Below are 72089 nucleotides of genomic sequence, written 5' to 3'. Positions count from 1 at the left end.
CCCTCCAGTTGTAAGAAAATGAAAATAAAAGAAACAGTAAATAAGCAAAAGAGAGTACCTAATGAGCAGATGTTTTGGCCAACCATAAATCAATTTAATTCGCAGCACTAGCAGGGGACGGTCTATTTTTCCTTTCACTTTTCGGCTTTACAGCATCTTTTAAACTCTTTGGTGTAGTTCTTTGCTGACTCATACTTGATGTCCTGGATAACCCAGAAGAAGCATTATTGCTCTTTGTTTCCTCAGAATTTGATTCGATCAGCATTGTCCTTGCTTCTTTTTTGTGATCCACTGTTGATGATCCTACAGAATCGACGTACAATCTTCAGATGTTGTAATGACCTTGTGACAAGTCATTGGTGCAGCAGACACATCATAAACATTAGAAACATGTTTGAATGTGAACCAAGGATTGCTGATCTGTGCTCTAAATAGCAATAAGAAAATAATTAACTACTAAGGCTTATTAATCGTGGCACCATGAAAATTAAGGAAAAGGCCGGGAATTAGATGTCATATAACTGCAAATTAACATTTTTTTCTTACATGAAAAACCTGGCAGATTCTATTTTCCAATTCTTATATCAGAGTATGGAGGATAAGTTTAGAGGTTTTCTATCTTATAACTGAATATCAATATTAAGTTGAGAGGTTCAACTAAAGTAACTTTCTTTAACGCTTAACCCCAGTTACAGCAAACAGATCATTTGTGGTACATAACACGGCTTGCCCCTAACAGAGTAGAACACCAGTCTCTTAATACATAATGTTTCAGATGATTAGAACTATAAAAGCCAATACAGCAACAAAATTAATGATGGATGTACATCTAATAACTTTTGCTTCAACATCCATCTGATAGCAAGCACCAATGCATGACGTCCCACACCCCGTGAATCCAATAATACATATTTTTAGGACCGTTTCATTTTACAAATTTTGAAACATAAGAGAGACAATAAGCAAGTGTCACGTAATTTAGGAAGAAGAATGAAGACCTGGAAAAATCTGGGAACTTCTGACAAAAGTTGGAGGTATACTCTGAGAGTACGGATCCCTGTACGTTAAGAGTCAATCTGAACTCAAACAAAATAAATTTTGTACCAAACCTAAATATAAATAAAATAACACAAATTACAGATGAAATTATCCAAAAAAAAAGTTACCAATTTGAAGGGCCGCCAATAAATGAATCAGAATCTTTTCTGATGAAGTTGATATTCTTTTTATTAAATAGAACAGTTTCTTTTGGAATGCCAACAACAGTTTCTGTATCAAAGGTTTTTGTGGATTCCTCTTTGAATTTTTGAGCTTGATGTTCTGCAAGCTGACCAATCTGATTACCCTTCATGACACTATCAGGTACAGTAATATCAGGTGCAACCAATGCATTATGGCGCTTTACTTTCCGAAGTGCTCTCGCAGTGTTGTATGAATCTACCTAAAACAGGTCAAGCCAAAAGCCAAATGGTTATAGAAAATAAATACAAATAATATGGTATGAGCGGCTATAGACTGAAACCCTTAACTGCTTGAAACTATTTAAAAAAATCATCTTTCAAATACGTAACATAAATAACTCAAAAATAACAACATAAATATCCATGTCCACCACAATAATTTTCCGCATTAATTTACAAGTGTAGCTAAATGACTTGAGATTATACAGAAAATTACTGCTCCATAAATTTAGGATGCGTTAACATTAAACAGTTGTTCTAGAAGATGGGGGAAGCCAATGATAAGCCTTGGTATCAAAAACAACCAACAAATCAAGAGAAATTCAGCAAACCGCAGATTTTTATTGATAAGAAACTAAATACGAACGAGCGAGATACAATGGTCCTCTTTGGAGAGGAGGACCTCTTCCAAATTATAGACGCTGCTAGAATCTCTCATAAAAATAGTGGACAGCAAACACCCACAAAACTCATCAATAACATCCTACTAAAACCCTAGACAACTCCCCCTTAAATAGCCCTATAACACAATAACCTAAATAGGATCGTTCTAAAAATTTAAATATAATTTAAGAAACCTTCCTTAAACAATTAAACATAATTTAGGAAACCTTCCTAAACAAATAAATATAATTTAAGAAATATTCCTAAACAATTAAACATAATTTAGGAAAACTTCCTAAAAAATTTAAACATAATTTAGGAAACATTCCTAAACAATTAAACATAATTTAGGAAACATTCCTAAACTATTAAATATAATTTAGGAAACCTTCTAATTAAATAGAACTTTCCTAATCAAAACCTCTCTCATTAAATCCTTCCTAACACAATAAAAATATTTGGAACATTCCTAATTTAAAACCTTCCTAATAAAAACCTTACCGAAACACCTCTCCCTTCATTACTCTCTTTGCATAACAGCTCTCCTAGGCCTCACAAAGCAAGCCGAATTTCCCCTTTGGCTCCCCTCCTGCTTCCACTTAGCCTTGACTAGTTCACCTCCTATTGGACTGGCCGGCTGGGTTAGTCCAAGCCTTCTCCTGTTGTTGCTACCTCTCTTGCTGTTGTTGCCCCTCCGGCTACCAGTCCTGCTGCTGCTGCCCCTCCTCGTTGGCATATCAATACTCCCCTCTCAAAGAGACACCTTATCCTCAAGATGGAACAAAGGTATTATCCATTTAAAAGTCCTCAATATATTCCAATTACAGGAACAGTTGTTGTTCCTTTCCCTGCCCAATGGAATCGAATCTCCAATCTCTTCCTTGTAATAACTACAGAAAAGGTTTTAACAATTGCCTTGTTTGAACCACTAGCATTATCTCTGATATTGAAATTCTTTAAGACAAGTTTCCCTTGTATGTAAACACCAAATATCCATCTTCCAGGGAATGAAATATCTATTATAATCAATGATTATTATCTCAGCATAGTGCAACTTAACACTGTAATTCCCGTTGTTCAAAATGATGGCATTGTGCTTTGCATTTAAAACTTCAAAATGGGCTCTATTTGGACTTCTCCCATGATTAGACATTGTAGATGTAACTAGTATGATTAGATCGATGTAAAAGTTACTCGTTAACTCGTCGAAATCAACATTTGACAACTATCTTTTATGGGTGTGTCTAATTCGGTGTTGATATTCCACGAACTACGGAACCACCAAAACATTACTTGAAAGGAAACTTTGTTCATAAAAGCAAACACCCTTCCATTAGGGATTATAGCATCTGAGCAAAATTCAAGCCCCAGTTTTTCATGCAAAAAATAATAAACCTTCTCCCAATGATTAATTATCATAGCTGCAGAGAAGTTTGAAAGGTTGGATCTACGATCACCCGATGGTAACTCATCTGCCAGAGCTAGCTCACAAACTTTTTCCTTGTTCTGGCTGGTAGTTTCAGATGAGTGTGCTTGCATGAATTGATTTTAATAGATGGAGCAAACTTGGACCAAGAAGTTCTTGTTACTAAAAATTAATAATTTTTTATCAAATATTCCTGCTAAAAGAAGAGCAAGAGATGAGCCCAAGCCATCTCCATTCGTGAGTACTCCAACACGAGCTTTTCTAGGGTCACCCATCAAGTAATGTAATCCTTCACAGAGCAATTTTGATGTCACATTAATAGCAAGAAGATGTGCCACTAGCTTTGAATCATCTAAAGTTTCAGGAGAAGTGATGTCATGTAGTATAGATTCCTTTGCAATGTATGATTTGACAAGTGAAATAAATGTTTATTTCTTTCCCGCCATCAATGACCTAAGGGTTACAGTGGTGATAACGACTTTCAGAGAGAAACTTCTCAAAAACATCTGTATTTGAGGTAATTTGTCCATAGTAAACTTGCTCCTGAATCCTAGGAAGCTCTTCACTCATAGCACTTAGAGAGGATTCTTCACTCGGCTCATGTACAAGACTATTTAGCAATAGATAGCACTGCAGCTTAGATAGCTCAAGCTTGTAAACAAAATGGGTGGTCCCTTTAGCCTCTTCCTTATATTTAGCTTCTCTTTCAACTTTTAGAAGCATATCTTGGGGAGGACATCTGGCCTTAGCTAGCACCGTTTCCACAAATGCTTCATCAACCTAATGAACCTGAATAACATATGTCGCATCTTTTATCTTTCTCACCCTAGGATCGCCACCACCCCAATAACTTCCTCCTCCTACCGTGTAACGGTTGTCATGATCCCTCCATGTCTCCCCTTGTATCGAGGGTGGGAATCCCACATTTCTTCCATCCGCCATGCATGACTCGATCCACATAACTCAGCTCGACCCCCTCCATCTCTGGCCGCCCAATCCCCTTGCATGAAATGCCTCCCATAGTGGTCGGCCCCACCACCTCCACCACAAAATTCCCTCCTTGTTGTTCCCCATCCGAAAACCCTACTCTGCCACTTATCGGAACCCTAGGAGGTGGCTCTTAATGAAAAGAGCTCTCTTCGTTGAACTTTTCCTGTCCGATCTCTTTCCTTTTAGATTCGAACAAGGAAATCCAGATCAAAGCTTGATTAGGTTTAGCAATTGGAATCATCGATGGGGTTTTGGATCGCATCTCCATGAACTTTCTCATCATCTCCTCCAGAATTATCATTCCCTTTGGTTCAGCCCTAGAAATTTTTGGTGAACTTCATAGTTCATACTATATCTCGATTACTTTCATCATCATATCTTCCAAATTCTCAAACCTTCCTTCCATTGCTAAAAAATGCTCATTCAACGATCCCACATCCATTCGCAACTGCTATACTTCTCCCTCCAACTTTTCTTCCAATGCCTCAACTCTTCTCCCGGCCATCGGTGCCAAGAAATTGCTATGTACCAATTTGATACACCTTGGTATCAAAAACAGCCAACAAATCAAGAGAAACCTAGCAAACCACATATTTTTATTGATAAGAAACAAGATACGAACAAGCAAGATACAATGGTTCTCTCTTGAGAGGACCTTCTATCCCAAATTCTAGATGCCACTAGAATTGCTCACAAAAATAGAAAACACTCACAAAACTCATCAATAGCATCCTCCTAAAACCCTAGACAACTCCCCCTTAAATGGCTCTATAACACAATAACCTAAATATATTCTTCCTAAACAATTTAAATATAATTTAGAAAATATTCCTAAACAATTAAACATAATTTATGAAATCTTCCTAAGCAAATAAACATAATTTAAAAAACATTCATAAATAATTAAAAATAAATTAGGAAATCTTCTTAAGCAAATTAAATATAGTTTAGGAAACCTTCCTAACCAATTAAACATTATTTAGGAAACCTTCCTAACAAAATAAAACTTTCATAATCAAAATCTCCCTCATTAAATCCTTCCTAACACATAATAAATATATTTGGAACCTTCCGGATAAAAACCTTCTTGAAATACCTCTTCCTTGATTACTCCTGATGCAAGCAAGAAATTAGAAAAAATCTAATTTTTGCTTGCAAGAATATTACAATTCCTAGGAAATAGAAATGATACAAAGACACTCTTGAAATAACAAAAACAACAACTTTATAACATATAAAAAGAACACTTACAACTTTTGACGCTACAAAAAAAATAAAGGCACCTAAAGGAGCTTGCATTCGTCGAGAAGAAAGATACAGGTGGGGTGGTCACTTGCGGCGAGAATAAAGAGATTAGAAGCAGAGATGAAATATAGCTCGCAAGCTATAGAGAGGAGAAGAGATGGGGGACATAGCTCGCAAGCTATGCCCAAAGAAGAATCTCCAAAAATCAGTCACATAGCATCTAAAAACTCTCTTTATTCACTAATCCTCACATGTTTATAGAACCTAAGAGGGCAGCCAAACAGCCACATAAAAACCCCCCATTTAAACCAATTAAAAGCATGAAATAATCACATAACACCTGAAAAGACAGCACAAAAATCAGGTAAAGCAGCCATGGGAAAATAGCCAGGAAAGAAACCGAAAAGGCAGCACGGGGGACTGGAATAATCACCCAGCAAAGGGAGGTAAAGCAGACACGGGAAACAGCACCAGGGGAGAACCGAAGGGGCAGCACAGGAACCAAAACCAGCACCCAGCAAGGGGAGAAAGAGCAGCCACGGAAAACAGCACCAGGAAGAAACCGATGAGACACAAAGGGGAAAATGCAAGGATTCAACTACAATTAATGAGCTTATAGAAGAATATTTTTCATATTAATGAGCTAACATTAGCTCAAGCATTTATGAGCTTGAACCAAGTAGTCCCCAAGACTTTAGCTCAAAACCAAAGCAGCCAAGGCTCAATCCGAGAGCAACCAAGGCCCAACCAGAGAGGTAACAAGTAGCCCAAAGACCAAAGAACCCAAGAAGCTTAGACCCCCTCTCTTGCCTACATCAATTCTCCTCCGGTTGAAAATGCTCATCTCCTGATGAGTTGTCTTCAAATCTTGGAGATCTGGCATTTCAGACTCTTGAATTAGAATGTCATACTTTTGTTTGATGGCTAACATTTCTCGTTCAAATTCTGCTAGAAGTGAACACCTCTTAAATTCGAATATCTCGTCACATAATTGCAGTTCTTCTTGAATCTTGAGTAGTTCAATCTATATCGGGTCTGAAGAACTTTCTTGAGGTGAGATCCATTGGCTTTTAGGAATATATTCTTTAATTGCATATGGTTTACTTTCTTGATTGCTTTCCACTTGATGTTTATCCATCTTGACTTAAAAAGGACACAAAACCTAGGAAGACACCAACCAAAGCTCTGATACCAAATTGATGCAAGCAAGAAATTAGAAAAAAGATTACAATTCCTAGGAAATATAAATTATACAAAGACACTCTTGAAATAACAAAAACAACAACTTTATAACATATAAAAATAACAATTATAACTTTTGACGTTTACAAACACAAAATAAAGACACCATAAAGGAGCTTGCATTCGTCGAGAAGAAAGATACAGGTGGGGTGGTCACTTGCGGCGAGAAGAAAGATATTATAAGTCGAGATGAAATATAGCTCGAAAGCTATAGAGAGGAGAATAGATGGGGGACATAGCTCGCAAGCTATTCCCAATGAAGAAAAAACCCTCATGCTTTTTTATCTCCAAAAATCAGCCACATAGCATCTAAAAACTCTCTTTATTCACTAATCATCACATATTTATAGAACCTAAGAGGTCAGCCAAACAACCACATAAAAACCCCCATTTAACCAATTAAAGGCATGAAATAATCCCATAACAGCACCTGAAAAGACAGCACAAGAACCAAGTATAGCAGCCATGGGAAAACAGCCAGGGAAGAAACCGAAAAGGCAACACAGGGGACTGGAATCAGCACCCAGCAAAGGGAGGAAAAGCAGCCACGGGAAACAGCACCAGGGGAGAACTGAAGGGGCAGCATAGGGACCAAAACCAGCAGCCAGAGGAGCCGAACCAGGAGGGAAAAATCGAAGAGACAAAGGGAAGGGGAAGGAACCAAGGGGAGGAAATCAAGGGGCCACAAGGGGGGGGGGGGGGGGGGGCCCATATTAAAACACAAATTTGGGGGTAATTAAAGCCAAATTATGAGCTGAAACATAAGTAGAAGCTCATTAATGAGCTGACTCAAAAAGAAACTTACAAAAACTTTAACTCAACTTATTTTGACCCCCCCTGCCTACATCAATTCTCCTCCGGTTGAAATTACTCGTCTCCTGATGAGTCGTCCTCAAAATTTTTGAGATCCGGCATTTAAGACTCTTGAATTATAATGTCATTCTTTCATTTGATGGCTTCCATTTCTCGTTCAAATTCTGCTAGAAGTGAACGCCTCTTAGACTCGAATCTCTCGTCATATAATTGCAGTTATTCTTGAATCTTGAGTAGTTCGATATGTATCGTGTCTGAAGAATTTTTTTGTTGTGAGATCCATTGGCTTTTAGGAATAGATTCTTCAAGCTCATTTGGCTTACTTTCTTGATTGCTTTCCACTTGATGTTTATCCATCTTGACAACTTTATGACTCACCAAGACTCACACCAACCTAGGATTTACTAACTTGCTCTGATACTAAATTGATGCAATTAAGAAATTAGAAAAAATCTAATTTTTTCTTGCAAGAAGATTACAATTCCTAAGAAATAGAAATGATACAGACACTCTTGAAATAACAAAAACAACAACTTTATAACATATAAAAAGGACACTTACAACTTTCGACGCTTACAAACACAAAATAAAGACACCTAAAGGAGCTTGCATTCGTCGAGAAGAAAGATACAGGTGGGGTGGTCACTTGCGGCGAGGAAAAAGAGATTATAAGCCGAGACGAAATATAGCTCGCAAGCTATAGAGAGGAGAAGAGATGGAGGACATAGCTCGCAAGCTATTCCCAAAGAAGAAAAAACCCTCAGGTTTTTTTATCTCCAAAAATAAGCCACATATCATCGAAAAACTATCTTTATTCACTAATCATCACATATTTATAGAACCTAAGAGGGCAGCCACATAAAAACCGCCCATTTAAACCAATTTAAAGCATGAAATAATCCCATAACATCACCTAAAAAGACAGCACAAGAACCGGGTAAAGCAGCCATGGGAAAACAGCCAGGGAAGAAACCGAAAGGGCAGCACATGGGACTGGAATCAGCACCCAGCAAAGGGAGGTAAAGCAGCCATGGGAAACAGCACCAGGGGAGAACCGAAGGGGCAGCATAGGGACCGAAACCAGCACCCAGCAAGGGGAAAAAGAGCATCCACGGGAAGTAGCACCATTTAAAAACCGAGGAGACACAAAGAAAGGGAAAAGGCAAGGATTCAACTCCACTTAATGAGCTTACAAGAATAATAAATTTTCATATTAATGAGCTAACATTAGCTAAAGCATTTATGAGTTTGAACCAAGTAGTTCCCAAGACTTTAGCTCAAAACCAAAGCAGCCAAGGCCCAACCAGAGAGATAACAAGTAGCACAAAGACCAAAGAACCCAAGAAGCTTAGACCCCCTCCCTTGCCTACATCAACTCCACTTTGCATAACAGCTCTCCTAGGCCCCACAAAGATGGCAGAATTTCCCCTTCGGCTCGCCTCTTGCTTTCGCTCAGCCTTGGTTGGTTCAGCTCCGGCTGGACTGACCAGCTAGGTTGGTTCAAGCCTGCTCCTGATGCTGCTGCAGCTGTTGCCCCTCCTGCTACCGCTCCTCATGCTCGTGTTATTACTACCCCGCCTCGTTGGCGTATCAGCCACACTTGGGGTACCAATGAAAAGTATGCCATTACTTCCACAAATCCAAAAAAAAAAAATTAGTGTGATATAATAGCCAGTGGTTTATGGTCACATGACTAGGATTTTCTTTCCAAATAAATTTTGATTTCAATTATAAGAAAATGATTGTTTATGATATAATATTTCATGCAAAGATAAAAATTCTTCCCATGTTACTTTTGCACATGTACCTTCCCCATTAAAGCAGACAGTTATTGTGTTCATGAAGCCAATTGATGTTATAATTGAGGAATTTGAACTACTTCTACCATAAAACACTGGGTATATAGTGCTTTAAAACTAAACAATAACTCCATTTTAAATTTTAGTATCTCAAAGCTAAACACCTCCATCGCCTGCTTCTGTGTAGGGAGCATCTTCAAGTTGAATAGTCTTAGTTTCATGAATACAAAACTGTAAAAGCAAAAAAATGATAATACTTCAACAACTGCATTCTGACATTGGACTCACAGCATTTTTAATTTTACTGGTTATATCAACAGCTTTTAAAGCTGCAAGCCGCAAACAATGTGTGATCACACTTAATGAGACACCATCTCCTCCAGCCTTTTGCACAGCACAAACATCACCATTTGAGTTCAATGTAGCGGTCATCCTACCCCCCATGATAGCCTCTTCCTTGTGAGTTGGATCGATAACCTACTGAACATATCATAATAAAAATTGCTTCTGGAAAAATAAAAAAGTAAAAGAAATGATAAAACAGAATTAAGCCGGTAAGTAAAAAACTCAAACAAATGTGTAGGAAATCGTACCATGGCATCACCTTCATTGAAGAAAGCAAACGTTACTGCAACTGGCATATGATGTATTATCAAAGGAAGTGGTTCCCTGACCTATATGGATCATGAAAATAAATAAGAAAATGAAATGATTGTTCAAATTTAGTAAAGCTAAAATCACAGGAACAGCTTAAGAAATAAGAAAAACATAAATTTGTTAGCAATAATAAGGACAACGATTTTGTGCAATGCAAAAAATTATCAGATTAGGATAATGAGGTGGCTACAAACCTCAGGATCATGAACAACAACATCCTGACCATTTTCACCTCCCAGTGTGCATTCAGGCTTTCGATAGGTCAAGAGAGCAGCCAGAGCAGCAATATTGGCAGTGTCAATGAGGTTTCTGGCACATTAGGTCATTCAATGAAGATGTGATAGATGATAACCACGAACAATAATAATAAAGGTAAGTCATCAAGGCATTGAACTGAGCAAAAAACGAGGCAATGCACTCATCTTATTCAAATAAGGCGCCAAGTTCTAAAAAATACATAATTAAGCGTTTTGGCCTAATATATGATGCTGTCATCTAAAAGATAATAAAACCAAATTCAAGGCACATACAATCCAAAACTGAAAGATGCACATACTGCACATTATTTAAGAACCAGCACTTATGACCAGCATTGATAATACACTTTTGTTATTTTGATTCTATGATAAGATAAAACTTATCATAATCATTTCCATGCAAACCAAAATAACATAAAACAATAATAGCACACAAATTACTAATCAAACGGTAAATATTGTAAGTGGACAAACAAATGTATACATGTAAAGTCAAAAGAAAATCATGGCCAAAAGCAAATGTAGAAGCTGAACGAGATAGGTAATTGGCTACCGTTAAAAAAATGAAAAGGGGATATGAAAATAATTAGGTCACAAAAAAAATAGAAAAACACTAATCATATGAAGAAGATAGGTGTTTGGCTACATCTAAAAATGAACTGGGAAGATTGAAATAAGTATGGCATAATAAAATATATAAAAATACTAATCATATGAAGAAGCTTGAAGGAAAATATCTTACATTGATTATAGTTCAACACCATTTTAAGATATATACCAACTAGCAACCACAATACCAAAACACTGAAAACAACTAAATGCTGTAAATGCTAGATATGGAGAAAGCATCAGCCTAAGATGCCTCAAATCTACAAAAAGACGCTATGATGCACTCTACTTTCTAACATAAAATGCCTGAGAGGTGACAGATGCTTGGAGGTGTTTTGCTTCACATGCACACCATTTGATGCAAAGTGCTCATGCCTCAATAAGCATACGCTATGAATGCAAAATTAAGTTTGAAAATCATTACCCTCCATTGTCAAGAATGTGAAGGTCTACACGTATTGCCCACACTGACTTCCCAGCAACAATGCATAAGGATTCCATATCCACAGCCCTGCTTTCCCTGCAATACATTTTTAATCTGTTAGAAATAGAGCTTTGATCATCCTAAACTGTAAATAAATTGGCGAATGAAACAAATATTCTTGCTAAGCAAAAGGAACTAAATTACCTCAGACCACGATCTATTAATCGCCCAAGTTCAATTGCAAACTCCCCAGGCCGCCCAGGCTCAAAAGCAGGATCAGCCATTGGTGAAAATTCAGTAAATATTGCAAGCGTCCCTTCATTTGGCCTGTCCCTATAAGGTTGGACAATTTGACCACTGACAAGACCAATGACATGTGTCTCACCAAGCTGAACCTCCGATGAACCATCTTCCCTACAAATTAGACAAATCTAACCTATTGAGAAAACATTTGACTGAGTCTTGCAAAAACAGTTAAATAAAAAGGAGATCAATGCTATATATTTATATCAACATTTTTTTAGCAAAATTCCACTCAATTATATGTTGCTTTAGCCCTCCAAATTGGGGGTGTGAGTAAAATAAACTCGCGAGCCAACTCGAGCTCAACTAATTAATAAGGACACAAATAGAGCTTATCGAGCCACGAGATCAAGCTCAAGAGCAGATTACTACTCATATATTATATGAGCTCAAATTTGAGCTTGATGAAACTCAGCTCATTTGCTCGTCAAGTTACTCAAGAAATTGAATACGGAACTTGAGCCCATGAGTTAAGCTCGAGCCTTCAACTAATCAAGCATGTTGAGCTTGAGTTTAATGTATGAGCTCAACTCTCAAGCTCAATTTAAACTCTATCATGAGATAGGCAAGCCGAACTCAAGTTAGCAATGGCTCAACCTTCACTTTACTTGTTTACACTCCTACTCCCAACTGAAACATGAATAACTAAAGATTGGAAAACTCACAAGTCACAAACAAACTTATGGTACCATAATTAATTGTTGAATAGGATGAATAGTTCTGAAGTTTTAATGCTTCCATTGTATTGCTCAATACTATACTGCAACATTTTATCGCAAATATTAGCTAAGTACGTTTATTTTAAAATTTTAACCTCTTCTTTAAAATTCTTTGTGACCAATATTTTTCTAATTTATTCACAAGTCATTATCCCTAATTTCCCAATATTTGCAACATTAACCTGCTTTATTTCAAATAGTTAAATGTAAGTTACAACAACTAAAAAAGAATTCACCAAAAACTCATTGATTTGAAATATCACTTCTTACACTTATGTTTCTTATAAAAAATTCACCCAAAATTATTATTAAAAAAAAAATTATTTTGTTCTCAATAGATTTTTGTTCATAGAGATTAAGATGGTTCCATGGCTAATAACTTAAAATGAAAACTTAACTACTACTGTTTTAAATATTCAGGAATTAAACTCTCTGAAAACATTTTTAAAAAGCTCAACTATTTATTAAAACAAATATTATATTACAGCTTATATCCACAGTTGGTGTTGTTGGTCCTAAAAATGAACAGCTAACTACCAACAATACTAGCTTGCGCTATTATAATTGGTTTTTCATATATGTTTTTTTTGTACATGCGACTATAGCAATTAAGGACAAAGCAGAGAGTCGCACATAATTCTAAAGCTAAAAATCTTTAAATGAGAGAAGATGGAAACCTATAATAAAATTTTCATGAAGGTCAAAGTAAGAATAGGTGGGATGTCTTAATTTCTTTAACTAAACAGTAATAAATTTAATCAACTCTATCGGGATTTGTAGAGTATGAACAACTTATTATCAGGCATATAATTTATAGGTTTAATCCCCCGCACTATACACCTTCAAGCTTTCTATATTGACCTCCAACCTATGCACCAATATCTTTTTCCGTAAAGAAAAACTAATCCTTTGACATTGCTCATATGCTGCAGTATATGGTAACAAAACCATTCAAATTTCCACAAACGCATGATTAAATCAAAGATACATACAGAAAAATTCTAAACATGAAATAAAAACAGCGTTAAGTTAATTAAAGAAATTAAAGAAGCATGCCTTCCAAACTTGATAGTAAGCTGGCGGTAATCGACGGGACTGCGGCCATCAACTCGGATGTTTTTACTGAGAGCGCTCTCTATGAACTTCTTCTCATTAATGGTCATATGCCAGGTATTAGCCAGCCTCTGCTCCATCCCACCCCTAGCTCGATTGAATCAACTTTAGCAATGGAAATCAATCAAGAAAATCTACAAAAAATGCGGACAACTTCATTTCCGTCGAGAACCGTTTGAACTAGTGAAAAATAGGGTTTTATAGAAGAAATCAAATAAAATGCAACAATAACATTTAGGGGCTGTTTGGTATCGGATTTATGCTAAATCCAGCCAACGGTTTTTGTGCGCGCGTTAAATCCCGGCGATGGATAAATCCCGGATTTATTCCTAAATCCCTCGGTTCAGCGGATTACGGGATTTGGCCGATAAAGCGAGCGAAAGGAAGAAAGTTACCTTCACAACCAGCGAGCTCCGTTGTTGCTTCCGATCAAAATGTCGTAACTTCCGATCCGACAGTAAGGGAAAGTCGTCAAAAGAGCGTAGTCGAACGGCACGAAGGAGCCGACGAAGCGACGCGTGAAATCTCTGCACCTCCTGCGAAGCAACGAAGCCGAACAGCAACGACGAAAAGAGGCAAACCCTAGCCGCCTCTAAGTTATTTTTTATTAACTTAATTAATATAAATTAAAATATTAATAATTAAGTAAATTAATTAAAAAGTTAATAGTATAATTAGTGTATAATATAATTATCTTTGTTGATATATCTTAAAATATATATTATTAAATATATAATATTATAATTAGTAATTTAATAATTAAGTTATTTTCTAATTAAATTATTTATCATTATAATTTATTAACTATAATTAAAATTAAATTTAATAAGAAAATCGTATTTAACATGTTATTAAATTCATAACACATTGATTTTAATCTTTAATTATAAATTTTATTTTGAAATTTTTAATAATTTATTCACATTTAAATCTCTAACTGTCACAAATATTAAAATAGATTATCAAATAGTTTCTCAGGATTTAACATTTATCATACCAAATAGTTTTAAGAATTTAACGCCCTTGGGATTTACTAAATATAGATTTACAGGCTTTAGTAAATCTCACTAAAGTTAAATCTCACTTGTTGCCAAATAGCCCCTAAGTGTACCTCGGATGAGAAATTGGTATGGCAAGCCTACCATCAAGTGAACCAAAAATTGATACAAGAGAAGAGGTTGCGTCGAACAGAGAACATTGAGGTACCAGTGAAGCATGGGTTGTAGGGTTCTTGTTGGGTTTTATGGGTGAATTTGATATTATATTCCTACTTTGCCAAATGTTTCCCTTCAGCAATATGTCCTACAAATTATCACTTATGAAAGTTTAATGAAATTATCATATAATGTTTGAGGTCATTAAAGCACTTAAATATTGAAAGAATTATATATGGTCAAATGAATTAACATAAATCATCTAATGGAGTGTTTGATGTGGCACAAGATGTCCACCAATCAAAGCTTAAAGCAAGTAGCACATTGAAAATATGTGAAGAGCAAAGATTGGGAGTGAATATATTAAATATAATTTTATTTTATGTTTATGTATGTGTTTAATTTTGTAAAAGACTATGCCATGGTGAATTTAAGTTGCAATATTACTTAGTAAGTGAAAGTGAAAATTTCAAAAAAAAATTAAATTTGAATTTTTAAAACTCAATATTATGAAATTTTGTTTTTAGAATTTTAAATCGTAGTATGAATTGTTACTTCCTTAAATGTAAATGTTTAATTGAATGAATAAATTTAATTTAAATATGGGCACATGCTTGATTTGTTGGCCAATATAACATGGAGGGAGTTGTAAAAAGTGGTTTCACTCTCTCTCCTATATTATAGTGGTTGGCCCCTCAATCTCTCCTTGCCGCCGCCTTTTTTTTATGTGTAATTCATATGAACTTATTGTAACTATTTATGCATTATGGAATAAAAAAAAATTGTTGTTACGTTTCTAAAAAAAATTGGTTTTTCATCTAAGAAAAGGAGGTATGGCGCCTGACTCCTTGCACGATGAGGTTTGGTAATCTCTTAAATATTCCTAATATAGTGAGTAGAAAGTCTATTTTATCTTTATTTGATTTTTTTCATTAGAGTTATTTCTCAATTATCAATTTCTTATCATTCACCCCGCAACATCTTATCTATAATCCCTATTAAAGCTTTCAACTAAAACTAGGTTGATTCAAATCTAGTTGGATTCTAACCTTCATTTGACCAACCAACCCGCTTTAGAATATAGTGAAAATCTTCATAATTGTTCTTAAGGTATTCCATTTTCATCTTCATGCATTTGAAAAGTCCTAAAATGCCCACTAATTGAGGTTTTAAAGGCCAAAAAACTCCACTAGTCAAAATTCGGCCAGAAATTTTGTGCTCATATATATCATCCTATCATTGCATGAAACTTGACACCACTCAATTCCAAATCTTACCAATGCTTACAAATCAACCCCAAAACTTTTTGGAACCCTTCCAAGGCTAAATCAACAACCCACCAAGGGCTAAACCCTTGGTGGCAACCCATTATTTTGTTACTAAAGCCTAGTTTACAGAGGAGACTTTGAGACATCACCACCAAGCTTAAAAAGTACTTGCAAATGGTGAATTGAATTGATTAAAAGGTCATTTATCTAACTTTAAAATTTTATTTACTATTTTTTTGGTAATTTGTTTTCTTATTACAAAACTTCAGGCAGATTGTATGTTTAAGTCAATCTTATAAACTAGTGTAAATGTGTCAATTAGTTACCTATACTTTTACGTGCCAAAACAATTATCATAGAAAGCTATCTCACCTTTATGTTCCTTGAGTGAGCTCATATTGTAAAGTGATTGATACGCTAAAAAAATTAATTGAACTTAGGTTTTAATCAATAATAAATATATGCATTATAAACATAGGTTTTATTAGAAATCTTCATAAGAAACTCTATTTTTACCAAATTTAATTGCTCAATAAAATAGAGTGAAGGTTTTAAAAAATTTAAAAATACTATTTTAAGTTTTCTTATTTTCATAATAAACACTCATTGAATATTTTAATTTTAAAAAAAATCACATATTGCATCAACATTGTAACCATATTGCAAACAACATGCCACAACAATTTGCTATTATAGATCAAGTGAGAAATTTGTCAACAAATAAAGGAGGTTATATAACAAAATCAAGAAATCTTCCAAAAATTATAATAGATGATTATGAGTTTGACTACCCACATGAAAGCTCTAAATACTTAGTTACTTATTGAACCACCTGCCCATAACCTACTTGCAACTGAACCTATAGGAGAAGAGTTTATAGAAAACCCTAGATTGTTTATCCATCTAGGAGAGATCCCCTTAGAAACTATAATAGGAATGGGAATCATAGGTTTCAAGACCATGTAGACGAAACAACTTAAAAGGTTAAGTAAAAGCTATAACCTATGATGATATGCATGCCCTAATAGACACATTACAACAAAAGCAATAGCAACCAACTATTACCCAATCACATATATACTTTTTCATTCTCAATAATCTGCTTAAATAAAAATATCCAATCTCTATACATTATAAATATTCAATAACTTTCATTTTTCCTAGCGAAATTCATAAATGTCATAACCAAATTATTCAGGATAATCAATATGATAACATATAAAAAATTGTGCAATAAAAATTTGATAAATTCAGGGAAAATGCAACAAAATTAATTATGAGGAGAATCAGAATGTCAAAATTGAAATATTTGAAACAGAGATAGGATTAGAGTCACCTAGCATGATATGAATAACTTTCGTAAAAGCGACAAAGCTATTTGAAGACAAAAAAAATCCATTTTTTCCTCTCTCCCCGATGCGCTACAATTCAAACATAAATTCATATTTCTTTCCATTTTCAATTATTTTTACAAATTTGGATTGTTACACGACACACCCTCCTATATAGGATATTTTGTTCCAACCAATTTGTCAATAACTAGCCAGTCTTTCTTGTAATTACAAATACATTATTATTTTTTTAATAATAATATATACATCATGTATAATAGCATGCATCATATATCCTATGTGTATACAATGCAATTAGCATGTAGAGGATTATACAATACAATTGGTAAACATATATTATTAATAATGTGCACATGTTAGTATGCTTGAATGTCATGTGAATTATACTAGATGCATTTCATGTCAATCTGCATGGGACTATTGCAATAGTCTTATTTTCTACATGTGTGTCCTTATTATAACCAGTTCAGTTGACATACTACACATGCAAAATTACCTAATAAAATTTCAATATGATTATACTAAAATACTCTAAATAAAAAGATATATCATACATTAAAAGTTACATTGCAAAAATTTGCTAAATCAAAAGATAATGTATTTAAATCAGATTAGAGAGAGAAGAAGGCTGGAATTCAAAATCATAAAAAATATAAATAAGATTCATGTTACCTGCTATGATAATAACAAATTTAACAATTGGAGTGACAGATGAAAATGAATGACAAATGAAAATGACCCGAAGTAGCTTTCTATCTCCTCTCTCTCCTCTTCGTCTCCCCCTTCTCTCCTCTCCTTCCCAGCCAAGAAATAAGATATGGGGATCATGGATGGTGGTTGGCAAGGGTTTTAATTGTGCTAGCACCAATTAATTGTGCTAGCACCTAGCACTCCATATCACAATGCTAACCTTGATCCTCCTATAGGTTAGCTCCACATCTCCCAACTCTAGCACTGTTGTGCTCGATCTCCCACAACTCTCCATACATAGGAGGCAATGCTACTATGCTCGAAAGCACATCACCAAAAGTCCTCCAAATACAAATTTCATGCATGAAAGGATTTTAATAGGTATCATTATAAGATCATTAATCTTATGCAAATGAGGGCTATTACATTACATGAGTATTCCCATTTTTTTATCAGACTAAATTAATCAAATTGCTCTAATATGATGAATAAACTTATGGGTTGGCTTGATGGGTAGAAGCAAAAAGTTCTATCATTTGTTGAAACTATTTGTACTACTAGCTCATAGTAAAAAAGAATCACAAGTTTAATCAATGACTTTCTTTATTAGAATGAGATTACCAATAAGATTCACATGATAACCTTGAACTTTATACCCCTACTTAAAGATAAGGGAAGGATTGGCCTTCCTTCTATTAATATCATAAATAATTTCTATAAGGCCAAATTTATTTAGAGAATTTATAATGTCGTTGTACCTCTTGATTGGTGCTACAACTTCTATGACTCCGTATGGGTTAAACCTTCTAGTAGTTCTATCTTTTTTTGAAAATATCTTCATAAGATTACATATAAGTTCATAAATATGATTATGCTCAAGGTGTCACGACCCAGCCCGGATACTCGAACTAATGAGGCAGGAATTGAAAGACGGATGGTTAAGACAATTAATACTCTTAATTTTAATAATAATTTCTAACAATACACAAACACTGTATAGCCACTAATAATCCATAAACTCTGAATAACCACTGATAAAAATTGTCATCAAACTATTAATAAGGTCTTCACAAATACTTAACAATACAAAAATCATAAGTTACCTGCTTGCATTTGTGCTTCTTTTTTTGTAGATGTATTCATCTTCTCTTTCAGTCATTTTTATTTATCTGGAGACTTATTTGAAAGTTTAATTTAATAGGCTAAGTTTACATGGTAAACTTAGTGGGTAATCTTTATATATATATTACTTAAACATGTATAAAAAATATAACGCATGAATATTTTTCTCTTTTCTTATACAATATTAAAACATATATAACATTTGATATATGTATAGTCGTATGACATTTAATATACATGTACTTTCATATAATTTTCTATTTCATTCACTCATTTATTTATTCCTTGCATATTTATTTCAATATTTATTTCATTTATAATTTAATTAGTCAGGAGCACTATCTAAATGTACCAATAAATATATAAATATTTATATTTCCTTTTCCATTCCATTTAACGGGTATGGTTATGTTGCTTCCCTAGCTAGCCAATACTATACAGGGGTGACTCCTATAATTTGCATACATATCCTTTTCTCATTTTTATTTATTCTCAATTATTCATTTATGCTTTTAGTTATAATTTGTATTATTTTCTTTTCTCATTCTTTACTTTTATTCAATATGTATATAAGTGTTTTCAATGTAATTAGAAAGCAAGGTTACATGAATTCATTAAGCGTCTTTAATGGTGCCTACCTCAAAGCCACAATGTCTCCATCTTGGAATATATCCTCAATATTAATATTCTTGACTCATCCACCTATTGTTTTTGTCTTGGTAGAGATGCTATATCTCATATGCAAGTATACTGTCATATCTTTCACAGGGTTCCTAACCTTGTAGCACAAACATATTTATTTTAAAAGTTATGCAATTAACTATGCTTTTCTTGGCTGGAAAATTATTAAATGTGGCCTCAAAATTATTGATTACCTTCTTAATAGAGTTGTTATGGGTAATCACATTTTGTGTTTTATGCAAGCAACATAATGAAAGCTACACTTTTGGACCGTGAAGTCTCATTTAGGTTTCTTAAGAAATGCATCCATAATGGAAATTTTTGACCCATTTAGAAGGCTCCTTAAATCAAGTTTTGAATAATTATAATTTAATTAATTGTAAAGTTACAAGAAGATATTTTCTTCTTGTTGTTCATATTATGACTTATTACATTTGAAAAAAAAAATATCAAGATTTTCTGGAATAAAGATGATTAATGGAAAAACTTTTATTGAGAAAATTCTTTTTGCCATAAAACTCAAAAGCAAAAGATGGAAAATGGAGCAAGCATTCCTTAGTTGCATTATACAACTATACTTCACCTAATGCATAATAAGTGGTATTTACTTTTTTTTTTTTGCTAGGTTTGCTTTCTAAATGGTTTTGTTTGTTTATGTGGTTTTGACTTTTGGGATGTTATATGGTTCTTGGCTGCCTATGGATTACTACAATATATTTTTTACTTTATGTGATTTTTGGTTGGAGAATTGTAACACTGTTGATGGTTATATATGATTTTTTGGACCCTGGTTTTAGCATCTTTTTCAGATTTTTTGCATTTCTCAGCTCTCCCGCACTACTAATCTTTTACTGTTATGTGTTCTAATCATTAACATAAACCCTTCTTTATTTGCTATTCTCTCAATGACACTTAATTTTTGCTGATTATCATTATGATATATTTCTTTGTTGTATGTGTGCTTTTGATTTAGGGGTTGTGAGTGAGTTAAGTCCGTTCAAATTCGATTTGCTAATGAGCTCATAAATCAAATTTATTGAGTTTAGATTATAATCGAGTTGGCATATTATAAGAGCAGGAGCTCGGGCTAGAGCTTGATGATAGGCCGACTCACTCGATAACTCTTTGGAGCTGTTTGGTTCGGATTTACAGCATGATTTAAGTCGGATTTACGCTAAATCCAGCCAAACAGTTTTTGTGCGCGCATTAAATCCCGGGATTCGGTAAATCTCAGATTTACCGATTTACGGCTTAAATCCGGGATTTATTAAATCCGAGGGTTAGCCGGATTTAACGGGATTTATCCGAAGAAGCGCGCGAAAGGGAGAAAGTTACCTTCACAGCCAGCGAGCTCCCGTTCTTACTTCCGATAAAATTGTCGTAACTTCCGATCCGGGTTGATGAGAAATTCGTCGCAGGAGCGAAGTCGAACAGTCACGAAGGAGCCGAAGAAGCGACACATGCAATCTATACACCTTCAAAGCAACGAAGCCGAACAACAACGACGAAAAGAGAAGATGAAAGGCAACCCATAGGCGCCTCTAAGTTATTATTGATTAACTTAATTAATATAATTTAAATTATTAATACTGTCGACTCGGTTAGATGTGATCCAATATAATTAACTATGCGATTCGCGGCACTTCATTCGCCTATCCGACTCGATTCGAAAGCAGCCGCAGCAGCCCAGCACTAATTTCGTGAGAGGTTTGGCGCGTCTGGGAGTTGAGGCGGGCGGAGATTCATCTTCTTATCGCGAGCCCTAGCGACGGCAAGGATATCCATCATTACTGTTTATTCTCTTCTTCGCTGCCCAGCACCTGTTAGTGGTTCGTTACCTTCGTTTTTATGTTCTACTAAGTTTCATTTCTTCCTTTCACAGTTGTGAACCACAACTTGTGATTTTTGCTATTTCCTTTTGAATGAAATCGTTTGATATGTTTCTTGGCAGGCTTTTTGCGGCCTCTGAAGATTTTGAGCGGAGAGCTTTTAGGTTTTCCTCCTTCAATATATTTCTTTCTGAAAATTTTTATGAGTTTTTTATTCCGCTTTAATTTACATGTAACAGAATTGCGGATGAATTAATTTACTCATAGAGGGCTATTGTTGTTGAATTCATTTGCTGTTAGATGAATTTAATGTTTTAAGCTTTTTTTGTTTAATGTGGTTACATTCATTGAATTCCTTTACTGTTTGAGTTTGATGTCGTTGTGGCTGTAACCTAATCATTTTGGATTCTTGATGTGCTGTATAATTTTATTATCTTTGAATTTTCTTAGAATGTAGATCCCAGGAGACACAATGCATGAACTTAGTGAACAGAGGAATGTTGAAAATAGAAGTGTTGAGCCTCAAACTCAATCTTATATTGCTTTTGAGCAGGTGAATGAGGTTTGATTGAAAATGAGCTTTGTAACGATAGTAATGATGTTGGCAATGAATATGAAAAGAGAATGCTGGTAATAATGAAAATGATGTTGAAGAATTGGATGAAGAAAATTATATTGATAATGCAATTGAGAGGAAGCAGAGGAAGAAAACATGAAAAGTTTGGGATGAATTTAAGGTAGTTATTCTCCCTGATGGGCAAAGGAAAGTAGAGAGTTTTTATTGTAAGAAGAAACTAGCTTTGGGCAACACCGCACAATCTAAAAGGCATTTGGAAGGTTGCGCATTTATGATTCATGCTTTGAACCTATCCATTCCTAGACATTGGCTTTAGCCCCACCATTTTTTCTTTCCTAAATTAAGTTGTTTTAATTTTGGTAAGTTTTTGAATTCAAAATCAAACGAATTTGAAATTTCAAATCCTTTCTTAAATTATTTAGTTTAATTTTGGAAAGTCTTCCCTCAATCAATGAATGATTAAATCTGAAATTGATTGAGAATCAATTCAAAATTCCTACATTCATCGAACCTAGACATGTCTTCCTACATTCATCAAACCTAGACACTTCTTCCTACATTCATCGAATCTATAGACACCTCTTCTTACATTCATCGAACCTAGACACTTCTAATGTAGAAAAGATCTCGACTCCGTCGAGTTCCCATCCCGGGTAACCATGCTCTGATACCAAACTGATGTAGAACGGAGGGGGGTTTTGGTTAATTAATTTTCTTAAGTGGATGTACAATTGGGGAATTAATTAATTTATGAGGGAGAGGAAGAGATGGGGGTCGACCAAAGGAGGGGAGAGAAGTGTCTAGGTTCGATGAATGTAGGAAGAGGTGTCTAGGTTTGATGAATGTAGTAAGAGGTGTTTATGTTCGATGAATGTAGGAAGACGTGTCTAGATTCAATGGATGTAGGAATTTTGAATCGAGTTCCAATCAATTTTAGATTTAATCATTTATTGATTGAGGGAAGACTTTCCAAAATTAAACTAAATAATTTATGAAAGAATTTAAAATTAAAACTTACAAAAATTAAAACGACTTAATTTACAAAAGAATAAATTTAAGAGGGAAAATGTTGGGGCTAAAGCCGGTCGCTAGGAGGAGTGGTGAGGGTTTAGGTTGGGCGACAGTTTTTGGAGGGAAATTCAATTTCAGAATTTTGAATTTGAAATGGGAGGAAATCAAAATTCAAAATGCTGAAATTAATTTAGCCATAGAGGTGGGAGTAATTGGTGGGATTGGAGGCTTAATTTGGGGAGCATTAATGGGTCTCTTAATTAGGTGAGAGAGAGGGAGAGGGGCCAGCCAAAGGAAGGGGATTAGGCCCTTAGGAGGTGATTTAAAGCTTGCCAAGTGAGGAATCTTAAATTAGGAAGGAGTATTTAAATCAAATCCTATTTGAATTTGAAATAGGTTTGATTGGAATACTTTTCTAAAATAAGATAGCTAATTTAGGAAAAGATTTGAAATTTAAATTCATTTGAATTTAAATTCAAAAGCTTTCCAAAATTAAAACAAATCAAAATAGGATAGAAGGAAACTAGGATGAGAGGGCTAAGGAAAGTGGCGGCTTGGTGGAGAAGGTGGTGGTTTGGTTGGGTTTTAGGGTGGAGATGGGGAGGAGACCGGTGGTTGGAAGAAGGGGAGAGTGGTGGCCGATGGTTGAAAAGGAAAGGGGGTGGGTGGTTGGTGGTGGGGAAGAGGATGGGAGATAGAAAGCCAGCGGCTAGGGGAAGATTTAGCTGGTAGTTAAAGGAGGAGGTGAGAGATTAGAGAAAGAAAATAAACCGCGAGTTTCGGAGGTGACGGGTATTGCGTTGCACTTCACCAAGGGACTTCAACCATGAGCCCAGACACATCCTGTGGCTAACGGGTGATGCGATGCCCTCATCTAAAGACTTCAACCATGAGCCCGGACATATCCTATAGCTGGTGGATGTTTCATTGCCCTCACATAGAGACTTTCACTCTCCTAAGAATTCCCATAGCTCTCTAGAACAATGTTTAGAAACAATTTTCTTTTATTAATCCATCATTGTCTAATACAAGAGCAATGTCCTTTATATAAGGCCTTAAAAGAAACTAAAAGATAACTTTACCCCTTGGGCTTACATAAGACAAGACCCTTAAGTAAGGGTAAAACTAAAAAATGCATAATTAAATAAAAAAATATAATTAATAAACTAAGATAAAATGGAGGGATCTTGGCTGTCGATCTTCATCTCTTCCTTTGATTAACATCCACCGTCGGATAACATCCACCGTCGGATGTCCGCATCACTTATACTAAACCACATAATCATGCCGTTGATATTGCAATTCTACCCAATTGCAAAAGCAAATTCACTGAAGATGAATTTAATTAAACATTGCATGTCAACACCAATTATAAACACTTCATAGGCTCATACAAACACCACAAGGTTTTTGATTATGGTGATCTTGTTATGGCTCACATTAGCAAAGAGCATTATCCTCCGACACATATTCTAAATTGAGTCCACAGGAACTTGACTTGTTCCCTATAGTCAAAAGGATCAATGACAATGCTTACATCATCTACACTCAATCCGTCATTCACACCTCCTCAACTTTTAACATCTCCAATATCTATGATTACGACCTATTAGATAATTCTGTGGTGCAACTTCAGATACTTGAAATGAGTTCTCCAGAAGTAGGAGAGACTTGATGCATGAAATATCTACTAACTTATTTTATTATGCTATTTTGTATTTTAACCCAATATTATTCTGTCGGGTATCTTTTCTATTTATACTGCATCTTTATATTTTGGTTTTGTTTTGCTCCGTGCTCTACTTTGCAAGAGGGCAGGGTCACAATTCTTATCATTACCTGTATGCCAAATGGAAATAGTTTCTCTTTTTTCTTTCATTTGCTTCTCCATTCTCCTCCTCCCTGTTCAGCTCCTACGATAACTGTAGAGCTTTGTACATATCACTGTGCACAACATTAGTTCTAAAGAGTATGTCCTTTTTTTCAATACAATCTTGACTGAATTTGTTAGCTTATTTCTTATGTTGTTCAGGCACTTATGTTGTACCGTGGGTGCTGGATATTTACCTGTCATATGCCTTTTTGCTTGTCTTCCTTTTATTTCATGGTTCATTTCAAAGTCTTTGAGCACATTAAAATCTTCTTTATTACTTATTTTCAGATTTATCTTTCTCAAATCGGTTAGGTAAAGAATATTGCTATTTTGAGCATCTTTTTGTTGATCTTTTTTGATACCTCGTATTTCCGCTTTCTTTTGCTTTCATTTCTGGTTTTTATATTGCACAAATTTCAGCTTCTTTCCCATATTTTCTTCAATCCTTGTGTGCTTGGTTTTTTTTGTTGATTAATCTATATAATATCATATTTAGGCTCTACACTGGTCATGCTTGGTCTTACATATACATTTTTTTCATCTTTCAGGATTTGCTTGGTATTTTTGTCGATTGATCTATATAATATCATATTTAGACTCTACACTGGTCATGCTTGATTTTACATATACATTTTTTTCATCCTTCAGGATTTATCTTTTTCTATGGGAGGAGGTGGTTCAAAGTTTCATGGGTCATACCAAAGGTCAAATGAGTACACGCATACACCATATGGTACTGCGCAACACACTGCCAATCCTGTCAACTATGTGCAGCCAGGAACTACAGAAAGGCTACAAAAGAAGTATTCCAAGATTGGTGATAATTATAGCTCACTTAGTCAAGTAAGTCATTAATGGTCAAAGATGATATAATGTTTGTATTGAAGAAGGGTTTTTCCGATCTTAGATTTCATCTTACTCTTGTAGGAGTTAGCAATTTGTTATTTTTTTATTTCATACTTTTAACTAGGGGGATGTTTTCATTTTTGTGTAAATCATTCTGCTGAAGTTTTGAAGTTTCTCATTGTTGACTAAAAAAAATAAAAAAATTATAGAACTCTCATGCATTTGTCTTTGTCATAGTAAATCTTCTTCATTATGGTCTGTTCATTCATAATCGAAGCTGGAGTTAAAACTACAATGCTATAAACATTGAATATTTTCTGCAATTTTGAATTTATACAACCTATGAATTTTTTTCGTACTAAATAGTAATTGCTTTACTTATTTTAACAAGGGGAAAAAAAAAATCTCCACAATCTAGATTTGATGAAGTTTAGCAATCCGTTTTCTGGCCCATAACTTGTGTCTGCCAATTGGACGTATGCATGCATAAATCACCCGCTGGATTTTGTCTTACTCAAGATGTTCTATTTCAAGAAGAGTTGAAAAATGTCTTTTTTGATTTCTAATCTTGTTTTTCATATGTTTTCTATAAGACATTGTGACAATGGACAAATCCTGAACTGGGCACCAAGGCGCCAGTTTTGCTGCTATGAAATGATGGATTAGGTGCCAGCTTTACTATGTTTGGAAAGTTTTAATTGTTTGTCTTTTTTGTTTTGAAAGTCTTAAATGTTTTCTTGTTTTCTTAACCTTTTAAGAATTTTTTTTAGATTATCTATTTAAAAATTAGGTAGGAGAGGGGGATGAAATTTGATAGAAATGAGGGATAATTGTAATGCCAAAGCAAAATTTTGATGAATGAATATCCAATTGTGTTTTCTAAAATTCAGAGTACTCTTGTGCTGTTATCGTGGAGTTTTGTAACTTCATCAGGCTTGATTATTATTCATTGTCAAGGAGAAGTTTTCTAACTTAATCAAGGTCGACTCTCTCTCAGTTATTCTACCCTAGTGGTAGATTTGCTTCGTGTTATGTCTATCTCCGTTTAAAAAAAAAAAGTCTATCTCCGTTGTCACACTATAACAACAAAATTAAATATATCTCTTCTTGAAGGTAATCCATGCGGATCCATTTCATTGCTTGAAATTCAAGATTATTGTATTTAATTTGCTGCAATGTGTTTTCTCAAATTCTCTAGCCATTTGTAAGTTTCTATAGCATTATATGATTATATCTATAATTGCAGTAATGGTTGTTAAGTATGTTGTCTTATAGTGCTTTTGTTTCTTTATGCAAGCTGACAAGTTAATGTACTCCGCAATGTCTGTGAAACAGGATGATATCTTGAGTCTTACACTTGAATAGAGACAGCGCATCTTGGAAGAGTTACATGCTTCACACATGAACATGGTCATCACACATAGACAAAAGAATTCGTCATCCAATAACATCATAAATTCCTAATAAGGATTCTTATTTATAAAAGAAGACTCAAACAACAAACAAACTTAACAGAAAATGAGTAAATAATCCAAGAAGACTTGACCATGACATTTAAATGACATACAATGGCTCAAATAATTCATGCAATTGATGTAATTACTTCTAAGTCTCAATGAAAAAGACATAAACATAACCATAGAAAAGTTATACTTAACTCCAACTCTACCTGGCACAATCAAGTTCTTTAGATTGCAAATCATTCTACTTAAATGGGGGGTATGTAAAATACATCTACGACAGCTATAGGATTCAATCTATTTGGTGTGAATCATGATTGGCCGTGTACTTCCAGTAAGAAGAGGGTGATGTCGTATAGAGGGGATTAATAGCTAACTTATTTGAAAATAGTTATATCTGTAATATCTCGATCTTTCATTTCCAAACCGGGATCATCAGTTTGTTCTTGCGTTGAAGATGAAGTGAGGGGTTTTGTTGGTTGGAGTCGAAGGAGATGAAGTGGCAAAGGCCAATTCATTCTCGTGTGGGAAGACGATGGAGACAAAAGTAATGTCGGGTTCACCTCTCACGAAAGCACTACAACTGGTTTGTTCTCACGAGGAGTCGAACATATCATCGCTGTGTGGAAATAAGATGAGTTCCATCTCTTTAAAATTTGAGAAGGGGGAAATAAACGAGAGCCATCGAGAGAGAGAGTTGTCAACTTACAGATGTATACAATAGAAGAGGCATGCACAAGCTAGAGAGCGAGGGAGATCGTGTGCGTGAGACCGACATATGTGAGTAGTGACGAGAAAAAGACACTAGGAAAGAGGAGAGGTTGTTGGTTGTTTTTCTAAATTGTATACTTAAATTGATATTAAGATTATTATTTTAAGTTTAATTTTTTAGAAAATAATTTTTTGATTTTTAGAAGGAAGAAGAAAAAAGATGATAAATTGATTATTTAGATTATGAGATTTTATTAAGAAATAATAATAATAATAATGATATACATAAATATAAGAATGAAAATTATAAATATTATTTATTAGTTTATGAATTTTTTGATTGAATTTTAGTAATAAATTTATATCTTAAGATAAAAAAAGAGCATATAATTTAAATATGTATATATATTAAGATGGAAAGTAATAAACTAATTTTAGAAGGAAAATTTAAATATCGAGTTACATAAATTAAGAGCAAATTTATCATTTAAAATTTTAACGATGAGGTATTTGTATATGTTTTAATTCTATCAACCTTAGAGTAAGGAACAAGAATGAAATATCATAATACTTAGATTCGAGGTGAGTACCCATATACTTTTAAATTATAGTATTGATTTTGATTTCTTCTAAATTTAGTGCATGGAAGGATATTAATATATAATTATTTTGTTATTGTTGAAAGCTAAATCATATTTTATCTTTCTCATATTTAATGATTGTTCATCTTAGAATAAACGATAATTAGCATTTGTCTTTCACATTTTCATGAAGTTAAAGAATGCTATATGAATGAAATGGCTAGATAAGTATGCTTGTATGTGCATGTTGATTGATAGAGTACACTCCCTTATTGTATTGGTTGAGGACACAATTTATTCACACAACTTGAAATGGAAAAGGCTTTGAAATAAGTTATGGAAAAGATTTTTGAAAAAAATATGGAAAAGGAATTGAAAATAATACATTCATTGGTACTATTTAGATGGTATATCCTGTGATAGTTGTATTAATTACAGAAAATGTTATCATAGGATATGAGTATGCATAAGATATGATTGATGGCAATTGCCAAAATTTAAATAAAATTATGATTCAAAATGCATTGTATTATTATAATTTAGAAGCATGTTGTACTCACTAAAGTGGAAGAGGAGAGAATGTGTATCATAGGTAAGACGTTCCGAGAGAAAGGTATTTATAGTATTTTACTGTAATATATTTGAGATTTTAGTGGCTTTTCTAGTGTATTAAAAACAATTAGTTAGTAAGAGTATTTAAATAATCGTCTGATTGTCTATTCCTGCCTTATGAATTCGAGCTTCCGGGCTGGTCCATGACAATATTAGAGTTAGTTATGTAGCTACTTTTGGTAAGATAACCTCCCTATGAAAGCATCAACACCCCAAAGGCTTGATATATTAAGAAATTGATCCTTAGTATTCAAAGAAATAATGTCAGCAGGTGAAATAAGCATGTGTGAGGTTTTAGCTTTTTAATAATTTACTAACATTGTGTCACGATCCGACCCAGAGTATTGAATTAACAACGCTAAAATAGACGGTTGGGCACGTATTTTTCAATAATAATAATTATTCAATAAATTAAATATCCAAGTGTAACTGAAGAGCTAAAATAATTTTTCACTCTAAACCTATTATAAAGCAGTTATTTAACTATTTTTAGTTGATCATTTCCTTTTGTACGTGAAATTTTCTCGATCAACATTTAATTAATAGGAGATTTACTTGAAAATTTTAATTTAATCATTTAAATTTTCAATAACAAACTCAGTTGGTGTTGTTTAGATGGTACTAGTTAAAATTACAAGAGTATCGACAAATACAAGAGTTCACTTCCTTATGATACTGGTTGGGGATGCAATGTATCAATGCACAATAAATGAAAAAGGAAATAAAAATGAAAATAGAAATGAAAGTATATTGATTGGTACTGTTTAGACAGTGCTCGTGTAATAAATGAACTGTTAAAAAAATTAAATTTAAAAGAAATAGAAATTTTGGAATAATGTTTCATCGATCAAGAAATTATAGTATTCACATTTATATTAAATATTATATGCATGTTAAATGAAAGGTTTTATAATTGAGTATGACAATTTATATGTTTATTTTATTGTTACATTATAAATTATAATTGACCATTAAGTTTGTTATTGAAAATAGAAATTATTAAATTGAAGTTTTCGGATGAATCCTCTGTTGATTAAATTACTGATCGAGAAGTTTTGTGTACAAAAGAAGATGATCAATTGAAAATAAGTAAAAAAATATTTTACAGTATGTTTAGTCTGGAATTTGTTTTAATGGATATTCAATTATATGTGGATATTTAATTTATTGAGTAATTATTATTATTGAAAAAACTATGATATCCGTCCGATCTTCTGTTCGAATCTTGTTAATTCAAGACTCCGGGTAGGGTTGTGACACATAAAATGCTTTGAAGTTAGCATCTTGGAGGTGAAATGCAAGTAGCATTTCAACTAAATAAAAAAAGATGTACTGTCCTTCATTGTAACCTCAAGCACTAAAATGTAAAATCATGATACCTTCCAAATTTTCCTTATGATAGTTCCATTATTATAAGAATCATGTACTCATGTATATGATCAATGAATAGTTTAAATAACATATGTTCCTTGCATGGATAAATGCAATGAAGCATAGAATCTTTCAAAAGGATCTACAATGAACAATTAGAGACTAACAAGAAGTTTTAATGATTATACTAATTGAAACAACCTTAGCATTTGGCAAAGTAAAATATAAGTTCCTAGATCATCTTTCTAAAGATTTACAAAAGGTTATCTTGAATTTTTGTTGATAAATGAAGTTACTTAAAGAACAATTGTGTTTATTTTTTGGTTATAATATATAAAGATTAATTGTCATCACAATGCAACATGTCCTTTCAATATATAGAAAGATTGGAGTAAAGGAAGAATGAGTAATGGAGATCATTTTTGGATTTATGGGAAGATAGAAAGACTTGTCTCTATTCTCTCAAAGAAAAAAGGGCTTTGGTGCTTCGTGGGAAGATAGGAAGACTTGCTGCTATTCTCTCAAAGAAAAAAAGATAAAAAATTATGGGTAAGAATACATACAACTTTGCATACAGGAATAGGAATTATACAGTAGAATGTTAGCCCATAAGTATATGTTCTTTGTAGCGGTGTCCATAAATGACTCGACATAATAAGTTGACTTGTAAAATTCATGTTCAGGTTGACCTGATTATTTTTTTTAAAATCATAAAGAATAGTTCATTGTAGACTCGATTAAATTTTGGATCGAATATCGATCTCAAATCTTGATCTTATTAAATTTTCAGGTTAGGTTTGAGTTTACACAATCTCAAAATTGACTTGAAATTAACCTGATTGCTTTTCGATTTTAGGTTAAATGGGCCATGGCTAGGTTAAACAGGTTGTTTGTAGGTTATTTGACACACGTTGATCTAAAATATTGTGTGATCCATATAATAAAAGGGTAAAATGAGTCGAGTTCAAGTTGAGTTAGTTTGGGTCAAATATTTTGACCCAGATAATAAATGGATCAGATTTGAATAAATCAAATTCATGTCTAGTCAACTTCGAGTTAGGCCTAGACCTTACTTGCCAACTTGAATCGACAATCCTAATTGTTTGGATTATGAACTTGAGATGGGGACGTAATTGGGTTTGTATGATTTTTCTTTATGTTCTTATTTAAAGAAGGGTGGTTGATGATTTGTTGGAGGACGGTAAGTGTTTGACATCTAAAGATGATGCGAGAATTTCAAGTTCTTTTTAAGAGATTCTTAAGTCAGCAACATCTCCCAATAGCTCTAGAAAAATGTAAGGGTGTTGTTCATGCCTAAAGGAGTGAAATAAAAAAGTTATTACAAAAATGACTGTTTAAGCAGAACCAAGCAAAAAAAATAAAAAAGAAAAAAAACTCAATTGAAGTAGCACCCTAATATTTGGATGTTCCCACATAGGAGTATTGCAAGAGATTCATTTGAATCCTTTGCATATGCTAGAATTTTAGAATTTTTTTACTATTTTTAGAGTGATGTTTGTTATTTTTAATGGACAATTACTACTTTTTGTAGTTGTTCCTAGATTTTTAGTTTATTTTGATAATTTTTAATATTTTTTATGATTTGGTTTAAAATTTGAAGCTTTCTAGAATTTTTGCTATTTCTTGTATAATATAGATCCAACAAGATTACGATAAAGAAGCTAAATTGGTTTGAATGAAATCAGATTTTCATTTTCCCCAATATCTTTGTTGTCTCCCCTATATTTAATTTTTCATCTAGCTACTATAGTAGGTAGATTCTTGGTTCCGAAAGCTGGAGGTCTCCATTTCCTACCATTTTATAACAATCAATCCAACCATCTTCCTCCTCTCTATCTAGCTGTAGAGATTTTCTTGCACTTACCTTGACACTTACCTCTTCTCTCTAGTTGCTATGAGTTGTCATGCTCTTTACAACATTTAGTTGAAATAGTGAAATTGCTCATTGTTTTGAGAAGAAAGAAGGGAACACTTAAAAGTACGAGCACAACATAGTAAGGATAGGGAAAAAAAGGGAGATGGTTAGTTGTACGAGAATGAAGATGGAAGGATTTCCCAACAAAACCCTAGTTTCACATTGGTAAATGCTATTTCAATTTACTTATCTTTCTAATATTAGATCTCTAAGATAATATTTTTTCTACATAGTTATGTGGTGCCCTAGTTATATTTTCCTGGATCCTCTTTTCCAAACCCTAACATATTCACATGGTAGGATATCCAAAAGATTGTATGAAACTTTGTGAGATCTTATTTTCTTAAGCAGTTAGGTTAGGAAATATAAATTTCTCAAATTTGAGATTTTGATAAGCGAGTGATGCATCCTTACAGACTACAATACCTAGGAACAACCTTTATACCATTTGGTAGGTGTTGGACACCAATCCTTTTCCAAAGGAGTTTCTAGATCATTTTTTGGTATCAGAGGTTGGTTCTAGGCCTAAACTAAGGGTTGTGTTACTTGGAATGGCAAAACCCCGAACAAATCTAAACAATTAAGAGGTGAACAATGTAGAGAAACTAACCACCATGAAGTGGTAAACGATACTTTTTTAACTTGGTAGGTATCCAAAAGATGTGTCAACCATGCAAGGGGAAACAAAACTTTTTCACTTGATTGGAGGTCCAAAAGATTTTTTGAACAACCCTAAATAATTCAGAGCTAACCAATAGAGAGGAACTAAGTGCCATGCAAGAGGAAAATATTACCTTAGATGAGACTAATACTTGATCTTAAAAAATTGAGCAAGCATTAGGCAATGTGATGGAACAAATGACTCAACTATGGCGTCCATAACTTGGAAGAATGGATGAGCGTACTTACAAAAGTTATGTAAGGGACCCTCTACTTCTTGAGAAAATTGATGTAGAATTTGAAGACCCGGCTATAAATAAAAATTTATCTTGTTTAGAAAACCACCTTTCATGGTGAATGCCGAGCTATAGTTGCCTATTATTGATGAAACAATAGATGCAAAAAAGGTAGATCTTTGGAGACATATTTTTCCTTTCTACGACTATATTATTTCTCAAAAGATTTCTATGCACTCATGTGGTGGAACATGGAATCCTTAAAATCATGCTTAATTCATAGGACTTGGGCATAGTTTAGGCGATTGCTTAAACTCTAAAAGCATAGTTCTATCCCATTGACCATAAGAAAAAATGGATCCAGTGATATCAACTAAGGTATAAGTGCTAGCATATATATATATATATATATATATATATAAGTGTTAGCATATTGTTTAGGAGTATGATATATGTCCTCTCTACGTATAATCTAAGCTTACAATGAGAAGTTAGAATAATTATAGTGGTTTTAAGGACTATTTCTTTAGGTTTATAATGATCTATTAATCATGGGCATCTTATGTCATGACCCGGCTCAGTGAGCTCGTGTAGACGAGGCGGGAACGGATGTCAGACATTCAAAATAAGAAATTTTTATAAACATGCATTGAAGAATCTACAACGCTTCAAAAGAAAACTAAAAGCCCCTCTAAACAATTTTCTAAATTATACTATGCAGTTCATATCATTTTATATAAAGTTTCATAAGTATAAAGGTGACAAAATATCTCATTCATGCTAAACCACCCAAAAGTTTTTAACTATAAGTAAAGAAACTTAAGAGGATTCTGTCATCCGGTCCTCTACGACTGTAAGTGTACCAAGGACGGTCAGCCATTCCTAGCAGCGAGGTTTCTTGAAAAATATCCCAAAACAAGGGAATGAGCTAGAGCTCAATAGGAAACACTAACTCTAACAAATTCATATACCAATTAAATGAAAATCAACATGTATGCTAAAAGTGAGTTAACTCTTCCATATGTTTATGAAATGTTATGATTGTTTTGCTAAGTATCACATGCTAGTTCTTATGTATATGCTAAGTGTCACATGCTAATTCATATGTATATCCTTTCAACTATGTCATGTCCTTTGTCAAATGTTCTAAAATGCTAGATTTTTCTTTATCTTATACAATCGTATCGGAGTACCAGAAGTGTACTGATCAGGTACACAAACATATTTTTGGCCATTTATTTTACTTTCCTCTTTTGCCCTGAAGAGCCATATTGCTCAAAAGAGTCATATTGTGCTTTTTCACCATATTTGGTACTCCTTCAACATGCACACTTATTAAACCATTCTTTTCATAGAAACATAGATAGATACTGTAGCATTTTCATATCAATCATATGCCTTCAGTATAAGACAAGTTTACATGAAAAAGACTTCTATGCATTGTTTGCTATCAAATAATGAAAACTTTAATATGCATGAGAACATCAAATATGCATTGATTCATAGAAATATTTAATATATATTTCTATCAAATAATAAGGACATTTCATATGCATTTAATATGTATCAACTAATGAGATATTTCAAAATATAATACAAAGGAATATGAATTTGTAGAGTAAGGTGTTCCTATTTCAAATGTTGCTTCTTGATAGTGTCGTTTCACCGATCTCTCCTTAATTCCTCCTCTTTTTAAGTCCTAAGGAAAAGTTACAATTGTTGCAGATCTGTTTTCAGGGATTATGATTTTGATGATAGCAAACACTCTTATTTCTCTACGGCTGCCTTATCTACTGACTTTTCAGGTCCATAAGATCAGAATGCAATTTGGAATCAGCTCAAGATTGGGTAGACTAGGTCTGAGTCAGTTTGTACCACTTTTTCCTTTATTGAGTCTATTGTATTTGGTGTGGCTCCTGATGCTTTGTAAACTTGCTCATACACACCTTGGAAGAATTTCTGACTGTTCCCTAGAGTTTACTGTTTTTGGTAACATCGTCCGGGACGATATTTATATCGGCCTGGAAGATCGGTTCAAAAACAGAAACCCTAATTAGGGCATCATCCTCATTAAGGTAGCCGTCATAAAGCGATCGGCCTGAACGATCCTTGTATCGGCCAAGACGATAGGCTCAAATCAGAAAGAATCAGCCACCATGATCAATTTAGGTATTCTTTATTTTAATACATCGCCTAGGACGATCTCAATATCGGCATGGACGATGAAGCACAATCATGTCTAAATTAATCTGGTAATTATGGAAAGCAATTAAGGCCGTAGGCCGGGCCGATCGCAGGATCTGCCAGGACGATGTCCTGGACGATTGACATCGGCCATCCTCTATTCTGGGCGATGTTCAGGACGATTGTCCTCGGATTTGAACTAATCGGCCAGGACGATGTAACCAATTTTCTTCTGATCGTCTAAAATCGTCCCGGCTGATTGAGCTTATTTTGTATTGATCGGCCAGGACGATAAAGTCGTCAAGTTGCATTAATGAGTTCGTTTTGAGATCTTCTATTTAAGCTTTTGACAAGACACTTTTGTAAGTGTCTTTGACAGCTATTGTAGCTTCGTTCTTTTGGGGGAAACTTGAAGAGAGAGCTTGAAAGGGAGAGGAAAGGGTGGAGTTTGAGAAAGGGAGAAGATCCTTAGAGGGGGGGAGCTCAAGGGAGTGTGGAGGGAGATTCCACACGGTTGCTCCGACGAGCTTGCACCTTAGTACCGTCGGATTCAAGGCTTGTCTTGAGGGAAGTTTACAGAAGAAGAATATATCTTTGGTGTCAAAGGACCCGGCTACTCCGCCGCACCGGGGAAGGTGATTTTGGTTTGTGATTGTGCTTTGATTATAAGTAGATTTTTTAAAATGCCAATTCACTCCCCCTCTTGGTTAGGATCGGGCTGATTCTTAAGGTCTTAACATCCATAACTAACTTTCAACAACATAACAACATAAGCCTCTTATATCAACCCAAATCACTATACCTCACTAAACACCATACACATTCCATTAATTTATTAATCTCCTTAAGCTCATTAATACTCTCTAACTTACCCATAACCTAAAGCATGTTTATCATATATTTATTAATTTAAATGTTAATTTATCACATATCTAATATTGTTCATTACATATCCAAATCTCATGTTTTTATATCAATATTTTCATTAATGAAATGTATTTTAAATGCTAATTTTCGGATTTACCTAAATTCCAATTTTTGGAAACCTAATTCTTCATTAATTTCATTCAATTTGCATGTTAAAACATCCCTCTTACCTAATTATCATTTTAGAGTATTTAATTTTCTGATTAAAAAAAATAGAAATTAAGGAAAATGATTTTCTTTCCAAATTTTCATTTTCTCTTGTTTAGAGACTTCCCAAATCTCCTAGGAACAAAATTTGTTAACATGCAAGCTTAAAATCACAAAATTAGAAAAAAAAACCCTAATTTTAAAACTCCAAAAATCTTTAGAAAAAAATCAATTTCATTGCTTAATTATGCTTCTAAATATTTCTTAACAACATTCCTAAAGAAAATTTAATTTTAAAAGAAACCCTAATTTTGTATCATAAAGTTTTTCTTAAGAAAAATTCATTTTTATGACTTAGAAACATGCTCATAAACACGCCCTATCTTTTTTCTAAAAAAACCCCAATAAAAAGCAAAACCCTAATTATCTTTCTCCAAGAAAGCTAAAAAAAAAGAGATGTTTATTGCATGAGAAACTTACCTTTCTTCTTCCCTAAGCCTTCCCTTTCACTTTCTTCGAAAAGCATGCTGGAAACCGCCGCCGGCCGCCGGATTTCGAGATCTCCCGCGGCTCCTTTTCCGCTCGCCCTTTCCTTCGTTCGGTAGAGAGAAATGAATAAGGGATTGAAATAATCGGTCGCTTAAGGATTTAAGAGGGTTTTTAGGAAAAAGACGCATGTGACACTCCCAATTTCTCCCCTACTAGCTCATGGAGGACAAAACGGGTATAAAGGGTTAAAATTTACTTAAACATCTTCGGCGATTTTAAATTTCCAAATCGTGCGAAATTGTGTATACTTTATTTATACCATTCCGATCGAAATTTCGTGTAGAATTTAATAAAATTTATTGCGTCAAATTTCGACGACTTTGAAATTTCCCCTAATTTTGTCGAGGCGCATCGAAATGCGTGCGACGCATCCGATCGACAATTTTCGAGTTTTACATCTTAATTGTTGTTTCTCCCTGTAGATGATCTTCTCATCTCATATTTGTCTAATTTTTCTGTGGGCAACAAATTTCCTCTCTGTTTTTGCATTTTTTTTCCTCCAAGACTTCAACTTGTTTTCTCCTTGTTCATGTTGTATGCAACAATTTTACTTATTGGATTTGCCCATCCCTTTGCTACACTACAACTTGTATGTTGATTTCCCTCCTTGTTTTTTGTTCACAGCAATCTAAATTATTTTGTTTTTTTCTTAAAACAAATTATAGGAACTCCTTGGAACCAAAAAATGACAGTAATTGGAGCATGGAAGCTACAACAATCAGCCAAGCAATGACTTAACACTTGGAATTAGCGTCTTTGTTAGAGAACCGAGCATTGTAGCTATAATTTTGTTGTAGTACTGGGAACAAAATATGCGACTTTTGCTGCAGTAAATGGCTGCTTCTATGGTCTCTTGCTACATGGACAGTAGCTAGAAAATTGACTTTGATGTGACAAGGAATTTGAAAAGAAGAAGAATAGAAAGAAGAAGGAATTTTGGAGAGATTTTTTATTGGATTTATTACATCACTCAAAGTTTTAAGTAGATAATTAAAATTAGGATAAATTTTAATTACTCATAATCAAACTCAACAAAAAGAGTAAAACCTTTCTATAGCAAACAAGATAAATTTGAACTGATAACTGTAGTAGGAATTACACCAATCCTCTATTAAAAATTCATAGCAAGTCTATCTAAGCTAGCTAAAAAATTCAACTCATCGTTATTCTATCATAATTGAAATTTTGATAAAATGGATTAGGTTTTGGGGCTTTAGTCTGCTTTTTATTATGCCTAATTGACCATTTGATTGTGCTTATAAACTCCTGATGACATCTTCTTCGATCTCAATGGTGAGATATGACAATAATCATCATTGATAGTCTCCATTAAGAAATCAAATTGGTTGGAATCAGGCTTGGAATCAACTGTCTCAATCTCCTGATCCCTTCACGAGCTTATTCCCAATTTGTGATGGTAGTTTCATTTCATGGACTTCTTTGACATGGATGATGGTAAGATTCACTATTCCTTTTATGCAGGAGGGTGGCTTTTTATGATCTTTCAGTAATGGAAACTTATCCAGTTGTGATAGCTCTTATTCTATTGCTCTTTGGAAAGCAAATTTTTCGTCCTTTCGAATGTCTTTGGTAGTTGAAGGTACATTCTTTGCAACTGTATGCAATGTGGACCCCACCTTGATTTCCTTCACTATATGGGCCTGCTGATCGAGTTTGGATACATTGGCATATTTGGTTGTGATGTGTGAAAGATGGGTTGTATGTCTTGCTTCTTAGTTTGCTTGCATCTACATGTCATCTTCTTATGATAGAGAGAACAGAGATTTTTCTTTTTTCTTTAGTAGGGCGTGCTAATATTAACAGGAGTTTCTAGCTAGAATGAATTTTTAGTATGATGCATGTCTTGCATTTTTAAAAACATTAAATATGTGAACTTCATAAATGAATATTTATTAAAACACCTCTTTTAACTTAATTAATCAATATCCATGCGTTGCATTGGAGTAAGATGATTAAAAAAAGTAATTAAAAGTAATGTTATATGTCATATGTGGATAGCTATTAAATAAAATTATAAAAAAATAATTATAAAAAAATTAACTTAATTTCAATTGAATTTAAATATAGAAGTAATGATGTGCATGATGTGATAGTTATTTATTAAGTAAAATAGTTGTAGAATTTAAAGTCAAAATTATATCATGTAATAGTGTTATTAAATATATTTAATTTCAGTTTGAAAACTATATCATGTGAAGATTATAGGATGCACTAAGCATCACATGGAGTCATGTACTCTAGTTCTCATGCACTCTAGTTATATATTACATTATAATTTTTATCTTCAATAATATTAAAATTAAATTTTAATTCATGTAGCCGACCCCACGTATTGGAATAAAGGCTTGATGTTGTTGTTTACTTGATGAGATACTTCATATTAAGTAGGCCCAATTATGCATTTGGTGAATGCTCACCATAATTGGTGACATAAAATAAATCAAATAACTCATATAATTGACAAAGCAATCATAGACATAACCACTAGATAAATGAACTAAGATCCAAGATGAATAAAATTTATCATAAATTTCTACACTATTTATAGAATATGGTCCTAAAAAATGAACTACCGAACTTAATAACAATGGATTAAAATCATCATCACCCCACCATTTGCCTTAACTACATGTGTTGGCTTTGTGAATCTCATTATCCATTATGCTGTGTTTAACTCTCATTTCATCCAGAGGACTAAGATAATCTTGACAAAATTTGAAGGACCGTGATGTTCAAAAAACATAAATGGATTCAAATAACATCTACACAAACATAAAGATAATCACTAAATAGATGAGCTAAACTTTGAGGTTGGTCTCAAAGATCTTTCATTTTCATGGGACTAAATATTTGACTTAGTTTTGGGTTTGAACTACATGTTTAGCACCTTACTAAATTTTAATCCTTGTAAAAGTTTAAAATTTCGTTTGTGGACTTGTTTGCATTGTATACATCTATTATCTAGTTCAATTTTGTTTACTAATCCTTTTTTTCACTTTCACTACTGTTTTTTTTTTAAATATTTTGTTTGCTTAGGTGACAGAGGCTTTAGCTCATGCTGGTCTTGAGTCTTCAAATTTGATTGTGGGGATTGATTTCACAAAAAGCAATGAATGGACAGGTTATCTCATTAGACGATCATATTTTTAATTGCTTCTCTTTCTCATCATATGTCAATACAATAATTTCCATATTCCAACTTTATAAGATGATTCTTCTTTTGCCAGTCGTTTTGACCATTTCTGAGGGCTTGGTAGAAAATTTTTAAGTGCACCATGCAATTTGATACCATTTTCGCCAGATTTTTTATATTTTATTTTTGTGCAAGCATTGATTTCATTGCTATTCTTTCTATTCTTCAAACTTTGAGAGTGCTATATTGTTAAGGTAATGATGAGCTATTAAATAAAAATATTTCTTTATAATTTTAAGTTCTAATTTTCACTTTCAATTGTAGAAATCTGTATAATTTAATTTCCTATGCCAATGGTCCGGTGAGGTGCCCTTATTAAATTAGGTATGCTTGTGCACGATATTTAGCTTAGATGAGCAAAATTATTTTGTAATTTCCTACCATGCTAGCTATGTTGCAATTTAATAGCCGCCACCTTTATGACTGTTCAACTTTTAGTCCCTCCATCTTGAAAATCTTTATTATCTGTCGTTAATTCTAGGTAAAATTTCTTTCAACCGCAAGGGTCTGCATGACATTGGAGACACTCCAAACCCATATGAGCAGGCTATTTCTATCATTGGTAGAACACTATCTTCCTTTGATGAGGATAATCTTATTCCTTGCTTTGGATTCGGAGATGGTTTGTTGCTCTTTTCTTTCCTTAGATTATCTATTAAGAGTTGTTTTGTTACTTTTTTTTTTATTATTTGTTAATTTCTCTTGCAGCATCCACTCATGATCAAGAGATCTTCAGTTTTTATCCTGATGGAAGGCCTTGTGATGGCTTTGAGGAAGCCCTACGGCGGTATCGAGAAATAGTTCCGAATCTCCGGCTTGCAGGTGAAGTGGTTCTTATTCTCTTTGTTATGGTGTTAATCTTTCTTTTTATTAATCAAGTGTTTCTTTATTGTTATTATAGGGCCTACATCATTTGCTCCTATTATTGAAACTGCAATAGGAATTGTTGATAGCACCGGCGGTCAATATCATGTTCTTCTAATAATTGCTGATGGACAAGTTCGTTGATATCTTATTTTTTATGCACTTTCTTACCTATTGCTGTTAGGCACTAAAAAATCTTGCTGATTTGTTCTTGTAACACATGTTAATCAGGTGACACGAAGTGTTGATACACAACATGGCCAGTTAAGTCCACAGGAGAGAGCTACTATAGATGCTATAGTCAAAGCCAGGTAAATGTTTTTTTTTCTATTTTTGAAATGCTGTACTTCTGTATTTTAGTCAAGTAAATATACTTATACTTTATCTCTTTGTTAGTAATTATCCTTTATCAATTGTTTTGGTTGGAGTTGGTGATGGCCCATGGGACATTATGAGGGAATTTGATGATAACATACCTTCACGTGCATTTGACAATTTTCAGGTTTTTTAAATGTATCGACATATGTCAAATACAATCTTTCTTTTTTGAAAATTTTTTATATTAAACTGTGCTTTGTTTCTCTGTCGTCTAGTTTGTAAATTTCACAGAGATAATGTCAAAAAATGTCCCTATCAACAGAAAGGAAACAGATTTTTCCCTTTCAGCTCTTATGGAGATTCCTGCTCAATACAAGGCAACATTAGAGCTCCAGCTTTTAGGGTATTCTTTGCTTCAGAATCTGTTGTTTGGGTTTTATCTTGATTTGTCTCGAAGCAAGGCTTAGTCATAAAATTTTGTGGTTCTTTCATTCCCATTTTTAGTTGCAGGAGAGGGACTCCTCTGCGTGTTTGTCTTCCACCACCAACTAGGAGCCGTGATTCTGCATATAGCTATCCAAGATACTCTAGAGAAAACAGCTTTGATCAAGGTGCTGGTAATCATGTTTCGGTTTATAGCAGTCCTAGATACTCAATAGCAAGCAGCTTTGACAAAGGCACTGGTATTAATAGGAGCAAATCTGCTGTCACATCTGAGAGCTCTCTTGAAGATAAATTGGTATGCTCAATAATTCAGTTTTAAAGTTTGATTCTAACTTCAGAATTTCCTTGGCCTTGAATTGCCATTTCTTCAAGGGAAATATTATATTATTCTTGAGCTTTTATTTAATTGATTACCATTTCCCACTTATATTTTTTATTAATATTTTATTAATTGTAGGAGAGAGTTATGTCCTCAAGGAGTGAGAGATCTATTTTCAATTTTGGCGTTTTTCAAAATTGAAGTTTTTTTCCCCTTTTGAGAAAAAGTTTCAGATTAACTGCATCGACTTTGGAGATGGATAGAGGGTGTTGTGAGAATTTCAAGAGTTGGCATTGGAATCATAAGGTGCCTAGTGATATTTACTGCATTTACATTGGGGAGGGAGAGAATTTGGAGGAGTGGAGAGGCTGGCTATAGAATTTGGGTAAATGGCGCATTAGAATTCTGGGAGTGATGTGATTATTTTACATTAACTATAAATAGCAATTTAAAGAGTGGCGATAGAACACTATGACCGGCTATCTACCTAAATATAGGTTTAAAATGGTCTAATGGCCCTTTTAGTTGAACCAAGCGGGCAAAGAATGCCATGTCCATTGCTTTAAGAATCACAAATTGGACTATCTATGTAACCTTTAATAGGGAAAGGGATGGAGCAATGTGATGGACCGACGTGTGAGCCGGTGGGCCCCACTAGGGTGGGCGATGGGCAAGAAGAGAGGCGGTATTGTTTATGAATATTTTAATTACAATTGAGAATAAATTAATTAGGGAAAGAAATCTAATTTGAATTTAAAATCTTATAGTGAATTATTTAGGGAAAACTCAGGGGAGTTAATATTCATTATGTAAGGAGGAATTGTTTAGGAAAATTTTAATTACAATTAGGAGGGAATTATTTAGGGCATGTAATCTAATTTGAATTCAAAATCTAAAAGTGAATTGCTTAGGAAAAAGGATGAATTAAGGTGGAATTATTTAGAAAAGTTTTAATTATTTTTTGGAGGGAATTAATTAGGGAAATAAATCTTATTTAAATTCAAATCTGAAAGTGAATTATTTAGGGAAAGGGGGTTGATTTGAGAGGGAATTAGGAGAGCCTATTTAAGGCTAATTATGGGGTGATTTCAGATCATGCTTGATTTTGTTGGAATTAGTTTTGCTTAGGTTGAGTGGGCTCTAGCTGACGGCTAGGGATTTGGGAGAGCCGGATCTTCCTCTCTAATTGAAGATTCAATTGTATCTTGTGTTTTTCTTCTTAGTTCTTTCAATAAAAAAAAGAGTTCTTGTATGTTCTTCTTCATAGTTTCCCTTTATTATCTGTTTTTGCTGAAATTAAATTTAAGCCGAGGTTTTCTAAATTTCTGCATCCACTTCCTATCAAATTAGTATCAGAGCCTAGATCTAGGTACCTATGGCAGGAAGAAAGGTAGAAGTCCTAGAAGGGGAGATCAGATAATTGAAATCTGATTTTGTAGAAAAGATTTCAGATTTTAAAAAACAATCTTCAGCCATCCATGAGAAGATCGATGGGAAGTTTACCATCATGGAGGAGATGATAAGAATGATGCTCGAGTTTCAAGCCAAAACGGCTTTGTCGAAGGTGGGGGAAGCCGTCGCGGCCAATAGAGTGGAGGAAACCCTAATCCGATAATGAGAGGGAAATATCAAGAGGTGGAAATGTTGGGGCAAGAAGACGATATACCCATTTGGAGCCAGTTTCAAGGAGGGGAAAGGGTGAAGGAGTGGGATTTTCGGTGGAGTTGCAGAGTTTGGAAGGAGAAAAAGATAGGGAGAAGATAGAAGTGCCAAAAATGGTTCATCCACCCTTACAATAGTATCAAGGGGTGTTCCAGCTGGTTCATAAGTTGCCTCAACGAGAATATGGGCATGCTGTCATCTTGAAGGAAGGAATCTCACCTATCAGTATTCGTATGTACCATCATCCCCAAATCCAGAACGAAAAAAATTGAGAGATTAATCATGGAAATGCTCAAGACAGGGATCGTTTGACCCATTGTCAGTCCATTTTCTAGTTCACTGCTATTAGTCGAGTGCTTCAACAATAGTTTCATTCGTTCCACCTCGAGGACAAGGTGACTCTTTAAGAGGGGAGTATTAATGAATCGACGGGTGAGTTGGTGGGCCCCATTAGAGTGGGTGACGGGCAAGAAGAGAGAGCGGGAATTGTTTATGAAAGTTTTAATTACAATTGAGAAGAAATTAATCAGGAAAAAAATCTAATTTGAATTTAAAATCTAAGAGTGAATTCTGTAGGGGGGGGGTGGGGGCGCTGGTTTGAGAGGGAATTAGGGGAGCATATTTTAGGCTAACTATAGGGTGATTTCAGATTATGCTTGATTTTTCAGGAATTAGTTTTGCTTAGTTTAAGTGGGCTCTAGCCGACAGCTAGGTATTTGGGAGAGCCGGATCTTCCTCTCAAATTAAAGATTCAACTGTATATTGTGTTTTTCTTCTTAGTTCTTTCAATAAAAAAAAGGTTTTCTTATGTGTTATTCTTCGTAGTTTCTTTTTGTTATTTGGTTTTGCTGAAATTAAATTTCAGCCAAGGGTTTTTTAAATTTATGCATCAACATTCTATCAAATTGGTATCAGAGCCTAGATCCATGTACCTATGGGGTGGAATAATTTAACCCTTCTCAAGTAGTTGTTTTTTAACCACTTTTTTATGGTGATGAGCTTCGATGCCTCGATTCTCTTTGATTTGGGATCTCTTCTTGTAATAATTTTGTGCCTACATAATGTTATTAGAATAAAAGTTTCTAACTCCTTGATGACACTTTATCATGTTTTTTATATCTCCTATTTTTTCTATTTTGATTTTTACTGTTGCTCTACCCTTTTCTTTTCATGTCTTTTGTGGCTTCTTTCTATTGGCAAACCCCATCTCTATTGCAACCATCCTTTTGGCTACATGTCCATCCTTTTGGGTATGTGCATGGACCGTATGAGTTCGTAATCTTCTAAGGTACATGGATTGCCCTCTTGGGCTTTTGACTGATTAGAGGATTTTATTCTTACGGAGACATCATCTGGTAGTTTAGTTGTGTCTTTTGAGTATTAATATGATTCTTGCTGTCTTCCTTTTCAATATTTCCTCTTTTTATTTTGTGAAATAGCTTAAAAGCTTTGGACCCTCAATGTCTAGTTTTCGGTAAAGATCAACAAAAACTTATTCCAAGTTCATTAATATGTTATCTAAATTATTTATATTATTCTAGGCAGTTTTCTTTTTGGTTTGGATCTATTGATCTTGATTTGACATAGTTTGGGTTAAATCTGTAAGGAACGTCTAATGGTCTGATATAATTTCCCTTTAATTTCGTCACGCAAAGTCTTATGGTCAATATGACCATGATTCAAAATTGAGATGAAGGATTATTGTGAGCCTGGTCTCAATTTAGATTCCTATCAATCTAAACTTAACAAGATGATGGGATGATACTTCTTCAATCAAGGCTTTAATATTTCATTGTGAGCGTAAATAATCTTTCATTAGAATTTGATTTGAGTGCTTTTTGGCCTACCTACCTAGATGTGACTAGGTTTAGGAAATAGCAAGGATAATCCATAAGGTTATTGAATGATCCTTATTACAAGAATTCTAGAGAGGGAGCGATTAATTGAAATTTACTGTAATGAAATTTTGCACTTGATTTTGAAGAGTTCTTGCTTGAAGATTGATTTTTCTTTCATCTCAAATCCTTTTTCTAAATCAATCCATGATTTCTTGAATGAGAAAATGACCAAGATGGTCTCTTGACTCATGAAGGACCAAATTAGTTCCCAACTATATTTAATGTTCATTTTGGCCCTTCAACTCTTTAAAGAGGAACCAAAATAGTCTCATAATAGGACTATTTTGATTCCTTTTTAAAGACTTAAGGGATCAAAATGATCCTTTAATATAGTTGGGGACCATTTTGATCTTTCATACAGAGGCAAGAGATCTTTTTGGTCATTTTCTTTTTCTTGAATGAATAACTTGGAGTGAAGTGAATAGAAAAATTTGGATAGACAGGGTCTATTTTAGAGAGAATTTTTTTCTTAAAGTCTTAAGATGGAGGGTACATGAGTACATACATGCATTCATTTTAGACTTATAATACCGTTCTATTTATAACAAGAAGATGAAGATAACTACAATTACAACTTCTAATAAATATGACTTTCAAACTTATAATGGATATTGCTCCACATATTGGGATTAGTTATTAAATTGGTTAAATGTCCTAATCTCGAATAAGAATTGAGTGAGAGAGGAGCACACCCCTTCAAGATTTCCATGATGATTTGGTACTTCATGATGAGGTCGTTTTATGGATTACCGGAAGCCTTCCTTTGTAGCATATTTTTTAAATTTTGTGCCATCTTTTGCATGTTCATTGTTATGTAGCTCATTGTGTGTTGGTGAAACCCAATTAGCCTCTTATGTAACCTTTTGTATCTCCACGATAGCCAAAATATTGATATAACTGACCTAATTGATGTGTTATGGATCATTGGAGTTTGAGTTGGACCCAATACACTAATGAATAAACATCTATTAACCCAAAAAACAAAAATAAGTTAGGTCGCAATTAGCATATAGGAATTACAATCAATGTTTAAAATTGCGTATTCGGGTACTGAGGCTTTTTTCATTCGTGAGGCGAGGCGCAAGCCTCAAGGCGTTTTGAGGCGTAAACCTCAAAATCAAAAGATTGCGTAAACATAAAATGATAAATTTTTTATATACTAATGAGTGAATAATATAAAACATAAAAAACATAAGATATTAAGTGAAATCAAAATATCCCAATAATAAGATAACATGAAATATAGTTCAACTCAAAATTCTATCTTTCTCAAATCCCAGTATTCTTTTCTTTAATATATAATTCCAATTTCCAAAAATAAATAGAAATGACATATCACATAAGAACTCATAAGTCATCAACACTGTCATCACAAGGGGTTCTTCATTTGAATCATCATTATGATGAATTGCTCTCTCCCCTTCCTCCTCTCCTATAGAGTCTAATTTCGGGCATTTACTTCAAGATTTATGTAAGTTTTAATATATATAGCGTGAGGCGTAAGCCTCATGCCAGTGAGGCGAGGCGGGCCTCAACCAAGTGAGAAAAAAAACTCGAGGCGTAAGCATCGAGGCGTTTTTAACTGGAAGTGCAAAGACGGGCCTCGAGGCGAGCCTCATATTGCGCAATTTTAAACCATGATTACAATCATTATGTTTCAACATATGTGGGATTATTTAATCTACTTAGTCATGCTGATGTAGATGTTATAGTCTACACTATTATTTTAAACACTAGCTTGTTGCATTGCATTGGCCTTTTGTGCGTTAATTTGCAATTTTTTTTTTGTTGAAGGAGATTTTTTATAATTTTCCTAGAGTGTAATAAAAAATTACTTTAGTAAGTTGACCTTAACTACATGATATGTTTCTTTAAGGTATGTTTTGGTCATATATTAACATTAATGAATATCATATACTATTATTTGAAATCACCCATCATTGTTTGGATTTTGGAATTGTTCGTAATATATGATACCTAAATCATATCTTATCTTAGGTTTATTTGATTCATATACAATACACTCTAAAGCCAAAGTCTTTGTTCGTTAAGATAAGATGTATTACATATAATATAACTTACACACTCATATTAGTATGGATCAGGTTGATCTAGTTATCATAAAAGCCTTAATTAAGTTCAATGAATTGTTGATTATGGACCGACTCAAACCACTTTTAACTTGATTCTTACCAAGACTTGCCAAGCTTTATGCCACCCAAAACATTGAGTTGCCTTACTAAGGAACATATTATTTGGTCCTCCTTAGATACAAACTCGCTTGAGTGACTTGAAGTCTTGTGAAAATTACTATCCAAAGATCTCGATGATTTATCTAGAGTCATAACTTTTTGATTTAGGGTTTTCACTATAATAAATTTAGGGCTACTCACCCTTTATTTTGAATTCATCTTAAAATTTCATCTATACCAGCTATGCTGAGTTTATTTTTTTGTATTTTTCTTATAATTATTTCATGTATGTCATCTTATACCACCAAATTTGATCCTTTCCCTGTAATTAAAATTCATTAAGTTGCTCACCTAGTCACTTTGTGTTTGGATTTCAACATGAGATACAAGTTGTGCAATATTTGGAGTCTTTTGTTTCCTAAGCATTGCTCATGCAAGACCTTCGGGAGAGTCTCCTTCTATGCTTTTGATTGAAATGCTTGAACTCACCAACAACCACATAAATGTGGAGGACTATAGCAGTGATTACAACTTCCTCTAATCTATATCACCCCAGGCCTGTTGTGTACTCTTGGTAATACCCTTGAGATCGTTGGAGGAAGTCACACACAATCATGATAAGTCGGCTAAGAAGCTGCACCATTGCCATAACAATGATAACAACATTGTGGTTTCTACCTCTAGAGGTGAGATGGGGTTCAATTGACCTCTGACCTCATTGAAAGGGATAGGTCTCCTAGTTGTCATGGTACTCGACTTATACTCCTATTCAATTGCCATTGGTGAGATAGTAGATTCATCCATGATAAGGAGTACTTTTGCTGACCATCATAAATGTGTGTAGCATCGCATGGTTGAGATTGATCAAAGTATTTTATATAAAGAGCATCAAAGTATTTTATTTTTTTATAAAGAGCATGAGTGCTACTTGTGTTACCATCTCTAGGGCTTGGTCAGTGGAAAATCTCAACAAAACCTCTCCTCATATAAATCTCAAGTTTATCAACTTCTATTCATAGTCAATTTCCACAAAAAATCCCGAAAGCCAAATTTTATCTTAATTTTCTTGCTTTCCCCTTTCTTTCCTTCTCCTTTTCTATAACTAGCTCCCAATTTTCCCCTTTTAATTCGCCTCTACAGAGCTATGGATGAGAGAGCTTCCAGGCTGATCGAAGGGGAGTGGCTTTGACTTAGTGTTAAGGTATTATATTCAAGTAATTGCTTAATTCCGTTATCCTAAAATGCCCGTAATTGCACTTCATCCTAACCATCCGATTTCCATCAGCCATTGTATCCCTGAGAAAGTGAATTTGCTGGAAATTAAAAGGCTGCTGTAGTGCTATACTTGCAATGAATAGTGTTATTTAATTTTTACTTCGGAAAAATTTAATTCATATAAGCTTATATACTCAACATTATCTATATATATTTAATTATTCATGTACTAAAATGATCTGAATAATTTATAGGAATTTATAAACATACTAATTTTAAGTTTTAAAATACGTGAAAAATGAGATATAAATTTTGAGACTTTTTACCTTTAAAAGTTTTTGAATCTTACGTAAGGTCCTAAAGTACTCGTCAAACGTAGTTGCCTTATATTTGAAACTTGCCCGCAATTCCTACCTATTAGACAACTATTAGCTAGACTCACTTAATATAAGACTAGCTATTCTGAGTTATGTATTTTTCTTGTTATTTATCATATAGCCCATCTTATATCATCAACTTGATCCTCATTTATAAACAAGGGATCAGTGTTTGGGCATAAATGAGATATAATCTATATTTTGGGCTAAACTTGCCCATTGAAATCTCTTTAGATTTCATTGTTATATATTTCTCTTTCCAGAGATTTGACTCTAAGCTTGGTTTAACTCATCTTTTCTCTAAGGGATTAATCAGCTTCTTTGTAAACCTTGATCACTTAAAATTACGATCCCTCTTTTTTTTTTTTTTGGACATTTAGGTCAATTAAGGCAAACTCACACACACAACGCATACACATAGACTCGAACCTTGGACCTCTTAATTGGAAGCCTAAGCTCTCAACCAATAGGCCAAGGAGAGTTGTGTAAATTACGATCCCTCTAAAGAGCTATTTGGTTTTATGTGCTTTTGTGATTAATTTAAAATATTACAACTTAACTGACCAAAGCTCCTTCCAAAATTCAGCATGAAATAGAATAGTATTTTTGAACAAGTAGGAAACGCGGAGTAACATCTGGCAATTTCTTTTGAATTTATGCGGCTTTGATGCCCATTGATTTCTCATATTTGTTTATGTTTTTCCCCTCACATTCCATTTCTTATAGCGAGTCTCTTCTAATTCTTTTTACTGGTTTTGCATGTCAAATCACTTCCTGTATCATCTACAGGGTCAAAGCTAATATTGGACCGTTAGTTTCACTTTAAGCATTCAGACTAATTTAATTTCTTATGTCAACAGGTATGCCCCATCTGCCTTTCCCAGCATAAAGATCTTGCATTTGGGTGCGGCCACCAGGTAAAAATATTTTAGAAAAATTTACATTGATTCCTGATTGTTCTTTAACCAAGACTGACCGCCATAATTTTTATAATTCACAGACTTGCTATAATTGTGGTAAAGATTTGCAGCTTTGTCCCCTTTGTAAACGTGTAGTATCCACTCGAATAAGGCTTTATTGAAAGATTGAACTTATATTGAAGGGAAAGGAGACTTTGATACTCTGCAGTATGTCTTTGGTACTATTTATTTTTGTGTCAAATATTCGATCATAATTTAAATTTATCAAAGTGGACATATTCAGGCAAAAATCATCAACATATTGTATATAACTGATTTGTATGAACTGTGCATCCTGCTCATTGTTGGCTCTTTTTCATTTTCATTGTAAATAACTTCTTTAATATAAGTAAAGGCATTTAAGGTGTTCTTGGGCTCTTTGTTTTTGCCTGGGTGACAAATTACTACCTTTATTACATATTATTTCCCTGATTTGTAGAGGCTCTGTTGATTTCAATTTTGTTTAGCAAGCCTATCATGTTGTCATGAGTAAGCCATTCTATCTGCACATAATAGTTAATGTAACATTTTATCTTATTTGCAAAGTCACACGCGCTCGATGTGCGAGTTAGGACAAAGCGATAAACATGTAATATTAAAATGAGGTTAAACTACAAAAAGAATTTTCTTGCTTTTGTATGCGGCCAATTTAGTTTCAAAATATTATATGTATTTTTTTTTAATTTATTCTCTCGGTTATATTAAATTGATTCAAAATAACCTCTTATGATTAAATTAGGATCAATTTTGTATATTCAAGAGATTAAATTGAGATCATTTTTAATCAATTGGTACAAGAAATACTGTTTTTGATCAATTTTGTATATGTAAAGGGATCAAGGTGAAGAGATGAGTTACTCTGGCTATCATTTTGACTGTATTCTTACTTGTAATGCAAAATCACAAGTCTAGATGGGAGTTGCAATGGTTAAAAGCTAATGATAAAAATTTTTTTGTATATGGCTGTGATGAAAATCAGTCAATCTTCAGTTTCTAGAGAAACTATGGCCTTCATGTAGAGAGTTGAAGCAACTACTGTGTTTTTGAAGATCAATGCTTGCATGTATATAGAAATGCGTGGTAATTTGACATCTTACTTGGAAATGAAGAAAAAATTAGTTTGTCAGTAATGTTTCAATTCCAATGCTAATTGGAATGTCTACACCTTTCCAATACAAACCTTTTTATCAATGATCAAGCTCCTAAGAGTAAATCTTCTATCCATAAGATCCATTCAATTAATATCAATCAAAAATTATTTTGAAATATAAGGTCTACTTGATCACTCTTAATCAATCCTCTAAATGTAAGTGAATTTGATCATTTAACATTGGTCTTATCATTCTAAATATTGTCTTATTAGTGGAGCTTAATTGATTCATAATATATGTAAGCAAGGTCAAACAATATATAGCTAGGATCATAAGTAGGTCTATACATTTAAATCCCATAGTTGTATTTTGATAACGCCTAACTTGCATTGTAAGGCTCAATTTATAAAAACTAAATTATTTGCATAGGAACTTATTTAATATAATTATTTATAATTTAATTATAATTATATTTAGCTACTATGGTCATCATCTTCAAGGCTTTTAAGCTAATTACTGAATATTTACATTGATGATTTAATAATCTTATTTGATCTTAATGGGCTCAGCTCTTCTCTTTCAGGATGCATCTCATTAGCAAGAAGATTCTTAGAGACTCCAATCTCCTCATTCAAGGGCCATGAGTAGCTCACAGATTCTAACAATGGAACAATAGAAGAAAAGCATGTGCTCTATTCTAACTAGGGCTTCGTCATTATTTTCGAAATCTGAAGCTTCTTCCATGAATGGTGCTTCTTCCATGAATGGTGACATCGGATTCTCCACTCAAAGACATGGCTCAATGGCATCCAATGGAGGCAGTAAATCCTCGCCGAAGCCCCAAGTCTAATGGTATCTCCTTCGATCAAGTCAACAGGGATGTTAGGTCCGTGAACTGCAGCATAAAAAGCAAGCATCAGTTACAGAATAAACGATGATCGTTCTTTGCGGAAAAAAGATCGAATAAGAAGAGGTCTTCTTGCGAAGAAACAAACCCCAAGGGCCAAGACCGAAGGTCGTCCGCCCCGTCCGTTCGCGAATGAAAATCAGAGCTCCATTGCTGGTGTAGAGTTGCACGCGTTCTTCGGCTCCATCTTGGCTGTTCGACTACGCTCCCCCTTCCTGTCGGATCGGAGAAGTTACGCCATTTTGATCAGAAGCAACAACGGGAGCTCGCTGGCTGTGAAGGTAACTGTCTCCTTTTCGCGCGCTTCTTCGGCCAAATCCCGTAAATCCGCCGAACCGAGGGATTTAGTAAATCCCGGATTTATGCGGTAAATCCTTAAATCCGGGATTTAACGCGCGCACAAAAACCGTTTGGCTTGATTTAGCACTAAATCCAGCTTAAATACCGCTGTAAATCCGATACCAAATTGCCCTAAAGATAGCATTATTGCCATCCACCCATCCATATAAAAAAGAAGGGAGTCCTTCGCCGATTAGCCTGAGACGCCTTTCTCGCCTGCGAAACAAGTAGCTCTTTGACGGAAAAATTGATTTTAGATATGACCAAAAAGCTCCAACTTCCACAAAACCCACCAGCTCAGGAACCATGTTCCAAATCCATTTATCGCATTCCCAAAATCCTCACCGACGTCAACAGCCATGCGTTCAAGCCCAATCTCGCCTCCTTCGGCCCTTACCACAACAACTGCCACCATTTCTACCCCATGGAGGAGCATAAACACCGTGCCCTCATTCAATTCCTCCGCCGCATCGCTAAAGCCTCCAAAACCCCCAATGACGTCCTCATTGCCATGAGAAGGGTGGAGTCCCGCCTCATTGCTTACTACGACCGCCTTCAAGTCGAGAAGGACGATGAGGACTGCTTAGAACGTTGCCGATTCTGTTGTCGTGATTGGCTTAAGGAGAAGGACCAGTTCCTCAAGGTTATGATTGTTGACGGCTGCTTCGCCTTAGAAATCATGCTAGCTGATAAGAGATTCGCCTCCGGGGAGCAAAGCGAATACGACTCTCACGATCCAATTTTTGGAGTGGAGAGAATGATCGAAGTTGTTCCTCGTCTGAAGCGAGATATGCTTATCCTCGAGAATCAGCTCCCGCTTTTAGCGCTCACTACATTGGCAACCATCGATGGATCAGAGGTAATATTCTAATTAATTGGCCTAATTAATATTTATTTTTATCAGAATAATCTACTATTTCTCTTAATTTTACCAAATTAGATTGGAGATGTGAATACTCTAATCAAAGATTTCTACAACCTCTCTTCGGCTTCACCAAAAGATCAGATAAGCGACGAATGCTTTCATATCTTAGATCTGTACAGAAAAATATTAACATCTGAGGGAGAGTACTTGCCGAGCTATAAGAAGAATATACAGTCAGCCACAAAGCTCAAAAATGCTGGAGTATTATTTTGTAAGAGCAAAACTAATTCCCTTAGAGACATTAGTTTCAATGGCGACATTCTATCTCTTCCCCAGCTAGAAGTTGATGACACCACTGAGTCATCGTTGCTCAATCTCATGGCCTTCGAGCGCTTACATGAGACTGCAGGTAACGAAGTGACAGCTTATGTCTTCTTTATGGATGGCCTCATCAAAACTGTTGATGATGTAGCTCTACTGAGAAATGAGGAGATTATTAAGGGCTTGGTGCATAGTGATGAAAATATTTTCAAAATATTTAGTAAGATTACCAAGGAAGCGACACTTGCGGGTTTGATGGACGACATAATCGGTGTGAACAGTAAGTTCAATACCTATTATAAGAAGATGATGCACTGGTGGAGAACAAATTTTGTTGAGACATATCTTGAGAGTCTTTGGGTCTTCATCTCACCATACGGAGGTTTGCTTCTCCTGGCTCTCACAATATTTAATACTATGTGCACCATATTGCGATATTATAAAGCATAGTTAATATTGACAAAGCGTTGAGAGAATTTTTATGTAATTTCAGTGCTTGATTATTGATTATCTTTTAGTGCTTGATTATTGATTATCTAAAGTTTATCAAATCAATTTCTGGTTTTGAAAAAAGTTTGATCTTGTAGACTGTTACTAATGCTTTGCCTTTATATTTCATTTTGCGATTTTTGCATGTAATTGGTTCGAATCGATAAGATATGATAGTTGAAATGGGGAATTGATGAATTTGTCAAGTTTTTGATGAATCACCCACTTTTAATATTGCTCAATTTGTGGTTTAGCTTTTGATCAAATATCTAGAAATGAAAGGTTTAGATTAAAAAACTATTAAAATCTACATACCTGATTTTCTAAACTCTCAACTATTTGAAGTTCAATAACTTTTAAGTAGAGGAAGACATGGTGATGAAATCTATATACCCAAATTTCCAAGGGGAAAGACAACTGTGTAAGTTCCAACCAAAGTGAATGAATAGTTTACGTTTTGAGTATTCACACCATGAATCGAATGAACCTGACATGATCATCAATAGTTTTTTTATAGCCCGTTTAGAATCTCCTTCAGATCTTCATATGGGGAAAATGATGAAACCCAGCCTAGAATAAAAAGATCAAATCCACTAAGAAACGATTGGTTCCTTATGGAGCTTCGAAGTGAGGTTATTTTTCTTCATTGTTATCCATGATTAAATGAACCACTAAAATGATTTTAAGCATATGATTTTCACCTTTGAAAAGCTGATGATAAAAAAAAGATAAAATTCAATCTCACTGCCTTTCAATATAATATATCACGAGATTATTAGATGCGGAGTGCGGATGGGGAGAACCGTCCGCACAAGCATTGTTCGGCGCTAGGTACCTGCACTCGGTAATGCTGGATAACGCTGGGTACCGATAGATATCCAGTGCTTATGCGGACGGTGCGCACTCCGCTCCTAATAATTTTTCCTGCAATGGAGGCTTCAGGAAAAGCCCACCCACCATGTCCTATTGGTGAAATCTGTGAATGTCCAATGGGAATCCATGGTTGAGAACAATAGAGAGGAATCACAGCTAAGCGCTACATGACATTTAAATCTATTTTGAGCAAAAAAATTCACACAACTTATATCAAATTACCTTAGGTCGCTGGTCCACTTTTCTTCCTAATCCTTCTACGGAAAGTTTATCTAGCCATCTAATTGTTGCTACTTGCTAGTGCAAGAACCATCTAGCCAAGCAAAGATTTTATTTATTGAGTAGTCTATCGCTACTAAATTCAATATATGCACTGAAAGATCATCCATGTTGATCTATCAAACTAAGATTTTATTTCAAACGGTTTTTTTATTGTTTTCTAAAATAAGTTTACTCGACTCTAATTTGCTAGCTTTGTATAAAAGAGATTTTTAGTTTAAAAAAACCTAAGAGAGCCATGCGGGGCGGCGAGATATATATATATATATATATTAAGAGAGAGAGAGAGAGAGGGTTAAAGGGGAGCTGATAATTCTCAAAAGAGATAAAAGAGAGAGAATTTTATTAGATTATTTAATTTTTATACAGTTTCAAATCAACTTTACAGTGTTTTATACTTTTATAAATAAAAAAGAACAATTTTTAGTTGACGGACCAATGGGGCTTGTGCCCTCAAGGGTTCCCACTATAAACCCCACTAGTGATTACATTAGATAATGATTTTATTATTTTATGTATGAAATCTTTATTTTTTTTATTTATATGGGAAGTTTGGGAAGAGGGGTAAGAATTTGGAAATGAATTTCTATGAAGGACTTAAAGGCATGCCAAGGCTAAAGATGTGTAGTGGAAGTGGATTTATGAGGTAATAAAATATATGGGTAAGCTCTTGGGATTGAGGATTTATAATCATAATAACTTGAATGTTGAATATGAATAAATCCTTGTTCTTATAAAAAGTTCTTTATTTTAATTTTTAGAAATATAACCCTTGATATTTGGGAACTTGGGGGAATGAAAGCTAGGAATGATAACTTAAAAAATGATGGAATTTATATTTTAGAATATCAAAAAGTTATGTTCATAAAAAAATCCCAAATTACAACTTTTGTTGGCTATCAAAAAATGGAAGCTTCAGCACCCATAAGATTGCAGAAAATAGAGGGATAGCGATAAATGATCCTAATGGATCGTGACCTAATGGAGGGAACCATTCTAAGAAAGAAGTTTACTATAGAGAAGAAGGTTTTCATCCTTTAATAAAAATTAAAAAAAAAAAAACTAATCCTAAGGAAGTATAAACTTAATCCTAAGAAGAAAAGGATGGCTTTCCTAAAGAGAAGAAGACCTACCCTAATTAAAGGGCTAACTAACCTAAGGGAGAGAAGGACAACCATGGTTCGACCATGGTTAATGTCTCGTGATTTTAGATCTTAAACAAACATGGTTAAAGCCCCGTGATTTTCTAAGGGCTGTTTGGCAACAAGTGGGATTTAACTTTAGTGGGATTTACTAAATCCTATAAATTCGGATTTAATAATTTCTAAGGGTGTTAAATCCTGAAAACTATTTGGTATGACAAATATTAAATCCTGAGAAATTGTTTGGTAACATATTTCGAGATTTATGGTAGTTAGAAATTTAAATGTGAAGAAGTTAATTATAAATTATAAATTAAATTTATAATTTAAAATTAAAATTAATGTGTTATTAATTTAATAACATTTTAAGTACAAGTTACTTATTAATTTTAACTATATTTAACAAATTATAATGATAAGTAATTTAATTAGAAATTAGCTTAATTATTAAATTATTTAATTACTAATTATAATATTATTTATTAAATTGCTTATTATGTGTTAATATAATAAGTATTTGATATCTAATTATATTAATAAGTATCTAATTAATTAGTTAATTTTTTAAATAACTAATTATTTAACTAATACACCTACAAATAATTATTTACTTAATTATTAATATTTTAAATTATATTAATTAAGTTAATCAATAATAACTTAGGGTGTGTTGGGAACGGCTGTTGTTGTCGATAAAGTAGGTTGTAAAATTATTGTATAGAAAATTGTTTAGAGAATAAAACATTTACAAATTAAGCAGTCATGCATGAATATTTAGGGAAGTTGTGAACACAAACATTTTAGACAAATTGTTAATGAAGGGGGAATGAAACAATATCACGCATGAAAATTGAACCATAGAGCAGATATTTCAACTGAAAATAGCGCATTATGAAGTGTTCCCAAACAGAGCCAAGTTCATGAAGTATGCTTTCTCACCCTCCGCAATGAATTATCATCATAATCAATGGAACCATGACCTGCAGAAGCTTCTTCTAATTGTTTGTTTGTATCCATATTATTTCCTTCTCTACACCAGCAATAACCATCTTCATCCAGTAAGGTGTAATGGGATAAGTGATAAACTATTTGAGCTTCTGAGAATCTAAAAAGATTAAACTGGGAAGTTGGATACTTTGTAAATACATGAAAATTTTTTGCCTTAGGTTACGATATGAAGGGCATAAATCAAAGAAGAAAAAAAAAGAGAGAGTCATCATAAGCAATAAATAAAAAACATTGAAATATATCATTTCTAAAGTTTGGGGCTCTCCTAAAAAAGCTTTACAGTTGTAGATCAATTAAAAATAAATCAGATGCATCTGATCCAGCCTGTTTGTTTTTTTTTTTCAAAAAAAAAAAAAAAAAAAAAATAAAAAAAATAACTACACTAACCTAACAAAAAACACAATTTTGCAGATAAAAGAAGAAAAGGTATCTGACGCTAAGCAATGATAAATTGAAAAACTAAACTCAATATATCCCGCAAACTGCTCTTACATCTCCACGAAAACCCAATAAAGAAAATCCAAAGCTCGATTGTAGAAATGAAATGAAAACCTATTTTTTTTAGAAGCGCAGCCAAGGGAATAGAATTTTACCTCAGAGGATTATTGCAATAAGCTTGATACGCCATCGAAAGATTATCTTGATAGGGCACGAATCTCGAGGAAAAATCAAGTTGGAAACTTTCAAAATTAAAATTGGAACCATCCGAACTCCAATTTCAGCAAACTTACAGTCGAACTGAACGTATCAGAAATACGAACCCAACGGCACAAAATTCGACTCAATTTGAGCCCAAATGAGTCCAAATCAAAGACCCGAAGTGCTGTTGGAAGGTTTGAACAACAATTTGGTTTATCAAACAGTTTCCAAACATGATGTGCTTATTGTCGAATCGAGCAGCTCGACGAGACAAATCTAACGAGCCCAAGATCGCCAAATTCCGACATCATTAAGACCTTCAAATGTCTAACGAACAATACAAGATCAAGGGATTTTATATCGGCCGTCCATCAAACCACTCCCCATTTACATTATTCTTTCACCTATTTACAGGCCATGCCACTCTAGAAATCTATAAATAGACCCCTCATTTCTCTTGAAAAGGAGGAGTCCAAGCAAGAAGAGAAGGAAGAAGAGAAGGAAGAAGTTCCTCCTCGACCACCGCCTGAGTTCCGCCGGACCACTGCCTAACGTAGTTTCTCCATCGGACCACCACCTGAGGCCCTCACCTTCGCCGGACCACCACCCGAGGCCCGGACTTCCACAGGACCACCACTTGAGACCCTGTGCTCCACTAGGACACACCTGACGCCCTCACCTCTGCCGGACCATCACTGGAGGCCCTCACCTCCGCCAGACCATTACTGGAGGCTCTCACCTCCGCCGGACCACCGCCTGACGTCATTGCTCCGCTGGTCCACCACTTGAGGCCCTGAGCTCTGCCGGCCCACCACTTGAGGCCTTCACCTCCACCGGACCACTGCCGGACGTCGTTGCTCCGCCGGACCACCACTTGAGGCCCTGGTTTCTGCCGAACCACCATTTGAGGCTCGGACTTCTCCTAGACCACCACGTGATGCTCAAACTTCTTTTGGACCACACCTGAGGCCTGGACTTCCACCGGACCACCACTTGAGGCCCTCTCCTCCGTCGGGCCATCGCCTGACGTCATTGCTCCGCCGAGCCACCACCTAAGGCCCGGACTTCTGCCGGACCACCACCTGAGTCTCGAACTTCTATCAGACGACCACCTGAGGCCCGGACTTCCGTTGGACCACCACTTTAGACTCGAACTTTTGTCAGACCACCACATGAGGCCCAGACTTCTACCGGATCACCACTTGTCGCCCGGACTTCTGTCGGACCACCACCTAAGTCCCGTACTTCTGCCGGACCACCACGTGAGGCTCGGACTTATGTCGGACCACCACCTGAGGCCCGTACTTCCGCCGAACCACCACTTGAGGCCTGGACTTCTGACGGACCACCACCTGAGGCCCGAACTTCCGTCGGATCACCACTTGATGCCCGGATTTCTACCGGACCACCACTTGAGGCCCGAACTTCTGCTGGACCATCACTTGAGGCCTGGACTTCTATCAGGCCACCACCTAATTCCTAGAGTTCTACTAGAGTACCGACCTATTACAACAGTCTTTCTGACCTCAATCTCTGGCCAACTATGATCTTTTGGACCCTTGTCTCCTGTCGACTATGGTCCTTCCAACCTCCGTCGCCTACTACGGTCCTTCCGACCTACATCGCCAAACAACATTCTTTTTGACCTCGGTCTCCTACCAACTACGGTCTTTCGGACCCCTGTCTCCTGCCGACTACGGTACTTTCGACCTCCATCACCTACTATGGTCCTTTCAACCTCCATGACCAGACAACAGTCTTTTCGATCTCTATCCTATCGACTATGGTCGTGCTGACCAAACAAACATGTCTATATTATAACTCTCACCATGTAATGCACTCTATATGATGTATATTTGTATCATTAAGTCAAGACCTTCTCGCAAGGAAGGCCCTCATTTGTAATCGACTGCAAATACTAGTGGATTCATTCAAACTGGGTCAGGCCCCATGGTTTCCCCCCTTTTCAGGGGTTTTCATGTAAAAACTATGGTGTCTCTTATGAATGATACACCCTCTCTCTTATCTGATTGCGTGCTAGATCTTTGTGCAATGCTAAGACGTTAAAGTTCAAGTTTCTCTACCGCCGCGAATATTCCAGGATGCAACAAAGCTCAATGCAAGAAGGGAGATTTCAGAACGCTGAGCAAGAGTTATCGCAGCTGTAAGTTTGGACAATTAAAAAATTGAAATGGCGAGTGAGTCCGATGTAGTTGAGCGTGGTAAGATGAGACAGAAGGAGCGGAGAAATGTATGAAGTGGTCGGATATAATAAAATTTTACAAGAACGAAGAAGACAATGAGTAGTTCATAGTAAATGTAAGGGCATTCACATATTTCTCATACCTACAAACATTGAGAAGCAGCCGAACGTGGGAGGCTTCCTTCGGATGCGTAAAGAAATCGTGAGACATGAAAATTTTAAGAATAGAGCATGATCACAACACCCCAAACAATTTCATGTCGCACAGTAGTGAAAAGGTGATGCAGAACTACTTAGATGCAATGTTATGAGTTTCACTTAGGCTTTGCACAACTCGTTGATTAGAATAAGTTCAGATTAAAATTACTAGCAATTATCCACGACGAGTCAAACAAAGAGGGAGTTAATCTTGTATAGGCTAGATCACATGCGCTAAGTTTTGAACATTCAAGATAGTCAAGAAAAATAAAGCAATGCAAAATAGTAGTTTCAAGTTAATCCCTAATCTAACAATGAGACGTAGGATGCATAGAAGATTACACTCAATTCCTACAAATGACTAAGTTTGGCAAGAGCAAGTGAAAGAGCTTTCGTGATTACAACCAACCAATTGAGAATTTAGAGATAGAAGAAATTAGACTCGATCGTGGCCGTAGATCGGCGGCCACGTCGCTGGTAAACTTTCCATGATGATCTGATGTCCCCATCATTCTCCCGGGGTGGGAGAAAACTCGACTCCGTCGAGTAGGAATCTCTGGCGCTCTCGTAGATCTCTAGTGCATCTGGGTCAATCTGCTGCAGCTCCTCACGATCTAGCCATGTGTCCTCTGACTCGGGCTTTCCTTTCCACCTGATCAAATATCTTCTTCGTCCTCCTTCTCTTGTGGATATGATCTCATCACTTAAGACTGCCTCCACTTGCTCTGCCATAGGAAATTTGGGAATATTTGGTAGTGGAGGTAGGTTTGGGATCTCACAGGGTGGGTTCACACAAGGCTGTTTTGATAGTGGATTTTGTGGGTTAAAATCAGGACCTTCATATGCCACTAAGTCTTCTATGTTAAAAGAGGGATTTATATTGAAATCTGCAGGCAGATCCACTATATAAGCATTGTCATTAATTTTCTTAAGAATCTTGAAAGGCCCAGCACTCTTTGCATGCAATTTCTTAACTGTTCCTGGAGGGAACCGTTCCGGACGAATCCGCACCATAACAAAATCACCAACCTCAAAAGTTTTAAATCGCCGTTTTAAATCTGCATGTAATTTATATTCCTGATTATTCTTTTCAATTTGTTGTGCAATGTCTTTATGAAGTTCATGCAAATGAGATGCAAATGCTGATGCAGACTTAGAAATCCTATACCTAGAACTCATGGGAATCAGGTCTAACGGTTGTCTAGGTTTGAACCCGTATAAAATTTCAGAAGGACTTCGACCCGTGCTTCGGTTAATTGAATTATTATAAACAAACTCAGCAGTAGGAAGAATGGAATCCCAGTCTCTAATGTGCTCACCAACCAAGGACCGCAATAAATTACCCAGACTCCTATTGACTACCTCGGTCTGACCATCTGTCTGTGGATGAAAGACAGTGGAAAAGTGAAGTTTGGTGCCCATTTTCATCCACAAGGTTTTCCAAAAATAGCTAGTGAACTTCACATCTCTATCCGAAACAATGGTTTTGGGTAAACCATATAAACGGATGACCTCATTGAAGTATAACTTCGCAATGTGAGAGGCATTAGATGTTTTAGAACATGGAATGAAGTGTGCCATTTTGGAAAACTGGTCAACTACCACACAAATAGCATCGTGCCTATGGAGTGTCTTGGGCAGGCCTAAAATAAAGTCCATACTAACGTCCTGCCAAGGACAACTGGGGACAGGTAGAGGAGTATAAAGACCAGTGTTCTTCTTTCGTTGCTTGGCCAGTTGGCAGGTGTGACACCGACTGACCAGCCGACCAACATCTCTCTTAAGGCTGGGCCAAAAGAAGCGGTACTCCACGGCTTCAATAGTTTTGTCCTGTCCGAAGTGCCCAGCGAGGCCTCCGGCGTGGAGTTCCCAGACCAAAAATTCCCTAAGGGAGGTGCTCGGGATGCAAAACCTTTGGGCTTTGAAAAGATAACCATCCTCCAGTAGGAAATCGTCCACAAAGCGCGTGCTGCCAGTGGACAAGAGAGTGTAGGTCTCCTTGAAGTCAGGGCATTCCAAATAATCCCTCTTTATTTGGTCAAAACCCACAACTTCTGCTCTCATCTTAGTGGTGGTCATCATACGACGACTGAGAGCATCGACAGCTTTATTTTCAACTCCCGCCTTATGTCTAAGGGTGTACGTGTACTCCTGAAGGAACTCAACCCATCGACCATGGCGCGCATTCAATTTCTTTTGGGAATTGATATAACACAGAGCTTCGTGATCCGAAAAGATGACGAATTCTTGCAGGAGCAAGTAATGTCGCCAATAACGAAGTGATTGGATTACGACGTAGAACTCTTTGTCATACGTAGAATAATGCTGCCGGATATCGTTCAATTTCTCACTGAAGTAAGCTACTGGGTGACCTTCCTGGGAGAGGACTCCTCCAATTCTGACCCCCGAGGCATCGCAAGTTACTTCGAAGACTTTGGAGAAATCAGGAAGTCGCATATTTGGAGCCTCCACCATTTTCTACTTAATCTCATCAAAAGCTCTAGTGGCGGCTGGGGTCCAGTGGAAATCACCCTTCTTCAGGCAATCAGTGATAGGAGAAACAATCGTGCTGAAGTTCCTTATGAATCTCCTATAGAAGGTGGCTAATCCGTGGAAGCTGCGGACTTCCCGGATAGTCTGAGGGATAGGCCACTCTACAATGGCCCTCACCTTCTCGGGGTCTGCGGAAACCCCTTGGGCTGATACGATGAAGCCCAGGAAGTTGACGCGATCTATTACGAAGGTGCATTTCTTAGGATTGACATGTAATTGCTCCTTCCTTAAGACCTCACAAACTTGCCTTAAGTGGTCCAAGTGCTAACTAATGGAATGACTGTAAATAAGAATGTCGTCAAAGTAGACGACGACAAACTTTCCCATAAATGGACGCAACACTTGAGTCATGATTCGCATAAAGGTGCTAGGGGCATTATTGAGCCCAAATGTCATGACTAACCACTCATAAAGACCATCCTTGGTCTTGAAGGCAGTTTTCCACTCATCACCGGGTCGGATTCGGATCTGGTGGTACCCACTCTTAAGATCAATTTTGGAGAATAATGTGGCACCCGTCATCATATCGAGCATGTCATCGAGCCTCAGAATAGGGAATTGATATTTGACGGTGATCTTGTTGATAGCACGGCTATCAACACACATTCTCCAAGTTCCGTCCTTCTTCGGTGTGAGAAGGGCCGGCACCGCACAGAGACTAAGGCTCTCCTTAATGAAACCTCACTGTAGTAACTCCTCAACCTGCTTTTTAAGCTCAGCATGTTCCGTGGGGTTCATGCGATAGTGTGGCAGGTTTGGAAGGGAGGCTCCCGGAACGAAGTCTATAGCATGCTGAATGTCTCAAAGTGGAGGTAACTGATCTGGAAGATCATCGGGAAAGACATCAGCATACTGTCCTAAAATAGGCTGTACCTCCTCAGGAATGGGCTCGTCAGATTCGGTGGGAATCTCACGACCGACTAAGGCAAACAGAGGTGCGCCTTGGGCAAACTAAGTAATGAGAACCTTGGTGGTGACAAGGTTCATGCCCTTTTTAGATTTGGCTGGGTTGGATTTCATGGCATCCGCAACCCGGGGTTGTGATGGCAAAAGCTTAATCTTTTTGCCAGCATGTTCAAACACGCAGGTGTTCGAACGCCCATAAATGTGGACATCGTTATCGTAGATCCAGGGGCGACCTAGCAAAATTTGTCCAACATTCATAGCCAACACATCGCACCAGACATTCTCCTTATAAGTGGCAAAGGAGATGGGTACGTGGCTTCGTTCCTTCACCTCCAAGGCATTGGAGTTGACCCACGATACCTTATACGGGTTGGGGTGAGGAACGGCAGACAAACCTAACTGGGATACCATGCTGGAGGAAACAGCATTAATGCAACTACCACTATCCACTATGACCTTACAGTTCTCGTCTTTGATTTTGGTGTAGGTATGGAAAATCGTGGTCCTACGCCAGTCATCAGTGGGTGTCGGGTGTGATAGTGCACATCTCACCACGCAGATGGGTGAAGTATCCAACTTTTGAAGGCAATTGAGGACCGTAGTGTCGTCGTCCTCCTCGAAGTATTCGCCTTCTTCCTCAACTTGGTGGACCTGATCAACCTCGGGTTCGAGATCGTCCTCAGTTACTTCCTCAACAATCGAAACTTTGTAAGGACTGGAACATTGAGAAGCGATATGCCCATACCCCTGACATCGAAAGCACTTGGTCCCGGGACTGGATCGAGGGGCATCCGGGGTGGGAGGTTTACTTCTAAAATCAGATCTAGGTGCAGGTGGACCCGTGGGTGGTCGGGTCGTGCTCCCCGGAGTAGGTCGAGAAATAAGAGGGTGCGGGGTGGAACTACCGGCTGATCTATACGAGGGTCTAGAGTCATGGGAACGACTAGGTTGCTGAGAACGGGTCTCCTCTAGATCAAGCACTAGGCTGTAAGCATTCTCCAGTGTAGTGACATTCCGGGCAAATAACTCATTGCGTAGATCCTCACGCAACCCGGTTCGAAACATAGATAAGATTTGCGCGGGGGTGGTAGAGGTCTCCCCTTTGCATCTATTCAAGAAGTCATCAAACGAGGCGATGTACTCCTTCACTGGTTTGTTGCCATGGGTCAACCTATTCCTCCTGTCCAATAGGTGGGGGAAGTACGACGAGGGCAAGTACTTCTGTTTGAGTTCCCGTTTCATGGACAACCAATCTACTATAGGGTACTCATTCCTATCCTCCCTAAGACTTTCTAAGTTCGCCCAAAACTGACTCGCCCTACCCGTAAGCTTCATGGCAGCAAAACTAACATTCCTGACCTCAGAAATATCATACCACTTAAAGAAGTTGTCCATACCTTTGATTCAGTCCAGGAAGAGCTGGGGATCGAGAGTGCCATCAAAGGTAGGAGCATCAACCTTAATGTTTTTCATAAGTGGTGCGTCGGGATCATGGCCGTGGTAGGTAGCACGATGATTGGCACGGTGATGCCTCTCATCCAAATCAGGATCATGACGAGGATCATGTCCATGATAGTGAGCTCGATGATTAGCCCGATGTGGCCTCTCATATGGGTAGATTTCATCCCCATACATAGAAGTGGGTCTAGATGGGGTGTAAGGAGTAGGGTGGTCTCTAGCCCGCTCAAGTGTATCAAATCTCTCGGTGGTGTTCCTACGAAGTTTAGCTAGATCCGCCTGGTTTTCCTTGAGTTGCTGGCTAATAGTGCTCATTTGACCTACCAAGAGATCTAAGGTCCTTCCTAGTTGTTCCGGGTCCATTCCTAAACACAATGGGGTACTTGGGTGGTTACCTAGGAAGTGGACAGCAAGCTAGGGAGTGAAAAGACACTCTAAAATGACCCTATATGGTGCAGGAAATTCAGGGACAGCAAACTACACTCAAGTATTAAGTCACCCTAACAAGTAGTAGAGATGGAGAAACTAAGGACAGCAAATAAACACTTAAATGGAGGTCCTAAAGCTTGCAAAAAGTTGCAGGAATTTTCTGGACAGCACACTAAACAAGGGTGTATGATGAACTTAAGATGTTTTATGCTCACAAAATGACATACAATGTTATAGAAGCACTCTAGGGATGATATGAAAAAACTTTCTAAAAGAAATAAATGTAAAATGAAAGCACAAAAGGGAAAACTACCAGGAATCCTAAAACATGCAAGAGCATACCATGCTCTGATACCAGATGATGCAGGACTACTTAGATGCAATGTTATTACAAAAATATCTTCCCTAGTGAAGCACTCAACATAAATGAATGAAGAATTGATGCAGGACTAATTAAAATGATATGCTTGTGACTTTATTTAGACTTCGCACAACTCGTCGATTAGAATAAATTCCGAATAAAATTATTAGCAAATATCCACGGCGAATAAAACAATTAAGAAGTTAATCCTGCATAGGTTAAATTACATGCGCCAAATTTTGAACGTTCAAGGTAATCAAGAAAAAAAAAACCCTGCAAATTAGTAGGCTTCAAGTTAATCCCTCATTTAATAATGAGACGTAAGATGCATAGAAGATTACACTCAATCCTACAAATGACTAGGCTTGGCAAGAGCAATTGAAAGAGCTTTCGTGATTACAACCAATCAATCGAGAATATCGAGTTAGAAGAAATTGATTACAAGTAAAAAGGAGAAAACCTTTGTTTAAGGAGGTGTGGAGATCTGTCAATCAATATCTTCAACGTCTTCGTCCACGACTTCCTTTGAATCAATTGGATACGTCTCTCTTATCTTGCAATCTGAAAATAGTTTCAGCTTTTCAATCCAGAAAATCTGAGAAGATTTCTCAGATTTTATTGGGCTAGGATGTGGAAAACTTGGAGGAGAACCTAGCCTTGGTTGAGACTAGTGAGCATGAGAGCAAACCTCCTTACAGGTTTTTGGAAGAGAAGATTTAATCCATGCAATCAAGAGGGATGAGGGGTGGTGACGGGAAGAGCAGTTCACGGGATGGGGGTGGTTGTGGGCTTTTGTTTCCTAAATCCTGTTTATAGATTTAGGAAATAAAGTAAAGCCAGGATATGCATGAGGTAATCGGCCCAGGTAGGAGTTACGGGAGTTGAAAATATTTCCAAAAACAAATGGCTTAGAGTTAGGAAACAATTAAATGGGTATTACTGAAATATTGAAGAGGGAGGCAGCGGCACTATCCAGAGAAAACAGGAAAAAAATTTAGAGAGTTAATATGACTTCCAAATTTGGAATTCTGAAATTAAAAGGCTGCAATCAACCACTCTCTCATTCAAAATTCAATGGAATTTCAGTAATGGACTTTCCTAAAATAGAGTTCATATATATTAGGAAATATTTTGAATTTCACTCCCTCTCCTAGGGATCTCTCCAAAGTTCTCTCCAAGAACTCTCACAGTCTCTCAAGCAAAATGCAGGAAAAAAAATTTCATCATAATCATCCATTAACCTCAAAATAATACAAAGGGGGCTTTAAATAGCCTCATACAAAGACTCCAAATAACATGACACAAATGCCCTTAGGCTTACACATGATAACTCCCATAAAAAGGGATACAACAGGAAATAATAAAACACATATAAGTAAATAATAAAATGCATGAAAATAAAATACATCGACTCAAAAATATAAAGACTCGATCGTGGCCGTAGATCGGCGGCCACGTCGCTGGTAAACTTTTCATGATGATCTTATGTCCCCATCGAAAGGCCACCCCAAACGCACCCTAAGAGGCGTCTAAGGTTAGCCTCTTTGCGTTGTTGCTGTTCAACTTTGTTTCTTGACAGGAAGTATAGAGATTGCACGTGTCGCTTCTTCGGCTCCTCCATTGTTGTTTGACTGCTCTTCTTCGATGAATTTCCCTTCCTGTTGAATTGAAAGTTATGATATTTTGATCGGAAGCAACAATGGGAGTTCACTGGCTGTGAAGGTAACTTTCTCTCTTTCGCACGCTTCTTCGGTCAACTCCCGTAAATCTACCGAATCGAGGGATCGAAGAAATCCTGGGCACAAAAATTGATTGGTTGGATTTATTGTAAATCCTGCTTAAATACCGATGTAAAATCAATACCAAACAGCCCCTAAATATAGCATTATTGCCATCCACCTATCCAGATCAAAAAGAAGGAAGTCCTTTGCCAATCAGCCTGAGCCACCTTGCTCATCGGCGAAACAAGAAGCTCTATTATGATAGAGAAATTGATTTGAGATCTGACGAGGAAGCTCCAACTTCTACAAAACCCACCGGCTCAGGAACCATATTCCAAATCCATTTATCGCATTGCCAAAATCATCATCAACATCAATAGACAAGCGTACGAACCAAAACTCACCTCCTTTGGCCCTTACCACCATAACTGCTGCCATCTCATCCCTATGGAGGAGAGCAAATACAATGCCCTATTTTAATTCCACCACCACATTGCTAGAGCCTCAAAAACCCCCAATGACGTCCTCATCGCCAAGAAGAGGCTGGAGACCCACCTCATCGCTTACTATGATGGCCTTCAAGTCGAGGAGGAGGACGGGACTGCTTAGAACGTGGTTAATTCTATCGCCTTGATTGGCTGAAGGAGAAGGACAAGTTCCTCAAGATTATGATCATCGACTGATGCTTCGCCTTAGAAATCATTCTTGTTGATAAGAGATTCATCGCAGGGGAGTAGAGTGAATACGAATCTCATGATCTGGTTTCTGGAGCTGAGAGAATGATCTATGCCATTTTCGATCTGAAGCGATTTATGCTTCTCCTCGAGAACCAGCTCCTACTTTTAGCCCTCACTACATTGGTAGTCATCGATGGATATGGGGTAACACTCTAATTAATTGGCCTAATTAATATTCATTTTTATTGGATCAATCAACCATTTCTCTTAATTTTATCAAATTAGATTGGAGATGTGAATAGTCTAATCAAAGCTTTCTACAACCTCTCTTCAGTTTCACCAAAAGATCGGATAATGGACAATGCTTTCACATCTTAGATATTTTCAGAAAGTTTTTGACATACGAGGGAAAGTACCTACCGAGCTACGAGGAGAACATACAGTTAGTCATAAAGCTAAAAAATGTCGGAGTATTATTCTGTAAGATCAAAACTAATTACTTTAGAGACATTAATTTCAGTGCTTATTTATTGATTATCAAAAGTTTATCACTTCAATTTCTAATTTTTGAAGAAAGTTTAATCTTGTAGACTAGTACTAGCATTCTATCTTTATATTTCTTATTGTGAAAAGAAGGAAAATTTTTCCTTAGAGAATTGAGAATTATGTACTTGTCATAGATAGTATTTACATTGGAAAATGGTTCCTTTTATGTATTACATGGATAGTGTTATAATTTTAAGAAGCTATACTGCAAAATAGGGTAAGTTGTATTACTCTTTGGAGAATCTTTTTTATAGAAAGGAATTTGATTTTGTTTTTCTTTATTTAGCTACTCAGCATTTAAAGGAAGTAATCTTAGGAAATGCAATTGACAATAATCAATTTCTATCTGTTTATAAGTAAGTTGACATCAAGGTGCACTAGTCAGTAGTAACCACTTCAATTGATTTATTATTTTAATATTTTATACTAATCAATGAGGCTTTAAAAATGGTTTGTATAAAGCAATTGCACCAATTTAATCGTGGACCGGTTATTTGACTAGTTTGGTCAATCCTAAATCTATTTTTGTATGTAATTGGTTTGAATCAGTTAGATCTAATAGTTGAAATGGGGAATTGATGAATTAATTAGGTTTTTGATGAATCACCCACTTCTAATATCGCTTAATTTGTATATTTGTTTTTTATCAGATGACTAGGAATGAAAGGTTTAGATTAAAAAAACTACTAAAATCTATATACCAAAATTTCTGAACTCTCAACTATTTCAAGTTTAATAGCTTTTAAGTAGAGGAAGACATGGTGGCGAAATTTTGTCTAAATTTTATCAATATTAACATTATAATTTAATGTTAGTGTTTTAAATATTTTTGCAAATATTTGTATAAGCATATAGCTATATATAGAGTATCATGAAAAAATAAAAAATATCATATCCCAAAATTTTTATTTTGAATTGCTACGTGCTAGAACGTTCATGGTTGTAGAGATATATAGAGTTTATTATTTTGTCTTTGAACAAAAAATTAACACATAGAGAGATAAAAAGAGAAGTGCAACGATTGTAAGATATATCAAAATTTTTATGTGAAAAACTCAAAAAATAAAAAAAAATTTAAAAATGGTTCCAATATCATTTTGTTTGATTACAAATGCTTCCATCCATCAAGAGAAGGGAATAATAAAGTACATGATATAATATTGAGGTTGGTAGAGCTCTTGGGCAAGAATTTAGCATAAATCTAAGTGTTGAAGTTAAGATTTAAAATTGATATTGACAACATGCATCAGTCTTATGAGTGATGATGTGTGTTGACATTATTAGTGATGGTAGATTATGGAGTCTATAAATGTCAGAGTAGCCATGCAATAATGATTAGAAGATTATAGGTCGATGGATTGTAGGTGGATGATCATGGTATGAAGGACTATAGTTGAGCAAAAAATGTCGGACGGATCATAGCTGGTGATAGTGGTTTAATAACTATAGTTAGAAAATGCGGCATTCTATCCCAAATTATAAGTTGATGACACCATAGAGTCATAATTGCTCAATCTCATGGTCTTCGAAGGCTTACATGTGACTACAGCTAACAAAGTGATAGCCTAGGTCTTCTTTATGGATGGCCTCATTAATTCTACATATGATATAGCTCTGCTGATAAATGAGAAGATTATTAAGGGCTTGGTGGGCCACTATGGAAAGCTTTCCAAAATATTTAACAAGATTACCAAGGAAGCAACACTGGCGGGTTTCCAAAAAGAGATGAGTCGATGTGACCAAAAATCTCAAAAACTATTATAAGAATAGGATACACCGATGAAGAGTAAATTTTGTTGGGACATATCCTAAGAATCATTGGGTCTTCACCTCACTATCCAGAGGTTCGCTTTTTTTGGCTCTCATAATAATTAAGACTGTGTACACCATACTGTAATATTATAACGCATAGTTATTTTTAAGAAAGCGTTGAGAGAATTTCTACTTGGTTTCAGTTATTGTTTATTTATTATATAAAGTTTATCTCTTGAGTTTCTTGTTTTCAAAGAAATTTCGATCTTGTAGATTGGTACTAACGTTCTGTCTTTACATTTCCTACTGCAAAAAGAATTTTTTTCCTAGAGAATTGAGAATTTTATACTTGTCGCGGATAGTATTTACATTGGAAAAGAATTCCTTTTATGTATTAAATGGCCAATGTTATAATTTTATAATCAAAGTTCAAAATTTTAAGAGTTAAATAATATATAAAGATAATGAATCTAGGGAATAAGCCAGGGATCGCCCCTGGGGTCACATACATGTTAATGCATTTTTCTTTTCTTGTTTTAAGGTACTTCACCACCTACGAGTAGAGTTCAGATAATCTGACCTATTAGGATGAGGTGCTGAACTTGGGGAAGCATAGTTTTCTAAGAAACTATTTTTAAGCTTTTTTAAAATC

The 72089-nt window shown here is 35.4% G+C and overlaps 3 protein-coding genes across 7 annotated transcripts; 2 read left to right on the top strand and 1 right to left on the bottom strand.

The window, feature by feature from the left end:
• Window positions 1–78: 78 nt before the first annotated feature.
• Window positions 79–14028, bottom strand: LOC110101363 (exosome complex component RRP45B). 3 transcript variants are annotated; one of them, XM_020829227.2, is made up of 10 exons: window positions 13837–14028; window positions 13385–13575; window positions 11511–11720; window positions 11307–11402; window positions 10211–10325; window positions 9953–10033; window positions 9648–9836; window positions 1167–1441; window positions 999–1057; window positions 79–303 (listed from the first exon to the last, which is right to left on the bottom strand). In XM_020829227.2, the coding sequence occupies exons 2-10, from the start codon at window positions 13519–13521 to the stop codon at window positions 95–97; spliced, it is 1371 nt and encodes a 456-aa protein (XP_020684886.1). In that variant the 5' UTR covers window positions 13522–13575; window positions 13837–14028; the 3' UTR covers window positions 79–94. The 3 variants fall into 3 exon arrangements, with proteins under 3 accessions (XP_020684886.1, XP_020684887.1, XP_020684891.1); XM_020829228.2 differs by having other exon boundaries at window positions 13385–13528; XM_020829232.2 differs by lacking the exons at window positions 79–303; window positions 999–1057; window positions 1167–1441 and having other exon boundaries at window positions 9698–9839.
• Window positions 14029–21345: 7317 nt separating this feature from the next.
• On the top strand, window positions 21346–51057 carry LOC110101360 (E3 ubiquitin-protein ligase RGLG2). 3 transcript variants are annotated; one of them, XM_028697017.1, is made up of 14 exons: window positions 21346–21537; window positions 21660–21701; window positions 25647–25841; window positions 40276–40360; window positions 40914–41054; window positions 41141–41254; window positions 41334–41431; window positions 41528–41607; window positions 41693–41798; window positions 41890–42017; window positions 42119–42225; window positions 42308–42353; window positions 50582–50638; window positions 50722–51057. In XM_028697017.1, the coding sequence occupies exons 3-14, from the start codon at window positions 25662–25664 to the stop codon at window positions 50774–50776; spliced, it is 1197 nt and encodes a 398-aa protein (XP_028552850.1). In that variant the 5' UTR covers window positions 21346–21537; window positions 21660–21701; window positions 25647–25661; the 3' UTR covers window positions 50777–51057. The 3 variants fall into 3 exon arrangements, with proteins under 3 accessions (XP_028552850.1, XP_020684883.1, XP_020684882.1); XM_020829224.2 differs by having other exon boundaries at window positions 21346–21530; window positions 42119–42353; XM_020829223.2 differs by having other exon boundaries at window positions 42119–42353.
• A 1600-nt stretch (window positions 51058–52657) lies between these two features.
• LOC110101351 (UPF0481 protein At3g47200-like) lies at window positions 52658–54720 on the top strand. The gene is made up of 2 exons (XM_020829213.2): window positions 52658–53876; window positions 53958–54720. Exons 1-2 carry the CDS (start codon window positions 53277–53279, stop codon window positions 54651–54653), a joined length of 1296 nt encoding a protein of 431 aa, XP_020684872.1. The 5' UTR covers window positions 52658–53276; the 3' UTR covers window positions 54654–54720.
• Window positions 54721–72089: the final 17369 nt, after the last annotated feature.

The sequence above is a fragment of the Dendrobium catenatum genome, unplaced genomic scaffold, assembly GCF_001605985.2.
Source record: "Dendrobium catenatum unplaced genomic scaffold, ASM160598v2 fragScaff_scaffold_853, whole genome shotgun sequence".
NCBI classification, from domain to species: domain Eukaryota; kingdom Viridiplantae; phylum Streptophyta; class Magnoliopsida; order Asparagales; family Orchidaceae; genus Dendrobium; species Dendrobium catenatum.
Note: the sequence above shows the minus strand (reverse complement) of the source record. Positions and strands in the feature narration are given on the sequence as shown.

Excerpts from the sequence above, each read along its gene's own strand:
- LOC110101363 (XM_020829227.2), bottom strand. The coding sequence starts at position 13,521 with ATGGAGCAGAGGCTGGCTAATACCTGGCATATGACCATTAATGAGAAG. Across the intron at positions 10,326-11,306 it reads CACATTCTTGACAATGGAGG|AAACCTCATTGACACTGCCA; the intron begins GTAATGATTTTC and ends CTAATGTGCCAG. Across the intron at positions 1,442-9,647 it reads CCAGTAAAATTAAAAATGCT|GTAGATTCATACAACACTGC; the intron begins GTGAGTCCAATG and ends GACCTGTTTTAG.
- LOC110101351 (XM_020829213.2), top strand. The coding sequence starts at position 53,277 with ATGACCAAAAAGCTCCAACTTCCACAAAACCCACCAGCTCAGGAACCA. Across the intron at positions 53,877-53,957 it reads CAACCATCGATGGATCAGAG|ATTGGAGATGTGAATACTCT; the intron begins GTAATATTCTAA and ends TTACCAAATTAG.
- LOC110101360 (XM_020829224.2), top strand. The coding sequence starts at position 25,662 with ATGGGAGGAGGTGGTTCAAAGTTTCATGGGTCATACCAAAGGTCAAAT. Across the intron at positions 40,361-40,913 it reads AAAAAGCAATGAATGGACAG|GTAAAATTTCTTTCAACCGC; the intron begins GTTATCTCATTA and ends CGTTAATTCTAG. Across the intron at positions 50,639-50,721 it reads CATTTGGGTGCGGCCACCAG|ACTTGCTATAATTGTGGTAA; the intron begins GTAAAAATATTT and ends TATAATTCACAG.